Source organism: Labrus bergylta, chromosome 16 (genome assembly GCF_963930695.1).
Source record: "Labrus bergylta chromosome 16, fLabBer1.1, whole genome shotgun sequence".
NCBI classification, from domain to species: domain Eukaryota; kingdom Metazoa; phylum Chordata; class Actinopteri; order Labriformes; family Labridae; genus Labrus; species Labrus bergylta.
In genome coordinates this window covers 10,060,976-10,133,064 of record NC_089210.1, presented here as the reverse complement: position 1 = coordinate 10,133,064, position 72,089 = coordinate 10,060,976, and the positions used below count along the sequence as shown (strand labels likewise).

Genomic DNA, 72,089 nt, shown 5'->3' with positions numbered 1-72,089 from the left:
GGTCCTGTCAAGGCTTCTTTTACATGTTTAACCATTGTTTACAGTGAGATTAGAGTTTGTGTTGAGGAACAACATCTAGGAGAGGATAATTAGCTACACACTTTGCCTGCCAATATCTATTTATTCCCCAATAAAAGGCAAATCCTGCAAACTAGTTCCAGGATATCATTATGAGGGAATATATACCACTGACAATTTTTTTCTGTGTACAGCTAATGCCTGCAGAAACTCTTCTAGCTACAGGCACCATTACACTTCCGAGTAAAATCCATGTGTATGTATGTTAGAGTCATTAAAATAACAGTCTTATCCTCCTATCGTCTTGGTACCGGGAGATGGGAGAAAGGCGGCGCTGACCAGAGCTTTTCTGCTGATACGGAACAGTATCATGCTTCTAAAGCTGGTTGTGCTTATTGTTGGCTCTTACAGGTTTCGGGGAAGAGAGAGATTGCTTTTAAGAGTCCTAACACACATTACAAAGCTGTTTCTGGTGGGAGTGTTGACAGCTGATCGCTCTGTGGGAGTGTGACGCTCAGAAAAGCAGAGGAAGCTAAGATAAGAGTTGTCAGGGAGGTTAAGGGTGGCCAGACTTTTCCACCATGCTATCACACTTATTTGTCCGGCTGTCATCCTGCAGCTGCCTCTGAGTTGGACGATCTGATGTGACTACACCTGAACTAATTTAGTCAACTTTCTGTGTTGTTGCTTTTAGACTTGAAGGAAGTTGACATGAATTATTAATTTTAGGAACTAATGCTTCAAATTAACCTGACACCACAGGAATGCAGTTGAACATGGTATTAACCCCCATGAAAAATTCCACAAAATTCCTCAAGGGTGATTATTATTATTTTTTGGGGGCTTTTTGTGCCTCTATTGTAGAGATATGATAGTGGATATTCGGAAATCAGGGAAAGAAGTAATTTAAGGATATCTTTTCTTTAAAAGTAACGCATGAACACCAAGATTCCTTCAAGTGTTTGTGTCAGCGTGTCGGCGCCCCCCAACGCTGTAAACCTAGGGGAAACACTGCATGTATAGTAGCCACTCTTTCCTGCTTGGAAGTTTGATTTCTGTCGACATTATAAGCACAACAAATGCTATCTGCTCTGCTCAGCTTTCGGTGTTATATTCTGAAGCCGACTACAGAGTCTTATCTTCCCAACGGTCTCTTTCCTAATCTAAATGGATTCTGTTTAACAATCCACCCCAGAATCTCTTTCCAAGGATTTACACTCACAGTTTGCTCCGTCTGTGTGGAGCACATCCAGTGGCGGTTCTAGACCACTTTAACGGGGGGGGGGGGGGGGGGGGGGGGGCACAGGGGGCCCCTGTTGGCCCCTGTCGGCCCCTGTCTAGAACCGGCCATGAGCACAGCCCCCAGGTGCCCTGGAAACCCCACCCAGGGGTGCTGGGGTGAAAAAAAATCCACCCACAGTTATTACAATTCATCAACTGGCATGTTTAGAATTCATTCAAATATTTCATTGAAATTAATTAACATAATTAATTCAAATTCAATAATATAATTCATGAAAATACATCAATAAGATTCATTAAGATAGCAAATATGTGTTAATTGCTCATTTGATTAAAATATGAGAACAAACTAAATATTAATTAAATTGTTAGAGTTAAGTAAAGGTAGATATGGGGCTGAACTTACATGAAACCTGAAGTAAATAAAATGTTTTTAACCTCAGGTGTTCTAGGTTGTTTGTTCCGCATATGAGGGGTGTAGCTAAAGCGGCCTCAGCCTGCTTGGTTCTGATTCTGGGAACAGTGAGTAAACCTGTCCCAAGGGACCTGAAGGGTCTGGATTCTGGGATAAGATGATCTGATAGGTATTTAGCAAATTACAAATGTAAAAAGAATTTTTTTTGGACTTTTATTGGAAATAAATCTATTGCCTCGTCTCATATAAATCCCTGTCTGTAGCAGAAACATGCACAATTGTTGTGTCTAAAAACTTGAGATGCTCAGTTTGCAGTTTCGTTTTCTCTCACTGTCTGTTATTGTCCTGTCCTGTAGTCTTCCAACATATCACTCTACTTCACCAACGCTCAGCTCAGAAAGGTGGTGGCCTCTCTGTAATTATTAACAGTCAGGTCAGACTGTGTCAGTGTGTGGCAAGCTGGAGAGTGTGTTTCAGATTGTGTGCAGGCTCAGGAGTGTGACAGGAAGAGCCAAGCAGACAGTAAACAGAATACCTGGCATCGCTGACTCCTTCCCAGACACATCAAGGATAACTGGCTACATTTACTCTGTCCATTAGTGCCTCTCCCCTCGCAGACAGGAAGTGACTGATTGGAGCAGATGTGTGGGATTTATTTATATTCCCGGCTTATTAGGCTGCTGTGTTTGCTAGTTGCTTGTCAGGCATTGTTTGAAGTATTGACAAGGGGATCTACTGTATGACAGGCAGGAATAAGCAGGAGTGTGTATGTGTGTTTACAGTATTATGTGTATGCGTGTGATTAGCATGTCAGTGTGGAATACACCTGGGATGTTTAGAGCTCCATGATCGATAGTCAAGCATTCTATCTTTCCACAGTTTAGTTGCAATAGAAAGTGCACAGACATTATTGCTTTAATAAAGAGAAGACAGAGACAATGGAGTAAAGAGAAAAGCCTGACACCTTCAGCCAAAAAAGCTCTCATGAAATACAGCTGTTAGCAGGTCTATGATTAAACAAACAAAAAGCTGTCAGGACAGTAAATAACACATTCTTTGTTTAAACCAATTGTACCAAACCACATGCCATCCTATTAAAGCTTGAGCTAGTCCTATCATAACACTGGAATTGAAGAAAGAAAAAAACAAATTAAAAGAAAAAAACAATTAGTCTGTTCTTTTAAGGTCCAGATCATAAGCAATGCAAAAAGATGTAGGTTCTGACAACATTGTCCATTGGAGGAGTTTAATAACGATTATAGGCTGCTTGGGTGAAAACCACCGGTTGTTTTTCAAGAATAAACCATCCCCATCCAGTAAATGAACCTTGGGGAAACATTTCATTAGAATCTGAAGCATCAAGAAACATAAAAAGACCAAGCCCACCCAATTATTTTTTTTAAGGGAAAGAATTTGGGACAGAGCTCTAGGGTGTCTCTGAATGATAGGTTGCCCATAAGATGTTGGCTGTCTATGTGAGTGTGTTTGTGTGTATGAGTGTGTGAGAGTTTGTGTGTGTGTGTGTGTGTGTGTGTGTGTGTGTGTGTAATGCTTTCTAGCTCCTCTGCTCCGGATCAGGATCTGGAGATATAAAAGGACTCCTCTCCTGGGTACACACCAACACTGTGGATGTAGATAAACTAGCAGTGATCAGATCTGACCCAGCTCTGTCTACCGCTGACCCAAATACTTGGACACTCCTCACTCCTGCTTGACTAAAATTTAAATTCCGTAAATTTATAACGGGACGTGTCTTGTCGCGGCAGCCGCCATGATGAGCCACCATGACAGACGCATTGTTGCCAAGGAAACGCTGGGTGTTACGTCAAACACAGCTGCATAAGGAAGCGGGAGCTGCTCGGTTTCGCCCTACATTGAAGACAGCGTAGTGAATTGAAGTCTAATATTCCACGGTTTTATTCTGGTTTAGTTTCCGATCACTCCTAAAATGTTTTTTGGGGGTAATTTTGGCCCCAAGTCTTCCACAGAGAAAAGTGACAGATCTTATTTTTCCTGGGAGGTAGTCAACATTGCAACAGCAATGATCCTCTATTCATGAAAAATTGCCTGTAATTGAACTTGATCAAAGAGTATGGGTCTAGTCCCTTTGATCTGATGAAAGCAGCAAGTCTGTCATAGCATAGCACAGACCTGACAGGAGCTTTTTGGTTTGCTTTTTACCAACAGACCCAACATCGTAGCTTTCTTCACCATCAGGGGAACACATTTCATGCTCCTCCTCATATTTCCTCCACGAGTGCAACGTGACTGAGGGAGTGATCTACACCTCTTGTTGTAATTCTTATGGATGAACCGACATGAAGTGCAGCACATGTTTCCTTTGCAAATTGTGTCTGAAAGGTGTCTTCCATTTGTGACTTTTCTTTGCAGAAGTTATCTTCTCTTTTCCCATCTCCCTTTGGAGAGTTAAACACGTAGGCTCATCGTTGGTTTAAGTTAAAAGGGTTTTTTTTTTTTGTAGAAGCCAGATGAATCAATACAAAAAGATGAAAGGGACACAACATACTTTAATCTTATGTGAGTCAAGCTGTGTGGAATTTCTTTCTTTGAACGCAGCCTCCATATCTCCCCCGCGCTCACACCCGTAAACTCACGCCCATACTTAAAGCTTCTTCCTACTAATCCAAGTCCAAATTGTAAAAGGGACTTAGGTGCTTAACATTTTGTATCCATCCAACTTTAATAAATGTACAGGCCATGAATGTTGCATTCCCTAGAAAATGTGCCTTTTTAAAATGATGCATACTGAACTGTGCAAGTGGTATAAATTAAACTAACAATATTAGAAAATTCTAAGAATGAATACAAAAACACATGTAGTTGAGCCCCAGCGGTTTCCACTTCTGAACTGATGAACAAATAACAGCTGATACAGTTAGCACTCAGGGAAGGTGTCTGCACACAGAGCTCTTAACTGCATTTGACAGGGCTAAACGCAGTAGACCTGTGGTTTAGCCTCTCTCCACACAGACCTGACAGGATCATTTGGCAGCCGCCTGAGCTCTGCAGCGAGACGTCTTGTCAGCGACTCACACACTGCATTTTACTTCTGCTCCCAAAGGAAGCCTTCTGCCAAATGATGTTCCAGGAAAAGAAGCAATAAATAAACAGTTTGTTTACTCAAATCAAGCTTTGGCTTGTACAGTGAATATATGAACATGAACAGAGTCAGAGCTTGTTATCTGAGACTAAGTCTGAATCTCACTGGGCTCAATAGATTCATTTAAAGTTTACCTTGTTCTGATCAATCTACCAGATTGAAACAAATTGGACAGGAGCATAACTTTCTCCCTTGAGAATCATTCATTGAAGAAGTACTAAAAAGAGCGAAGTCTGAGATATTCACAGTGGTGTCTTCCTGTAATAGAATAGAAAACTCATTACCTTCTGCTTCATGTCAGGACCCTCAGACAAAAGGAAACATGCTCTTCGGTCAGCCCAGAGTTTCCCCCAATGTTGACTCAGCAAACCCCAGAATAAGTAACACAGGGCGATTGATTTAAAACCATCAACCGATCCATGTATATCAGTGCAAACTAACTAGACATCACAAAAAATATATATTTGAACCTTAACTATAAAGCTGCAATAATTTTTTAAAGGAGTTCTTAAAAATGACTGCACTGGAAATGGATTTTTCGCCCCCTGTAGACAAAGTATGTAGCGTGAAGTCCCCATTAAATCACTGGCTTTGGTAATCCTAAAGACTCTGTACCTGGATTACATGATCCTTGGTAGCAAAAAAGGATTACCATCTCGGTATCATTTCTATCTGGATTAAACGTTATTTAACAACCAGGCCTTGGAGATTCATGTGTTATTTCATGATTCTCTTTTTTTTTTTATCATGTAGACAGAGGTGACTCTCCTTAACTATAAGAAACGAAGAGAAATGTATGATTAAGAGCAATAGAACAAGAAAATCAGAGTTGAGGGCACAATGTGGTTTAAAGAGTTGAAAAGTTTAACTAGTCAGTGCATAAAACCGTTCAGTCGGTCTCATAATTAGTCTGTTCTCACATTCTCTCTCTTTGCATTTCTGCTCATCCTTTTAAGTCAGCAGCTTAAACAGCCGCTAACCCCAAAACCAGCAATAATAAACCTCTGCAAATGTAAGCTGACAGGAGTCTTAATCATTCTGTTTTAATTGCTGATTATAAATTAGAGTTTGTCAACACATCAGCGGCAAAGAAGTTATTCCATTCAGACAGCTCTTACACAGAACAGCGTATTAAAACAGATGAGGCTCGTTTCCTTCATTATGTTTCAGTTTGCACCATGAAAGCGGTCACTAAATGAATTAATGAGTATGACTGTCAAACACAGCTCGTGTCACAACTGTTTTCAGAGAGCTCAGACAGCTACAACAGAGCTCATTCACACTTTTCCTTGTCACATAAGTGTCAGTGACATGTCCATTATTTCAACAGGAACACTCTGGCGCGAGAGAGAAGAAGAAAACTGAAGTATCATCTTTCTCAGGACAAACTGCAGCTCCCTGTTCTGATCAGAAAGACACGTAGAAGCACTTCATGATATAATCTGATCAACTGCTTTTGTTCAACTAAAGCGTCAACGCTAAACTAACTTCACCCCCCTCAGTTTGAACAGTATGAATACTGTGTGTGTGTGTGTGTGTGTGTGTGTGTGTGTGTGTGTGTGTGTGTGTGTGTGTGTGTGTGTGTGTGTGTGTGTGTGTGTGTGTGTGTGTGTGTGTGTGTGTGTGTGTGTGTGTGTGTGTGTGTGTGTGTGTGTGTGTGTGTGCGCGCATGCTGCTGGTGTCCCTGCTGATAAACGTCAACCCTGTCTGGCAGAGAAAGATGAATCGTCTGGAGAGCCATCTGTTTGTCTGTCGGACAGAAAATGTTTAGTTGTTTGTGTCAAACACCAAAAATAATCACAAGACCACTTTCTTTGGCAGACTGAGCTCAAACCCCGCAATGGTCGTTTGAAAGGAAAGTAACATCTTTCCACATACCATAGATGTTAAACTATCTGTTCAGAAAAGCAGCTCGACAAAGATTAAAGTGACGTCTTGGTAGTCACTCTTCACACCTTTTGTCTTGAGCTTTTGTCACCCCGAGCTTGAATTGCTTGGGGTGACAAAAGAATTTAATCAGGAAGTGTTTTCTCCCCTAACAGAATTCATCTTTTTTAACTTTAAGAAAATGAACCATGAGTGTCAAAGTGAACCTTCACAACGTCAAAAAAAAAAAAAAAAAAAAGAAAATGCTTCAGGACCAACAAGCTTTAGAAGAATCTCTTTGATTAAAATTCAAATAATCTTATTATGTGCTCCAAGATTTCAGCAGAGTTTAAGTGAAAGGAACAGTTCAAAAGTAATAAAATCCACTTTCAAGTGTCTCTTAGACTTAGAAGTTTTCAGTAACACTTTTCCCCAGTTCTTTTGCTGAAATGAAACATAACATGTAAGATGTGGTTATGCAGGTTACCTCTACGAGGAGGTATAATGTGGTCAGAACAAAATAAGTGAAAAAGACCACTAACCAGCACCACAGTAGGATCCATTGATGTGGGTGCAAGATGAAATTACCATTGCTATTATATTTACAGACACGCAACAATTCCCCTGTGAGCAAGAATATGATAAAAGCAGCCAGGTAGAGAGCTCCAGTAAAGGTGGTTGGCCGTCTTTCTTGACTGGTTGGGTTGAGACAGAATGAGAGGACAGCTGGTGTTGTTTTAGAGCAACAAAGTCTGTACTTTGGTTGGAGGTTATGGGTCAAACAACCCAATCTGACCTATCTTAATAGTTCATGTAGCACGTAATCAACTATGTTTCTTTAGTAAATTACATTACGTTATGTTATGTTTCTCTATGATACATTTTGTTACAGTATGCTATGCTAACTTATTTATGACATGATCCTATAGACTCTAGACTCACACCTACGATTCGAAAAACACATAAATTACACCTGCAAAAAAGCTAGATCTAATCTAAACTGCTTCAGAATCATTAGAAAATACCTCTCGTTTAGTACAGCTCAGCTATATATGCATGCTATGATATTATCACATCTATCATACTGCATCAGTTCTTGGTCTCAAGCCTCACAAACAACTTTAAAGCCAATCATATCCCTATATAACCAATCATTAAAAATCATGGACAAAAAAACCGATAAGATGGCACCGTTGTTGTGTATTAGAGGTGCACAATATGTTTAGCTTTGAAAGCTTCATTAGCTACTGCAACCTCAAATTAATGTTTAAATGTCTGCATGGTCTGGCACCTTTTCTGTTTGATGAATCTGTAACGAGACGTCAGGATTCAAGTCGAATCAACACACGCGCTTCAGTAAGCGGTAACTGTTGCATTCCAATGCGAAAAACCTCATTTGGACAATCAGCCTTCTCTGTTATTGGAGCTAATCTATGGAATGATCTACCCACTGAACTGAAAATGCAAAGGTATTAAATCATGGCTGAAGGAGAAACAACATTGTTCTCACACCTAAACGCACATGAGCGTGTATATTTTTCTCTCTGTAACTGTATTTTATCCCTGTTACATTCATAACTGCGATGTATTTATAACTGAACTGTTTTCTTTTTCTTACCCTTTATATCTTTATCTCTGTTGTTTCTAAAAGCTTCCCGTGGACAGGTGTTGCAAATTAGCATTTTGCTATAAACACTAAGAGCAGTGCATCTGGAACTTGTGCATGGTTAAATGTTACAGCACCAATGTTACTGTATGTCCATGTTAAATAAACAAATAAATGAAATAAAAATATGCTATGACTTAGCAATGTTACTTTAAGTTACATTAAATGACTTCATGTTACGTTGTATTGCATTATGTTATGTAATATACTACTTTCTATGTTATGGTAGGTAATGTTTCAGCATGTTATGATGCTACTTTACATTAGTCAACATTTTGTTACAATGCGCCAGATGCTCCTTCAGTTTACACTACCCTCATTTTTGAAACGATGCATAACGTTGAGTCATGATAAGAAACGTAATAATGCTACTTTAGGTTACTCTATGGTATGCTAGGCGATGTTACATAAAGCTAAATAACGCTGCTACTTGTGTAACGCTATGCATAGTTACGTTGTGCTGACAATAGGTTACGCTGTCTTACCGAGTAGTTCTGGTGCCTTGAGCTGAGCAAACTGACAACATTGATGACATTTAAAAAGCTTTTCTTGTTCTTCCCCAACCTTTACTTTCCATTGATATCGTTCCTACAGAAACATCACTGTAATACATTATGCTTCCCACCATGAAAGGATGCAAGAGGTTGGGTTTGTTCCCCCCCCATACATTTTGTGAAAGACATGCTGCCTGATTACTTAATGGTGCAGCCAGACTTTTCAGAGACTAACCTTTTCTACAACGCAGATTAAACACCTCAATTTTAGTCTGCAAAAAACAAACCATTTATAAATCCAGTTTAATGGTTCACTTAAATTGTGCTGATTGGTAAAGTACCAGTTGACATTAATGTTCTAATGTCACTCAGCAAGAAACTCAATAATGTTGTTTTGCAAAATGTCAAGCTGTTCTCTTAATGGTATGCTCAAAGTATTGCCACTGTTAATGTAAAAAAGCTTGTATCTGCTGAAATCCCTCGATGGGAGTTTGAACATACTTTGGCCCTTGAACAGCCATCAGGCCCCTGTTTTAGTTTTTAATTCTACATGACACGACTTCGTATGTAACAGGACCTATTTCCCTGTCGTGAAATGTTCTCTGCAGGAGCAGAGATCTAAAAGGTGCCCATGTAGAGAAAACATCAGGAGGTATGATGTGCTTTATTTTTTTCCGTCTGTCTTTCTTATCTGCCGTGATGCATAGAAGTGTTGCTGACAGGAAGTCACACAGTAAGAGAGGGGCATAATTAGACAGTAACTGACAACACGCTGTGTATTACCAAGCTGGCTGACATATTTCACTTCCATGTTGCTGACATGTTTTGTCAGCGGTGTCAGACCTGCTGTGAAGTGTTATGTGAGGAAACATTACAACACAGAATGACAAAGAGAAACAGGAGGTGGTCCAGCGTGTCTGTCACCTTTCTCCTTCCTGTTTTAATGTGCTTAGAAGCTCTGACTTGTATTCAGTGTATTCGAAGATATTTTACATTAATTAATTAATTAAATTATTTCCTTTTTCCTTGTTCCTTTTAATTAATTGGATACTTCAGTAATTATTTCTTTAAATTTCTAATTAAACTTTTACTATACGACTGCAGTGAATGATAAAACTTAAAGCTTGCATTTTATACTCCTTTTCAACAAGTTTAAAAAAGTCTCAGAGCTCCACAAAAACATGTCTGTGAAGTTTCTTGTTATAAATCCACTCTGAACCTGTATTTGATCATGACTTGAACCCCTATATTTCAGCTCTGCTCAGAGTAGGCGGTTTCTGTGTCTGTAACTTTAAATGCATGTGGGCTTTGTTTGACCAAGCCCATCTGTAGAAGAGCTTGGGCTTCCTTGCTCCTAGCTCAATAGTTAATGGAGAGAAGGCCGACTCAGAGGGCTGAACAAACATCTAGCTGTGGGAGGGTCACCCACCTGGGGGAGGGGTTACGGCCCTTTGTTTTGTCAAAGGGAAAATCTCCTAACAGCCTGTTTGATCACACATTTTCTGAAAAGTGGAGCAGTAAAAAGACAGAAATGATGGACTTTTCTCATAATTGAGGGGTTTGGAGACAGACTAGGAACACATTAGCATTTGAAAACCATAATAAAATGTATTTCTCATAATATGTGACCTTTAAACATAGACATAACTATTTTTTCTCAACTCTGGCGCTCCTCCTCCCCCTTCTCTTGAAAGAAACTTTTTGCTGTTTATGTATTTACTTTGTTTATTCTAAACTCGACTCAGTTGCACACTTTGAATACTTTAATAATTCCACGGACTGCAGCATATGGCTTGCATCCTGTGGAAGCATCTCTCAGTCCAAAACACATTGTTTTATTTGTTAATTCACTCGAGACGCACACATTTGTAGCTGGCAGGCGCACTGTGCAATACAGGGACGAGCTGTGAAAATAAATAGATATTCCTCCAGCAGAAAAAATCGCCAACCTTATTATTTAGACTTTAGTCCGAGTCAAGTCTGAAGGCAATAAAGATGAATTATGAGAAACTAAGTTTGCTGTTTTGATGCAGTGTTCTGCTGCTCGTAGAGATGTAGTTGAAAGAGGTCCTTTAGTTCTTATTTAAATGTTCAATCACATCAATGTACTGAGAGATATTTAGCTGACAGAGAGTATGTTCTGAAAATCCTTCATTGTTTTCATCTGAATCATGTGCTGAGGTAGACAAGTTTCAGTGTCAGAATACCCATGTTAAAAAACAATGGTGCATGTACATGACGTATAATGTACTGTAGAAGAGATATACAGAACTATTTTTTCTATTTAGAACTTAAAATAGGTTTAGATTGTAATTTATTAAGTGAAATCAAAGCATTAATGTTAATGATACATCTGTGAATAACAATTTTCCTTCAAATGTTAGTCAGCATGGACAGCTCATGTGTTGAGATGTCTGAAATGTGTGGTACTCCTTTAACGGTCGGGTAGGCGAGCTCACAGTCAGGCAGATGTTTGAACAGCGTGTCCGTTCTTCTGTGACGAGGAGGTTGCTTTTCAAGCTGACACGGTGTGATGGACATTAGGAGCAAGCTGTGTGACCCGTGTTTAGAGAGTTGGTGGGGTAGGGAGACCGGGGACAGATTTTACATTTCAAAGCCAAGAGACAGAGGGAGGAAAGTGAACATCAGGTGTGGGAATGTAGACTCCATATGCCTCTATATCAGGACTACAGATGAGTGTGTGGAGACGGGGCTTAAGACGGATTTATTAAACAAGAGTGAGGTTGGCCTCTTTATTGGAGTTGGTACTTACTGTTATGCCCCGTCTAGGAGTGGCCAGAACACAACATGAAAAAGACCAATAGAGACTTATAGTTCAGGGTAAAGGATTTAAAAAAAAACGAAAAGTTTGTTGACATCATCACAAGAAGTAAATCTGCAGACTGCATATTTATGTTTGAAATGAGATTCTGAAAGTGTTTTCCATTTTTTTCATGACCTGGCAACCTCATTCACAACAGGACTTAACATTTTTCTCTTTGTTGCTCACCCTTATTTGCTCAGGCCATTAAACTGTATGTGATGCCCTGGAATTAAAAAAAAAGGCGTGTCTGACCGCAGGGACACCTTTTTCCTGTTGTTGTACAGAATCAGCTCCTGTCTGAGGTCTTCATTCTCTGCCTCGATGACCCTGACATGGATGTCTCCACTGGTTAATAATAAACAGGAACATGGATAGTTTGTAACAAAATGATCATTAAGAAGCTGTCCCACCAAATAAAATCTGCCGTTGACGAGTTAATAAAAGCTCCATAGTGACAAAGTTTGAAATGATAACATCACTCTTGTCTCTAAAAACAGCTGAGTACATATATTTCCCATTCTTCCCCTGTCAGATTATTAGTTATGGGATGTTTAAATGCAAAGCTGTTCATTTCCTTTCTACTGTGTTGCTCCAACTGTGAGTGAATGACTAACGAGGCCACTTGTGGTGTCTAAGAGGGAAATGTGCTTGACTGAACAACCTCACTGAGACACACACACACACACACACACACACACACACACACACGTACACAACAGATGCAACGCTGTCAATCAAATGCAAGCCACTTCTTTTAACCCTTGTCACCAAGGCAACAGGGGACCCTTTTTTCCCTGCAGCGGTGAGGACACACATATATAGCTATGGTGTATATATGTGTGCTTATGTTTGTTTTCTTGCTTTTTATGTAGCAGCATTTAGCAGCTCGTTGTGTGTTTGTGTCTGGGATGAGTTGGACCGCTGATCCAAGCCACAGATATTTGCCGTTTCATCTTCGGCTTTGTGATTAATTCCTCCTTATCCATGCAGAGGAAGCCTGTGGGAATCAAGAAGAAAGCAAATATCATCATCTCTCTGTGTAGCATTTTAATTCCAACATGTCAGCTTTACAGTGGAGACGACCACTGTTGACATGCTTTGAGAATAATGAATGGCTGACCGCATCGATTTTTTTCCCCCCCATGCATATATTACCATAATACTCGCCTGTGGGATGTATGTGAGGAACGTGTAAATATCGGTTCTTTAAAGCTTAAAGCGCCCGTGCCCGTATTGGAGCGCTGGAATGAAAGGTTCATCTTGAAAGAGTGGACTGAGTCTCTCTAGGGGTGTCCCTCTCATTGCTCTGCCTAAAGTAACCAGGCTAAAGATCGAGAGCACAAATCAATACCTGTCTCACCTCCTCAGAAAGACCTGTGATCTGAGACGCACTCTGGTGCCCAGAGGCCGGGATAATCACTGCGCACTGCGGGGACAGCTGGTGTCAGGAGGGGAGTGGAGGATGGAGGTCCAGCTTCAGCTCAGAGGGGAGTTTGGAGCAATCTGACCTCATGCGCCCCTCACATGAAATCAATGAGTTTGAGCTCTGTTCATCACAGACACAAACACAAAAGAACCTCAAAGAATAAAAATGCACTATTTGCTCATCACAGGTTGATATGCAGCCATCATATTTCAGTATTTTCTGGGAAGATTTTGACTTCCTGTGTGCGATGATCAAAGAGAAGCCGTTTCTATCACGGCTGAAAATCAGAAAAACCTCTCTCATATATTCAGTTGCACACCTTCCAGCCTCGGAGGCTTTGCTGCCTCTCATGTTGGCACTTCTCATGGTTTAAATGTTACCTGAGCCAGTGGATGTTGATATAAAGGATATCAGAGTTTAGAAACATAGCTGAAATCAATAGATCATATATAATTATGCAAAAGTATTCATGATCAATGATGGTTGTCTTCTCCAGCTTATTAACTTGTTGTCCTTTCATTCTCTCCACAGAAACTGAAATGATTAAACACATCTCAATTAGGCCATATCGCACTATGACTAAGCCCATGAGAAATAACAATATCCAGAAAAACCTTAAAGCTTTATGACCTAAAATACATAAAAAGCTTAATCAAAAACTGTCATCATCAATCAATCAAAATTTACAAAATGACCTCTTGCTGCTTAGAAATAAAAACTCTAAATGCACAGAATATTTTGATAGAGTAAGATCTTCTCTCATCTGAGGTCTAGTGCCTGGACAGCTAGAGGCTACAGCTCAGTGATCTGTTAGTGAAAGAATCAAACTGAAACTTAAAGTTAAAGGGAGGAGGACACACAATCCCAGTGGAATAAATGTTCTTGGGTATATTACTTTATGAATATAAAAAAAAACAATAACTGAATGATAATCAGATGTTTAATTTTTTAAGGGAAAGGCTGAATTTAACATGCCATTGGAATGGAGTTTTTTGAAAAGATGTGATTTTCAGCCTGAGTGGGACAAAGTGAAGCAAAGACACTTTATTGAAAAAAATGTACTTGAGAGAAATTGTTTTTACTTTCTGGCTTAATAACTAGGATATATGAACCAAAAGAAAGCTTGAATTGGACGAGGGTCTTGCACAAAAACTGTGAAGGGAAAATGTTTCCTTGTTACTGTTGCTAAGTAGCTTGCTGTTTTATTGAGTTTAGTCTCTATAGATAATATTACAAAGACTACATTCTACATATGATCTTTATGTAAAATATTGAATACTTCTTTTTCCTGAACATGTATTCAGGAAACAGCGAGAACAGCTAGAATTATTTGTGATCCTGAGATTTGTTACTTTGTTTCCAAAGCACAACGTGGTGTGGGGATTAATACAAATCACTGCCACTTGATGAGGAATAATACAGTGTGTTTGTTTATGACTGCATATTAAGTTTGAGTCTTTTCGTTTCGGTATCGAACAAACTCTCCTTTTTTTATGATGCATTGAAACACCTTCACTCTTCCCTGAGCATGTTCCCTTCTTTCTGACATCCATCAATGAAATTTTGGACTCTCAAACCTTTAACATGAGTTATTATTCCCCTCTATGCTCCATTTATCAATTTTCTCCCCTTCTTCTTTTTACTTCCTTTCTGCTCTTTTTACTGCCGCTCGACACACAGTGTGCTCGATAAGCAGTTTTCCTTCGCTGACGAATCGTTTGTCTGACGCTACCTCTTCTGTGAAATTGTACTTGTCACACGCAGGCATGCATTTTGGAGAATTACGATCGCACAAATTCAAATGCATTTCAACATCAGACATCCCCCCAACCCCCCCTCCTTTTGTTTCCATCTTTTCAATCCTGCAATTCGCGGCCTTGAGCAACAGCAAGGGAACTTTCTCTCAGACCTCATTTGAAATCCATCTTCAGACAGAGAGGAGTCTTTTACTTTTTAATCAGACTCTTTCTAAAGACTTTAATCATGCTCTTCCTTCAGTGTGCGTGCGTGCGTGCGTGCGTGCGTGCGTGCGTGCGTGCGTGCGTGCGTGCGTGTGTGTGAAGAGAGAAGTGTGACATTGATGTGGACAATGAGTGAAAGCCAAGAGAATAAAAAGAGACCCCATCATTACATGCAGCTGTCCTGTCGTTCCATTAGGAAGAACAAAATGACCCTTATCACCCTGTCTTCCCTGCAGAGACATAATTGGGTTTTCAGGAGGAAAAAATTCTTCGGACCTTAATTGCATTTGTTCTGTCTCCTCCCCTCTCTTGCCCTGCAGAGCATGTCCCCGCAGCGAGAACTCCATGAGGGCTCCACGGGAAATAATAATTCCCGTTGTCACACACTAATGGTCATTGCTACATAACTGCATCGCCACATGGAGAATAATAACATTAATTCAGTGGTGATGGGTGTCAGCGACTTATATATGAGGCCAATTTCTAGTGGGATGAGGTTGTGAAATTATTAAGTAAGCACCAGATCGGTCATTTGGATTGTCCTCTGGTAATACCTGACACTTAAGTGTAATTAATCACTGCAATTAAAAAAAAAAAACCTGATGATTCATTCACCTGACTTGGGAGGGTAATTGTTAACAGCCTGGATTAAAACTGCTGAGGAGCCATGGGCAAAAGTTGAGCCATGGGACAATATTGAGGGCTTCTTTATGAAATGTCTTATTAGTATATTGATATATAGTGCAATGTTGTACGTTAACCATACATTTAACTTGTATTTATATCTTAAATGACATTTTGATTTCATGCTAACCACTTACCTTACACAAACAAAGATACATTACAGTAGGTGATGATTTTACCTTTGGTGTTCTTGGTTTAAACCTACTTGTACAACCACCTTTTTTTTTTTTTTTTTTTTTACACATGCTATCTGTAAATGCTGAAATACAAGATGAGGAAGTGTCAAATCTGTCCTCTTGGACCATGGAGTGGATTTTTGCTTCCACTCGCCTTGTGTCCCTTTATGTTAAGTCAGTGTGTAGTTTGAATAAGTGTGTGCGTCTTCTACAGGATCTTTCAAAAAGAAAATGTATAAAGATGTTTTCTGATTGTTTAGGATTAAACTAGTCTTCACATTTTCCCCACGCTAATGCTAACTGTTAAGCTATCAGTTAAGCTATCAGTTAAGCTAGTTCTAACGGCCTGTTTTTATTATATTCACTTTTATAAAGCTTTGGCTATTACTGGAAAGTTTGTTGCCAACATCTACAAATAATTTATATATATTTTTTTTATTTTCAAATTCATCATCCACATCCTTGTAACTGCTGTATGAGTTTATAAAATAACTCCTATTGGTAGCCTATACATCCTAATTCTACATATATCACATAGGCCTAGTGGGGTAAAATAGGATTCTGTTTGATCTCCATGATCATCATGAACATTTTAAATTAGTTTGTATTTATTCATTTGAAACATTTAAAAAAGTAGAGCTTAGAACAATCTGGGTGTAACGACAATGAGTGGTTGATGTCTCTCTGTTTTATCTTCTTCTCAGATGTCTTCTTTTTAATGACCCTGTATCTAGTAATTGTTTGCATGTCAAACTCAGCAGTGAAGAGACTGGTGAAAAACCACATGTGGAGTGTGTTAATGTTAAAACACACACACACACGCAAAGCTAAAAGGGAGGAATAAACGGAACAGTCCAGGCTCTGTGAAAAATGAGTGGGTGGTCGTGGAGGCTGCAGATTCTTAATGAGAGGGGGGAAGGTCTCCTCAAGTGTGCAGTTGAAGCAGGAATCTTCTCTTCCCATTGATTGTCCTGCCTCTGTGCTGCTGCTGCTGCTGCTGCTGTGGTGGAATGAAGGCTTAGATGGTCTAAGTGCTTCAGATACTGGTGCTGATGAGGTTATTGTTTACTGTCATCCATGCATTTTGGCGTGTTTATTAATGGATTGAGTTTAGCGCTGTGGCTTCAGCTTTCTGTTTGTTCTGTTAAATTGACAGAGGACTGGTACAGGGGAATGTGCTGCTATGTAAATTTCCAATCCCACTGGTTATTGATACAAAAGCTTCCTACATGTAACTACGAATAGAATCTGCATAAAGGGATGAAACTTATACTACACTAAGTGCTCCAAAATAAATTGTAAGTAAGAAAGCATAATCTGTTTTTCATTTTCTTATCAGATGTGTTTTGGCCCTTTTCCGTTTAACAAGTTGTTTCTTGAAATTTCACAATTCAGATGAACACAGTTAATAAAGCCTTTGCAGGCAGGGCCCATATATACATTAAATGACCTGCCTGAGGGGATCAGGGCTTCAAAAATACATTTTTAAACCCATCTACTTTAAGAACACAATCAAAACTTTAGTTGATGTGTAATGATATCGAGTGGGATTTTATCCATCTGCCTTTTGATTCTGCATGTTTTAATTGTGAGGCACTTTGTTACTGTTTCTTTGTGTTACTCACTTTTAGTGCATCCTCTCCAGAAACATTTGTTCACCATCTTCCAATAAACACCCTTCACATTTATCTCTCTGAAGCAGCCCAGCTTGTTAACCTCCCTCTCTTTGACACACTTTATCCTTGCAAAGATACAGCCAATTACAAATAAATTGCTTTGTTGGATTACGTATTGACATTAGGCACAGCTGTTGCATTAATAACAATGAGTTAATAAACCAAACACTTTTTGTGTGAGACGACAACATAATCACAAGGAAGAGAAAGCTCAGCATTTATTATCATTCTTCAATATAATTTATATTAAGATAAAACTAAGGTTGACAATTCATTTTAGTGGTGCATACATTGAACAATGGATATAGTCTGTACGTGCAGTCATGAACTCTTGCAGATTAATCAAATTTGGAAATTTAGCATGAAGTTTGTGTTTCCTTGTATCATGTGTAATAAAGCCTGTGTGAATACCTCTGCTATGAAACACAAAAATCACAGTAATCCCAATCAAGATTATGTGTCAAGAAAAAACTAATAAATAATTTGTACCCATTTCAAACCCTCCCAATGCGAAATACATCCCTTAGTCTTCCTCTGTCCGTCTTGTTAAGAGGTCTCTTAGAGTCTTTTGTTGTGGGCTGCAACAGTTTGGGTTTCAGCGGTCAGCGTTCATCTTCCGCAGCTTCGCAGGTAAGTTGTCCTCCGGCCTTCCGCCTGAAAGAAGTGGGCTGTGCATCGGGACTGGAGCAGGGGACAGTGTTGGTGCTAAGCTGTGCTGGTACAGATCTCCAGTCGACTGTGTCATGGGTTCAAAGCCTACCTTGAGGGACTTGAGCTGCAGCCGGTTCTCCGCCTCAGGTCCCGGTGATGAGCTGAGGCGTTGGAGCTTAAGGGGCAGGTCTCCTGTGCTGCAGGCCTTTTCTGAGTGCTGGGAGCTGAGCATAAGCACTTTCCTTTGCAGGTCCTCCTTCCCTGATGAACTCATCCTCTGCAGCTTGCTCGGCAGACGACCCCCAATGCCCCCATGACGACCCCTTTCCTCTGAAGTGTTGATGCAATCCACAGAAAACACACGGTTTCGCCTGGCACCGTGGCTCTCAGTCAGTGCAGGCGTGGGAGTAGATACAGGGGAGGGCAGTGAGTTCTTTTCCTCGTATTCCTTGACGCTGTATGCAGGTGTTGGCACCTCAAATGTGCTGTGGAACTGAGAGTAATCTACCCGGAAAAAGCCCTCTTCCAGGGACATCACTGGCAGGAAGCGATGGCCCCATAAAACCTCATCCTCGGTGTAGGAAGTCCTAGCCTGGCATGTCATACCTATGAGAGAGTGACAGCATGGCAATAAATATATATAAATAAATTGGATTTAGGTCCCACAAAACAATTACTGGCTGATGAACGGGAATGTGAAAGACATTCACTCCCATCCCTTTTACTGCACTGCTCTCTCTTATTGCTTTTAAATCTCTGCTTCATGCTCATTCTCGTGCAACATACGATGTAGTCCTTTTTAGTAGTGGAGAATTAAATACCGCGTCAACAGTAAATCCACAGTGAAGGATTGTAACTATTATCCAATGCTAAAAGGCTACAATCCTGACTGTTATTACTGTCTATGGATAACCAGAAGATGTCAGCTCTGATTTGAAATGGAATAACAATTATGTGGCATGCTATGTAATTACAATATGCACTATTGATACCTTCTTGAAAAAATCCTTTTTGAGGTCAGACCAATGCTGTTATAACATGCTGTAACTATAACATAGCATGTTGGGCTGTAGTAACACAGGGGAAAGGTGAGTGATGCTTGTCATCAGAGTGGCTTGTTTTGTGATAATTGGCAGATTGAATCTGATAAACCTCATTAGCAGTCACCAAGCACCATCCTGCCATCAATACATCAATGGCAAGAGGCATGGGCCCTGCTTTTACACATCCTCATTGTAGCTTGTGGTGTTGATTGCTAATTGTACTGGCCTGAACGCAATCCCAAGACAATCAACTATTGACATATCAATGGCTTGCCATTTATGTAGTTATTGTTTTTGTGTTAGTAAAACAAGGATGAATCCTCGCTTTATGAATAAGCAAAAACTTTATTGAAATTTCGTATCCTGTACATCTGCTGTATCAAAGATGCTTGCAGGTATTTTTCCCCCACATGACCTCTTGTAAACATACAATTCTTGACATTTGAAGCTTGTCAGAGGTCCCATTGCGATCGATAGGCACTTATCCATGTGTTTTCTGATTCAGTGGCTGTGGTTCAATCTGAGCTTTTCTGTTAAACACTTCACTTAGCAGGAGAGTAGGAGTCTGATCCCGTCCCTCTGAGGGATGATATTTGCAGTGTTATGTCATAGCCTGATGCTATTCCAGGCTCTGTAGTCATGTTCATCCAGAGAAAGCCTTCAACAGTCCTACATCCACACAAAGGTCATTTCTACTCTTAACGAGCCAGCAGCTTTTCTTTAATTATGTGGGTTAGCTCAGGATAGTTCTTAGTTCTTTCTCATACCAGGGGATTTGATACACTTAGATACACAAGTACATAATATTTCTGCAGAAGAATGTTATGGGTTACGAGCTTAAAAGACATGTGGGTCATCAACAAACTGGTTAATGTCTACTGAATCTTGTATGAAAATAAAGGCCCTCAGCAGAACTATGCAAACACTTGGCAGCTAGTGAGCAGGGCGTCCCTGAAGAAAACCTTATGTAGAATTTCTGGCAGTAGCCTTCAGTGGCACTGTTTACTGAGTTCATTATAATTCCTGCCTTTTTTGTGAGGCTATATTTGAATCTGGTCCCTGCAATAATCTTAACACACACATGCAGAGAGGATTGGGTCATCTGCATATTAGTGAACCTGCCACCTAAAGAAGAATTGTATCTTTGTTGTGAGAGGTCATTGAATACCAACTCCTTGCCACATCCCTTATGATTTACGTACGATTGCCCTTTAGATTGTGTCTGAAATGAATCTGGCTTTCAATTATCTCCCGTGCTCACAGCCTGCTCAAGCTGTCCCGCTCTAAGGAAATCAGTTGACTTGTATTAAGGGCAAGAAATTCCACCAGGGTGGTGGATGGGGAGGATGTATGGGCCAAACAGAAGACGAGATAGGGGTTGAGTCCATTGTGAAAGCAAATATCAATGTTGATTATATGATAATTCCTTTAACCTAACCAATAAGCTGAGGTGGTCACAGTTAATCAAAAATGTAACTAGATTAACTGTTTATCTGTTATAGAAGACGTTAACTTTAAAATCAGTTAATCCCGTTAATATTTTAATTAACCCGTAGTGCCGTCTTTGTGATTTCTCATGATCATCGCCATGTAAAAAACTGCTGTTCTGTGTATATCACTTATGCCACATCGCTAGAAAGCTTTGGTTCTAGTGACAGAGGCAACAATCTATGTATCTGTCAGACCACAGACAACCAAAGAAGTCTGTCTGAGTCATTCTTCTTCCCGTCTAGAGGTCTACTGTAGGCTAGGCTACTCCTCCAGTCATTCAGTCAAATCATCCAGTTCAAATTCAGCAAAAAACGATTTTCCTGTGCTTAGGACGTTGACATTTTGAATGACACCTCATTTGACCAATCAGAACCTTCAGTCTAATTCTCCTATGCTACTTTAGCCAATGAGAACCTGAGACCGTTTAATTCTTATATTTTACTGTTTATTGTTGTGACTACTGTTTCACACTTATATGTATATATATATATATATATATAAGTATATTTCTGTGTTGCCTTTGCTGCCACTGACAAAGAGCTACTAAACTGCCCTCAGTTTTGGGAGATGCTGTTCAACATGAGTCTGGTTCTGCTCAATCTTTCTGCTTTTTAAAAAGCAGTATGTCTTCTTCTGCCACTGTAACGTTGTTAAATGTTGCTTAGTGCTGTGCTCCTGAAAGACTGATGATGGGTCTTTGTAAATATTATAACAAAGAGTACAGTCTAGACCTGTTCTTTTTGTAAAGCGTCTTGAGAAAGCATTGGTTTTGAATTGGCACTATTTAATTAAAGATTGACTAACTGATTGATTGTTTTTAAAGCAAGGGAAATTAAGATATGTTCTATCCTGTTTTTCTATTCTATTTTGGACTGAGACTTGTATATTTCTCTTTGAAGGTAGGGTCAAAGTAAAGTTTGCGTAGCTCCAATTAGATCAGGCTAGAACCTTCTGTTTGAGAAGACATCTTGAACTGTGAGGGCTTTGACTGGAGCAAGTTTGAAAGACAACCATCCAGATTTAAGGTGACACTCCCAGGGCTTCCCTCCTCTACTCGTCAGCTCTGAGAGCCACAGCACTGTGACTCTAAACTTTTGGCTGTGCCCTGATTTAATGGTTTTATCAACAGTGCACAGACCGTGTTGCCTGCTCGCTCTTCGCTTCCCTGCTGATCCCTCCCTCCTCCTCTAAGCCTATTCAGCTCTGTGTTTTTTTTTTACCACGACAAAAGGCAAACTGAGCGTTACGGGGGATTGATATAGGCAGAGCCAAAAAAGAAAAGAAGATTGAGTTATTTGTATCGGACTTTAGGGAGGAATAATCCTTTAAAAATTCAACAGAGGAAACAGCGTTGTATAACAATGTCTTACAGGTTAAGAACTACTACCTCTCTCTGCTGTCATCTGAAAAACGGAGCGGAACTTGAAACCGCTTGCTCATTTATCAAAGTGACATTCTATGACCACAAGCTTTATTATGCCCAAGATGGGCAATAACCAATTCTACGGTAATAAAATATCTCTTGTAATTCAATCAGGACGTCATTCTCCTGTGACGTTCTCCTTTTTTTTTTGCTTCCATATCTTTTAGGTATGCAAAACTGGGCAGGTGGTGTAATGAGATTTCACAGAGTTTAGATTACGAGAATCTATTAAACAGTGACGCATGTGGGCAGTTATTAAGAAGGGAATTTACATTTAGATTGAGAGAGTGAAGAGTGAAGAAAAGAAGCAAAGTGAATGGGATGGAGGTGGGTATACAAAAATAAAATAAAAATGTAAAAGGTCAAAGAGGTGGTAGGAAGTTTTATTCTGTAAGATATCCCTCACCAGTGGTCTCCACGATGCCCTCTAGGATAACAACTATCTCAAACTCTTCGTTCTTGAGGGAGCGCTGGGATAAGTCGAAGAAGGGGCTCTTGGGGTTGATCTCATGGCAAATGGTTAGAGGAGACACCAGAAAGAGCTGGTCTGCACCCGTCCCAAAGCCAACATCCAGTTCACACTGGTCCAGAGGTAGGAACTCGCCCTCGGGTGTCTGACGGGACTGAAGAGACAGTAGATCAAAGAGGAAAGAGAGAAGGGGACAAAAGACGAGAGACAGAAAGATACAAAAAAAGGAAAACAGTGGTTTAGATGCAATCATGAAGCAGAGAATTGATCTGATGCTGCTTGTTCAGCTCATGAAAGAAGTAATATATCTTCAGTTTTAAGCTTCTCAACTCAAATAAAAGGCGAAAAATGAATTGTGAGAATTTACCCTTTCACAGACACAACGCATTAGAAAAATTTAAAATGTTAAAAAAGACAGGAATCAGTGACAGAAGGAACACCAAGTATACTTTTAATTATAGTGAGATAATATCAATAATTAAGTATTTGATTGTGAATACTGATGCAGCCCTGTGTAGGCTGAACTTTCTTGTCCTGTCTCTTTGACATAAAGCTAGTTTTATTTTACTTTTTAATACATTCACATAGTTTCCTCTACTGTACCCTCAACATTGGGTAGTTTTGGAGTAAATGTTCAATCCATATTTGCTGTAAAAGTTTAAATAGAGTGATTCTTCAAATACATGCTACCCTTGTGTTAAGGCGATGGAAGGTGCTCTCTCTCTCTCCTTCTATCTCATCTTTCTCAAATATCCGTGCTGTGCTATGTTTGCACTGACCATAGACCTGGCACTTCACATTGATTGGTGGAAGAACCTGCAGGCGGACGTGTGAGACAACCGTGTTTGGACAGAACCTACCCATAGAGCGTTAACTGGTGCGGAAGTATTTAATTGCCCAGATGACTGTGGAGCACAACACCACAAGTCCTGCATGTAATTCATCTTTGAGTGTCTCGTTCTGTCTAATCAATCTGCTCACTTTAATGTCTGTTTTACCTTTTACTGCAAATTCCCCTCAATTTCCTGACATGAAAGGGTTAGGCAGCTTTTTCAGAAGCCTAATGATATAAATCACAAGGAATACTTCCATATAGATTCACCCCTGCTACAACAGGCTTCTGTAATACAGTTACTAAAAAGGTAAATCATTTGAGATAAACTAATCTTACCCTCAAAGGTTAAGATCTCTTTTAAAGGATGAACAGATTTGAGATAATAAGGAGCAGATTAGATAAATTCACTTTGTGTTTCTTAATATTCAAAACCTTTATTTGTTTTGCAAAAATGGTATAAAAAGGATGAAAACTAATTTTGCCTTTCTTTCAGAGGGGAAAATTAACATCAAAGTAACAAAAACAATCTTTTGTCCAGTTTTCTCATGAAGAATTTATAGCAAAAACACATTTTTACTTCTTCCTTTCTCTACATTCTTTCACCTCCAACCAATAATTGGGATGCGTCAGCCTCCTGCCATCCACCCACAAACACACACACACACACACACACACACACACACACACACACACACAAACCATCCAGCCTCCACCACACAGAGCTTCATAATGATCTCCCACACAGATTCCCACCCCCTTCTCTACAACCCTTTCTCCTGTTTCTGGCTCTTTTTGTTCAAAATCTTAAAATAATCGACACATTATTCCCACACAGGCAGTTTCCTTTTTCAGCCTTTAATACTGAATCAGTTTGATCTTCTGGTAATAAAATTGAAAAACTTGAGAAAGATGGATAACTTCACACTTTCTGTTGCTACACATTTTGGCCTCACACATTGTTACCTAAACTGGACATTCAGTGTTCTCAGCGAAGAAAATCCTGATTTACTATTGAAAGTCGTTGTCTCTTTGAAACAATGCATCCAGAAGATACGGGACACACAAGAACACAAAGCAGGCTTCTCATCTGTACTTACAAACTGAAATCGTGACTGTTGCTAGGACCGTCAATCAGCTGTAGCAGCTAGTTCAGCTATTGTTCTCTTCACAATCTGACACTCTCAGGCAGAATGTTTAAGGTTTACAGCCGACACATTTTGGAGGGAGTTCTCTTTAAACAGGGTCTCACATCCAACCTCGATGGTTGCATGCAATGAGCAGTGTCCTGCTTATTGTTTGGCATTGATCTCATATTGCTGTGTAGAGCTGGTCACTTCTTCTACAATAATACAAAATGTAACAGTCCTGTAGCTTCCTGGTTAATGTGGTTGTTCATACAGTATGTTCTTGAGTATACTTACAAAGACCGGAAAGGAACGACTAAAATTACCCTAATCTTCAGGGTCACAGGACCTTTTTTTTCTTCTAAAAGAACCTACCATATGTAAAGTAACCCACATCATATAAACTATATAATCTCACCTAAACCAATTAATGTTATTTACATAGGCTAGGTTACAATGTGACATAAGCACTTATTTGAGCCCAAACCACAATCTTTTTCTTAATGTCGCTGCATAATTTTGGAGCATAAACCATGGTAACCACATGTTAGAAAGGCTTCTGTCTTCCGTCTACATGCACTTTGCATTGTGTTAATAAGTCATGATTTACATGTTAATGTTACAAAGTGATTTTTAGAGTAATCACTGGAGTTACTTTTCTAATCCTTGTCTTTATAAAGTAGGTGATGAGCTTCTTAGCATATGCTCTCATAATATCAGCCTCTGTTACTATAGACTATAAATGGTTTACTCCATTCCTTATGTGTCTCTGCTCCTGTGTTTTGAGATTGTAGGTTGAAGAAATAAAGCACATTATCTCCCATTCAGCATGTAGAGTAAAGACCCTCCAGGGGTGGAGTTAAGTGTAAAGACAGATTTATAAATCAGGAGACAGAACACACACTAATACGAGATCCAGACTACTATGAGATTTTAAAACGTATGTCAGAATAATTCTAATCCAAGTTGATAGCAGAAAATTTGTAGCTGGCTTTTATTAAATTGTTTTTGGCATCAATTACATAAATATAAAGACTTAACTGAGGTTTGGGGGCATGAGTGAACGTTATTCATTCATAAATACATTTGATTTCAGGAGGTTTACTTGTACATCTCTGTTAGCCTAATCTCATTCACCCAGTCAGATCACTACTGTACTGCAACCATACATGCCAACCATCCTGACCTCCCACTGACATTGCCGGTAGATTTATCCCCCCCCGACACGCAAACTGTGAATGAAGTGTGAGTAAACAGGCTTTGCATTGCCAGAAAACATGGCAATCTATTTCTATCGCTTGTGCATATCAACAAGGTTTATGCTGCAGGAGAATGATTTCATGTCAGGGGGGCATTGTTCACTTGTAAGATGCTCACAGGCTGTTTGGCATCACGTCTCCATGTGGGTTATCTAATGCTAGCTAAGGGAAATTCCTCTTTTCACTCCCTGTCTTTGTCGCTTAAGATTAAAAAGATGGATGACTGTATGCAAAAATTGAAAGGCAAAGCTTCTTACACAGGGCCTCTGGCACTCTCCCATGCCTCTTCTTGCCGAAGATCCTCAGATAGCGGAGCTTGTCTACAATTTTTTTTTTTTTTTTTGACACTCCAAGAAATTAACTGATTTCTCCCTAAGCTCTTATGCATCCATACAGAGCCTGTTTTTTGTACTTTTGTACTTTACTAGTTTTTCTACTTTGAAACTTTTAACGATGGTGCAGCAAAAACACTGTACACGTTTCTGTTCATCTCGTCTGCGGACTCACCAACCCAGCCAACTGCTCATTATCATTCAGAAAGACAAGCTGGTTTTGTATCACACTCACAAAAGGAACACTGTGAATGATGCTCATGTATGAAGACAGGTGATAAATATCATTGCTTAGACCCAAAGTGGTCTAATCTTCTGAGTGAACAGCACTCCCTCAGCCAAGTCTCCATCAATCACTTGTCTTTCACAGGGGGGGGCTTATGGGTAATCAGGCCGACTGACAATCAAGCCAATGACAATCATGTGGCTTTTCACAGTGCTTGATACTGCCTGACTTGACAAGGTCCAACCAGTCTCAGTGTTTTGCCCAATCCTGCAAGGAAAAGGTAAGATGAATTGTCCAGATCAATTTGTGTGATTGATTGCATCGTTTTCTCCTCAGTCTCACAAACTAGGAATATGTAAACAAATGCACGAGTCAAAGATCTCAGTAGCCTGTAAAGGCACACCAAGCGAAGAATGTGGTTGGAATTATTGATGAGTCTAATGAGTTTAATATACAAAGAGATATTTTGTTATTAAGCTAAAGGTCCAAAAATATTCTTCAACTTTATCAACCTGCAGCTAAAGTGCATGAAAACAAACGAGCAATAAGCAAAGAGTTTTCATTTGCTAACTGTAATTTTGATCAGTTCTTAACTTATACAGAAGCGATAAAAATATAGCCTATGTTCACTCTTATCTGCCTTGAAAACATCTTAAGGCATAAATATTACATGCTTTCTGTGTTGATCTTTTTGTTTTGGGGAAGAAACCAATAGTCACTTAAGTCAACGCCTGGTAACGATTGGCAAAACCATGGCTAATTTTCTCCTTCACAGCCTGTTAAACTTTGACTGTGTTCCTCTCTTTGCTTCACAATCACCCACACAATGTTTTTCACACAGCCAAACTAATTATTAAGTTGATACAACTGAAATGTTAATTGTTCTGCCGTCATTAACTGGTTATTTAAATGCAGCTCATGGAAGCTGCCTGTTTAACAGATGTGCACTTATACCTGTGATTCTACAATTCGCTGTTTAACAAGACAAATAACCTCTTAATTTCACCACCACAGAGCTCTTGACCCGGGCTTTCATTTGGCCAGCACTGAAATATTCTTCTCCAAAATCGTATCTTAAAGCCCTTATTTCTGTTTGAGTTAGAGTCAGCTCATGAACAGAATTAAAAGAGATGGGTCTAGATGAACCTAGCATAATGTGGAAGAGTTATTTTACCTATGTTGTTGTTTACTAGTTTTAATCACCCTGAAAGGAAGCCTTGAAACATGTCTTCTCATTGCTTTCCTAAGGTTATATTGGCATCACTGGGACAGCTGTTCTCACACTTAATTGAGTCTTCTGCTTCATCACTTCTTCCCTTCTGTTGGGAAAAATGTCTGCATCGTGGCCTGTCCAAATCTCAACCTATTATCTTCCACACTTTCAGCTCAGATACTAGATACTGCCTTGATTTTAACAACCTAAACTGACTCATCGGATACTTGGTGGTGATGCCAGATTAGTCTTGACTGTGAATCCAATGAAGAGGCCTGTAGAGTGATACTGATTTGGTGACTGCAGAAGTTTAAGATCCACTCATATCACATTTTAGTAGAGTAGGTGAGTGATGCAAGATAAAACTGTCGTTTCTGTGCTGCCTCTGAGTCCTACTTGGACGTGAAGAAAAGTGCTGTCAAAAGGAATTGTCAAGAGTCTTAATATGGCACGTTTATTAAAGAATAGAACGGTTTGTTGTAGCCTTGATCGTGGCTTCTTTTGAATTCCTTGTGCGAGTCAAACATTTTATTCTTTACACATTTGCCTGTGGATTTTCAGCATGCTCTGAGTTTGAAGGTTTTCGAACTCGGGTTTGCAAATCAGTGACTGCATTGCTTTCAGCCTTTCTCCAGCCCTCCACAACCTGATAGTATAATTGCATCACTATTCTTATCGGGGGGTGGGGGAGGGGGGGGGAATCAATTCTAGCTCCAGTGCCTGGTATATGTAGCAATCCTCTGAGGGGATATACAGTCAAGGGGATTTCTCTCCCTTGTAAGTCTCTGAAATAGAAGCCACCACCGCTCATACAATAAAAAAATGTTTAAAAAAATCTATTGACACTTCTTCATATGTCTTCCCCCTCTCTTACTGCGAGTATCCCCAACTCTTCCCCCAACTTTCCATCACTTCCAATCAATTTACTTCTGCCAGATATACCAGAGTCATATTTTCAGCTCAGATGTTCCACCAGGATGCCCTCTGAGGCTGTCATGGATGCCCTGCAAAGCTGCATTTCATCTGATTTTGGTCTGGACTGATTATGACAGCTCCCACATGCTCTCTCTCTCTCTCACTCTCTCTCTTCTTTCTGCTGTCTGTAGCCAACTAGTGAACATCCATATCAGGTCAGCTGAGCTTTGGCACACCCGCATACTGGTCAAAACACAGCTGGCAAACACGTTCCAGTTTAACGGGCCTCATTATTTACTGTAACAGAGTTCTGTAGATTTAAGCTCTTGACCCTCACAGTTTTTTTTAGCAGTTTTGGGTCCAGTTGTTTGTACCACACCAGGGTTTGTTTAGAAGCCCATACAGCCAGCTCTCAGTGGGCACAATTGTCAGTTTTATCTGAACGAAAGCAGGACAGTAAAACAAACTTGAGCTTTCTTTTAAGCTGACACACTGTGTTGCATTTGGAAAAGGGCAACTTCTTAACCTTCCAGTAGAGAGCAGGACCTGTTGCAAAACAGAAAGTGGTTACATAAGATAACCTTTGTTATATGAAAAAAAAAAAGATTGAGTCAAAAATCTATCCTAACCTGCTTTTAAACAAACTGACTGAAAGGTTGAATCCAAATGTCCACCTGCTGGGCCTCTGGACTTAATTCAATTACATTCTTTGACGTGTTCACTGACACTGGGTCAAGTTTTAAAGTGCGGCAAACAGAATGGAAATGTAAGATGTGGTATTATTCAAAGTTATACATTAAAACCTGCAATTGTTTGGGGCAATTGCTCAAATATATTTTCTAGAGGAAGAATCAAAACAAGAAACAGTTTCGATTTTTATCTGTAGAAGATTTCATACGCATCTGGTGACATCAAAGCTGTTAATTCACTCTCCTAAAGATGCAGAAAACCTTTACACAAACTCTGATTCATCTTTTAGTCATGTGTGAATATTTTACATGACAAAGCAGGACTAGAGGAGGGTTGCAGTTCAACAGCACCACCAACATTTCTGTGCAGGCATTGCATGAAATAAAGAAATATGACCACCTCAAGTTTTTATCTGAGGGTTTTTAAGCATTGTAGCTCATGTGTATTATGTGTTCAGCCTAAATGGTTGCTGTGTTTGGCTCACTTTTTTTTTATTCTATCTCTCTTTGGGTGTGTTTTTTATATGGCAGAGCTGCTGCTGAAAACAAAAATCTGTCTCGGTAAGGAGTCTTTGAAGCGAAAGAATAAGATTAGACCACAAAGCCCTGGAGCTAAAAGGGAAAAAAATGACTAAGAAGCACACAGTGGATGCTACATTTATTGTGTTTCATGGAAAGAGGCAGTTTCAAACTAATGTGGGGTTGGCAGAGAGGTCTCTAGAGCTATACTTCTAGTTTTTTTTTTTCCAGAGGAAAAGGTGAACGTGGAGCCAATGTACAGAGTACATATCCCCTGATCTTCAATTATTTTGCAGTGCGATGGATTTAGATCAAATCTGGCTTCTTTCCTTCTGGGTGGTGGTGCCATTAATTTATAAAGTCCTCTCCTAGCTTTAACACATTTCTGATATTTATTACTAAAAATTCCACTTGTGCTGTTGGGCCGAGATTCCCACCATACATGTGTGATATCACTTTAGGGTGCTGTTCACTCCCTCCATGCTTGTGACCGTGCAATAGCTCCCTGCCTGCCTCTCCTCTCACTGCCTGCATGCATCATTAAGCTGACCGACACTGTGCTCAATGTGGCAGCGTAGACGAGAACACAGACTTAAACAAGCTCCAAGCACTAATGCTGTTTGTCTTCTTTATGGCCCATTTTGCACATTGAACATGGATGTGGCTGAACGAAGCTCTATTATAATAATTGAAACAGGAGCTGGTGGAGCTTGCCGATGTTTGTGGTCATTTTCTGGGCTGTTGGTTGTTTTCAGAGTGTGAGCTTCATTAGCCGTTCCTCATTAGAGTTAAATGGGATTCAAACCCACAACATAATGGCTTAAACAGTGAAAAATATCACCTTTTAAAGTAAAATGTTAAAGCTGTTTTCTAACATTGAGGTGTTAAAAATACGTATTAAAGAAAAAGAAGAAAGACCATAAAGAATGTTTTATGGAAGCAATCAGTAGTTTTATGTCTCCTTGCTCTCTCCCATGAGGGCTGTTTCACTGAGTTTACCGATCAGAGATAGTGTGTCTGACTCTCTGATTCTCTTATTCAGGGCCTCTCATCTTTGTCAAAACCACTCACTGATACAAACATCTCTCCGTCCAGGTGTCTCCAGCTGAAAAAAGGAATTGATGCGAGACACACTGTTGACCATCCACACTGCCGCCTTTGTTCTCTTATCTCAGTGTTTTTGAGATGCACCTGCGGCTGCTCCTCATGCTGCAGCTGCAGGATTATGGTAATGCCACCTTAAGCCGGTTTTGTTTAACAAGGTGTATATTGTGAAGTTCAGACTGCTTTAATTAAGCTTTGAGGGGAAAATTGTGAACTAAAAGTGTTTATATACACAATGAACAGTTTTTTCACATTTAAAGGCCCCGATGAAAGGAAGAAAAAAAAAAACTCCAGACATCAGCTGTCAGTCAAAGGTGCATTCATTGTGCAAGAAGAGTTTTTGTACTGACCTCTCACTGTCAAAATACACTGTCTGAATTGTTGGAGAGAAAAGGGTGCGATCAAATACAGGAGAAAGTAAGACTTGGCTGTCTACAAATGCGTCTGGTTCTGCTGGAGGTTTCTGCCTGTTGTAGAAAGTTTTCCTTGCCACTGTTGCCATGGGCTTGGTCATTGGTAAAACAACACTGAACGCCTTTCTATTTTTGCATAGTGATTTGGTGATCAATGATTAAAAGTTGGAAGATGGATTGATTTTTCAAGTCAGTTTTTCTGAATGTTAACTTCATGTATCTGTTAAATAAGTTTTCATTTAGCAAGTTTAAGTTTAGGGTTTTTTTTTTTTCAGTTACTGTTCCAGAAGGTTTGTTCTTACCTTTATGAGTTTACACCTGATCTGAGCGGACACCATGTGGCTGTTCCGCAGGTTCCCCACGCGGAACATGAGGCACAGTTTCCCATCTCTCTGGGAAATCACCGCGGTCTGGCTAAACATGAGCGTCTCTGCGCGCTTCTTTGGTTGGGACATTTTAATAAACATGCAGCCGATGAGAAAAGCGTCCACTATAGAGCCCAGCAGAGACTGAAACAAGAAGAGGATGATCCCCTCCGGACATTTCTCTGTAATGTACCGGTAGCCGTAACCAATCGTGGCCTCAGTCTCGATGAAGAACAGAAAAGCTGAGGGAAAGTTGTAAACATTTGCCACGCAGGGGGTGTAGGAAGAGTCATGGCCGTGATTTAGATCTCCTCTGATGTACGCGATGAGCCACCACATTGAAGCCATGACCAGCCACGCGATCGTGTAAGTTAAGATGAAGATGAGCAGATTCCATCTCCACTTTAGGTCCACTAAAGTTGTGAAGAGGTCAGAGAGGTACCTGCTGGTCTCTCCTCCCAGGTTTCCGTGCTGCACATTGCAGCGACCGTTCTTATCCACGAAGCGCTGGCGTTTCTTCTTCACCGGAGCAGTAAAAGTGGTTGCCTGATTTGTGTTAACTACCTGATAGTCTTCTCCAAATTTCCTGCGAAGTGCCGCCATTTGAGCTCTCCTGGATTAGGGGGAATGTATTATTGTTTAATCCATGTTTTGATGCTTTAAGACTCCAAAACACCGGTTACCTGCAGTGCGTAAAATGTGCCATGGTCACTTTAGCGCGCAGTAAATCCTTTGAATAAAAGACACAAATCAAGTGTGTGTCGGTGCCTTTAGAGCAGCGATCTCATATGTTTGTACGAAAAATATCCACTACAGTTCCAGTTATTTTTCATGACAGTAGCAGGTCGCTTGTCTGTAGCTGTGCGCTCTGCTCGGTCGCCACTGTGACTGGCGGGGTGCTCACCAGCGGAGCGAAATACGAGGAGCTGACTACCATTCACAGCTTCTGTATGAAGAGAGAGTATGTTCGTGTGTAAGTGTGTGCGTTTATGTGAAGAGGGAGGGAAGGGGGCAGGGAGAGAGGAGGGGGGGGGGGAGTTACACAAGACTACGTTTGAGTGTAAAGAGAGAGGATGAGTGGGATGGACAATTTGACTCTTGTGCGTAATTTGGTTGACTATATCAGTTGGAAACGTAATTGAAATATAAATGAATTAGTAGATTAATATATGAAGTAATTCTACGTAATTGCTTTCATTGTCTTTACGTTGTTACTGATCCTCTGTATGTTTCACTCTGGAGAGTCCTACAGATATCGAAGTCATGAGGTTGGATCATCGGTGCGCTTTCAAGTTAAATTGCGCCATCTATTGGAAGGGAAACATACATGCAGATTTGATGTGGTATTGACATGGACAGGGTCGAGGGTACAAACTTGAATTTAAGATAAGGCTATAATCATAAAGCGTCTTGTAGCATATGGCCTTGATTAAAGACGATTGAGCAATTTGGCACAACACCCAGAAAAAAAAAATATATATATAATTTATGTATTGCTTTTGGGGGTTTTAACATTTTCCTTTAATCCTCTCATTTCCAGGGCTTCTTTATTTCAGTCAAATTTAAAAACTCTCCTTTAAAAGCCTTTCCCCAATTTAACTCTGACATTCAATCTTATCATCTCCTCTTTCCTGCAGAGCCTTCATATTGATTTAGACGTTGGACGGCGACTCCGCTGGAGGACTTCCTGTACTACTTTGCTCCCTGAGGACAGTCTTTTAAAGGGATGCTTTGCCCTTGCGTCTTTGGTGCTCTTGTTTTTAATCAGGCAGAACATGAGGGGTCTGTATGTAAGTACTACTACTACTTCTATTACATCTGAATGCATTTTTACAGTTTCAATCACACAGACAGATAAGCTTGAACGACCCTCATCTCTGTTTTGTTCACATTTAATCTGTGTTGGCATCAAAGAGGATTTTTATATAAAGACGTCGACATTTAAAACAATAACAAAACTCAGCCATTACATCGCTTATTGATGACTCATGTTAAGATAAAATTCTGAGGTATTTAGTTCTTCATTAATCATGAACTCATATTGGAAGTCAATGGTGTCTCTGCAACTTTTGTCCTTCATATTTTGGGGAGGCAACAGATGAAATGTGACAAAGCAACAGGTCTTTAATTTGCACATATAGTTTTAAAAATAAAACAATGATGGACTTGAACTTTTAAGGAGTCAGGAACTTAAACAACAGATCCAGAAATGTACAAGTTAAACAGTATTCAGTCTTCATAATAATGATAATAACGTTATTTGTATAGCATTTTTAACAACAAGGTTTTACAAAGTGCTTTGACACATAAAAGAGCATAACAACCCTTTCATGCTGTGTGAATCATAAATCCTGTAACACTTTGAAAAAGAAAAAGGTTGAGGGAACTTGTGAATTTAAACAACATTAGGATTGTCTTCTCAAACATGAATTTCTAAGCCGTTATAAAGCAGTTTAAAAGCTCACATTGACTTGAATGAGAAACTCCTCTGGCAGTGTATTCAGGTTGTGAATGGAAGAGAAGAATTGTCCCTCGAAAGACAGTATCTTTACACGCAGAGGATGAGAGAATGTGGAGCAATCATCAGACGACCTCAAGGCATTTCCCTGAGATGGAGTAAGATAAAACTCATTCAGGGATTGTACTGAAAAAGTGAGCAGTCATTTCACCATCCAAGCTGTAGGTGATAAACAGACAACACAGTGGTATTTAGATAGTAATTATCAGTCTGACCTTACATTTATTAGGAATGGAAGATTAATATTGGCGTTAAAACAGTGACCAGAAAGTAACATTTGCCTTACACATACATAAATGGTTGTCCTTTAACATCAGTATATTATTTAACATACACCTTAAAGAGGTTAATTTCATGAGATACAACAAAAGGCTGTGCAGGAGTTGTTGTTCTAAACTAAAAACTCAAGCTTCATTTATGGAGACTTGCACTGTTGTTTTCTGCTTGGTGGTCATTTTGGGCTTTTGGACAACCTGTTCTCTATCTCGCTGGAATACTTTTGAAAAAAAAACAAACTCTGGTTAACTTTCAAGTAGGTCACAAAAGCTTCGACGAGAAATGGCTTTGGTATTACACATGGTATTGTAAGACTAGATATTTCTGCATGATATCAATACATTTACAGGTTCTACTTCGAGATTAAAGTGCCCAATGATCTTTCTTGATCTGTGACGTGACAACATTTCCTTATCATTTTGTTAAAAAAATAATCCAGTCAAGTTTTATTTTACCTCACGGAGACAGGCTTGCATAACCGCTTACTTTAAAATAATATTTTTAAGTGAGATACACTGACTTTATTTCTTCTATTTTCTTTTTGTTGTAGTTGCTTAAAGTTATATTACTTAACTGATAATCCATACGAGTAATCATTTAGGAAATATAGTTCCTTCAAAAAGGCTCCTATTAATCCTGCTCATGAGAAGAGGCTTCCATCTTCTTACTTCACTTTTCTAAAAGCTGGAGGCCATTGATTTTCAGTGGATGGTGAGTTCATTTTTCAGTTCAGTTTTTTATTGTAGTTGTTGAGAATGTGAGGAAAATGTTGGTATTCCTGAAAGCTTCAGCCTTTTTCCTCCATCATTATGCTTTTGCGTTTTTAGGTTCTCTTTTACCGGTTTCCCAGCTTACTAAACATTTTTTGACAGACACAAAAAGAAAAGCTAAGTCAGCCTCCATGTTGCCGCTGCTTTGCGTTATTGTTCCCTTGTATTTAAAGTGTGTTTTGTATGAATCTTCTCATGTCTTAACCCTTAAAGATTACATTGGGGGCAGTAATAGCTTGAGCAAACAGCTGGTTACATTGTTTAGCATAAAGACTGGAAACAGCTCCTGACTACTGCTCTTATAATGCTCCTTTGTTAAATCTGCACACAGGTGATTTGCTTACGTGTTTCTTAGACGGGTGCAGTTATATCATGGATGCTCCTGTACTGTAGTTGCATGGCTACAACCTTGGACTGTTTCAAAATATATAAGATAAGCTACGATAGCTACATATTAACCATTAAGAAATGTTGCAAACAAAGGTCTTGTTTAAAACATGAGGACAAGCAGAAGGTCTTAAAAACTCTGAGTTACAGCTTGTATTCACTCTTTAACTTGTATATTGTAATTCATTTCATTCTCGTACATATGAACAATGTTATCGCACGTCACATATTTTTCTCATATCATGCCTATAGTGACTAGTAGGTCATGGCATATGTGCAGACAGACTTTGTTGAGGTGTTTTTAGGGACTCTGTTGGGGCGGCAGTAGCTCAGTATGTAGGGACATTGGTTTGGAACTGGAGCTATTTCTGTTCAAGTCTCTGTTTGGACCAAAGTGCGGGAGTTGAACTGGTAACAGGAGAGGTGCCAGGTCATTTTCCGACTACTGTTGAACTTGAGATGCCCAATAACACTCTGAGTTCTCTACATTATGTCCATAGCGTCTGTTTGGGGGATTAACTAAGTATGTAAAATTGAAATAAATAAAATAATGTAATGTGGTAGTAAGTAACACACAATCAGTTGGGTGGGGTATAAACTTAATTTCTGATGTGTATAATGTGCCGCCAAATATCTATCAATGGCCAAAGAAGAAACATCCAGATTACCACCAATACAAAGTATATCCCCAGCACAGGTTTTTATTAACTTCCAAGGGTCTCCTTTGTCAGTGTAGGGATCTTGTATACAACTGTGATCCTCCTAACAATTGAGGATTAAAGTGTAGACGGCCAGGACCGCCATCTGTTGTGTGTAGGCACCAGGCTTTCCCACAGAGAGGAATCCAAATCAGCACAAAACAGGAAATCAGTTAACCGTGGCTCTCAGCTGTTTAGAGTTTTCATGGATTCCTTTACTAGATGAAGAAAGTTACCCAACATTCACATACAGAAAAGGTTGAGATGGATTCAGGGGAGGAGGGGGAGAGAACAAAGACGCGCTGCACCGGCTGAATTATTGATGAGGAGTTAGGATTGATAACCCTCAGTGTCATATGAGGCACAAACTGCCACAGATTCCAGACGTGGAAGTATTGGACTGTTTTGTTTTTTTTCTTCATGTTTGTCTTCTTTGTTAGCTGTGGGTTTATGGCTAGTGCAGACGTTGTTGCTCCTCTTTCACCTTCACAATGAGGGATGATTACTCCAAGTGGAGCCAGAGACATATTACTCAAAGTGCAGGAGTCGTAATGTCTCTGACCTTAGCATATCAAACGGACTAATAGAACGGGCTGGTTGAAAGTTGAGCCATACAGTGACATTTCCTAACCTCAGCCTAGATTCATGGATAACTCTCAGAACACGACATTGAAATAATACTTGCAGGATGTCCTCTCTTTATGACAGGATTTAATCTCACGTCTGAGCTAAATTACAGAACAGAAATATGCTTTTACACTGTCACTGTTGTTATGAGGTGACTGATGATGATGATGATGGACTATTATTATGTTTCTATACACAATGGATTAAATGTCTGCCTGTCTGTCATATTCAGTCACATTTCCTCTAAGGCAGTGCTTAGCCAATGATGCAGTGACGGTGCCCATGCAAAATAATGTCAGTAGGGAACTTGTTCTGGTGAAATACAGCAGTCGGTGAGGCGAGTCCTGTCATTAATACGGCTCAAAAACCACAATCCAGAAGACATATCTGCAAGATCAAATTCTGCATCAAAACTGTATTTGCTTAATCAAGGTATAAGTCAAGTACGGGATGTTGTCATGGTGTTATATATATTTTTCCTGATGGGTAATCATGGTTAAAAAAAAAATGACGGGATGCTCCTTTGAAAAACACCTTATGCTGGTAAGATATCTAAAGTCCCTTAAATAAAAAAACCATAATCATGTTGACCACATAGACTCTAAAACCTGCAAATGTCTGCAACATATCACAAGCATAAAAACGTACTTATTTATTAATTAATTAGTACAGTGTTCTTGCTCCATACTCCATAAAGGTGCAATCTATACTTAAAACATATACATTGATTAATATCTGTCTACATTCAAATTGTAAGGAGAAGAACTTTAATAACCTCAAAGCATGCTCTCACATTCTAATCACTGGTTTTCTTCTCAGTTCATCAGGCCACCATCACCACATCATCATACATATTTAAGCGATCCCAGATGAGAGTGCTTTCAAAGATAGCACTGTCCACTGTGTGAGTTGTCATCTGGGATATATGAAAGGAGCAGGGACATCAAAAATGCACCCACTGACCGTTTTTTGCATCACTCTACTGTCTGCATTTCCATTAATCTTGGCTCTCTGAATTAATTGGTTCATTAGTCGAGGAAAATTAGGAGATGGGGTGCGGGTTCTGACTCTGATGTGCCTTTAGATGTATACACAGTCATTCATCCATGAGATCTAAGAGCTTCACTTCTAAATACATCTGTCAGTACATCTGAATGGCTGCTCTGAGAAAGTGATTAGAGCACTCAACCACAGCCATCTTTACTAAAAAGATTTTTAGTCGGTTTTCCCCCTCTCTCTTTTCATTTATGCCTGAGATGAAAATCAATTTAAAAGTGAAGAAACAACTGCACTGACATTTGAGCTTGAAAAATATTACAAGGCTAAACTTAAACCAAAACCTGGCCGTGACAGAACAATCTTTAGTTGATGTTTGTATCAGTACGTATCAATCATTCAACGAATAAACATTGTACACTAGAAATGATCCCTACAGTAAACTATGCTTAACAACTGTACTAAAGCTACAATTTGGAAATTATTATTGTTTTCCATTTTATTTTATATATGCTTCTCATTTAGGTGCATTTTGCACTATTTTGTGTGTTAAAATTATGATGTACGACAACCCTAATATGAAGTAAAGACAGGCTACTTTTACATAGATGAAGACATTTTGTTGATTTACCTTCACATACTCAGCCTAATAACATTTTGCAGGCATTATTTTAATGAAAATGAATTTACGTTGCATTATTTAGATTTGGGTTTATTACTTCTTTTTTTTGCATAGCCTACTAATTATTTATGCAGTTTCCATTCCAATACTCTTGTATAGCCTTTGTACTTCCTTCCAACAAAGAAAGTAAGTTCTACCAATATTTGAATTACTTTTTTTCTCTCACATTACACACCAATTTAATAATAAGAGAGAGAGAGAGAGAGAGAGAGATTTTTTTTTTTTTTTTTTTAGGGGGGGACTTAAATATTTTTTAAATTGAATCAAAATAAAAGAAATAACGTTGGAGTAAATTATAATTTAAGAAGTATTAAAATGACGCTGTAATGAGAAAAAAACGTAAAAAACGTAAGTTTGGTTTTCATTGTGGAGTCTCTTCGCTGGACGCGTCTGCCTGCGGGACCCAGAATCCCCTGCGCCGAGGCAAGATGGAAGAACACAGCAGCTGCGGGAGAACAATGTTTTGGCTTTAGATGTTGAAACTGGACGGCTGAGGGTGAACTTCACGGGCCAAAACGGCAGGTCATGGTCCTGCACCGGTAAGGGGAATTTATTTAAACCAACTTTTTTCAGGCGTAACCGGCGTCGACAGTCGTCCAAGCTCGTCGTCCGGGACAGACAACAAAGCGCAGCACTCTCACGTTACTTTACCGCTAGTTAGCGAGCTAAGTCAGCTAGCTCTCTCGGCTAGTCGGACGAGCATCATTGTTCGCTGGAGTTGTGCGGGCCGTTTTGTTATGGAGGGGTGATGGTGGGGGGGGGTCACGCTTGTGTTGTCGCTCCATCACTTACAGTAGGTTCAACCGGGCCAGGAATACGACTCAAACAACCCCGAAGAACACAGTCAGGAATAAGAACCCACGACGTAAGATAATCACGTTTTGTCTTTTATTTGTCGAGCTCAAACCACGGTTCGTCCTTGGATCGTTTCTGCATGCGCCTTGTGTAGCGTTTCGCTTGTGTTCAACGACATGCAGCTCTTAATTCAATCGTCCTTATATCAACTAACTTCAGTGAGATGTTAACTTTAATGGCATGATCGTAAAGAAACGACCCCCCCCCCCACCAAACACACACACACACACATTCTCGCTGGGTTTCGTGTGGGGATAAATGTGCGCGGTTGTGTTGTTAATCAGCGGCGGATCTTCTTGCTGTTATTGCGCTGGCCATATTAATTATTGCCTGATCCTGCATCACAAAGAAGGGCCTCGCAAGAGTGGGTAGCCAAATGGTTAGCTTCGTAGCTAATTGCGTTGCTAACAAGCTTGTTAGTTTTTTTTTTGTTGTATGTCTGCGCATTGCCACGGGGTCAAACTCTACACGCAATTGTTTATCGTCTTTAACACATCCGAGCGAGCTGAAGTTACACCGAGAGGCCGAAGATGTTCTTTCATTTATTTAGTAAAAAAAAGAAAGGAAAAAGTTTGCTTTGTGTGAGCAGAGTAGGTTATTGTCGCCCATAGCATCGTCAGAGCTGAAGGCATTTGGCTGCATTCATTCGCCGGATGGGTCGTTTGTTCTTTGGCCAAACATTGAAGAGCAGTATAGTAAGATCTTTAATGCAATTTGAATGTAACTTAAATTAAAAATGTGAGATTACCCTGCGACATTTGATTTTTTTTTTGTTGGTGTATTTAGCTATGTGCTCCAATGTGAGTAACACACTATGCAAACACTGCGTGTCTATGAAATATCTGCATTAAATATTAGAGCTATTACAAAACATGCACTTGATCTGTTTATGTAGAAGCCACATAATTACACCAACAGTCCTCCTAATGCAGTCTGTGTGCACTCTCATTGGCAGATAAGCTCATGCAAATAGGATGACTGGGTCAGACAGGCCCATCAAACAGATTAACACACAACTTCAATCCTCTCATTCCTCGTCTCATGTTGTGTCTGGTGTTGCAAGCCACATTGACCTTTTTGCCCCCTGTAAAATACTAAACATACTCATTGTAATCAACCAGAGGGTATTTTTGTACATTGTTGTTTCAGGGTTTTTCGCTTGTTTCTGCTTGTCATTGTGCCAGACTGCAGGCCCTTTGTTGACCCACAAATCGCCAGTTTTAATCCGACTAAGCGCCCAGTTGTGAGATCAGAGGCCGTGACACTGATTCCAAAGACTGAGATGGCTACATAATTGTTTTCTGTTTGCTTTAATTGATGCCTCTATAACATGTTATCAGTGTTAAATGATCAGAGTTATTGCTTGCTACATTGATTTGCAAAAGTTTTAAACGAGAATGATGCTGTCTCTCCTCACAGAATGTCACTGATTGCCATCCTGTAGTCTTCAAGTCTACTGGCATCCACCATGAGCATCATTCAGGACAAACTAGGCAATGAATTCCTGCACTCCAACGGGAGCATGGACTCCAATTTCGGCCCAGGCATGATTATGTTCAGCCATCTCCCCCCGGTGACCAGCTTCACCCGGCTGGCTGCCCACTCTGTCATGCAGGACCTTCCGCCTCATGAAATGATCCTGAAGAAGGAGCGTGACTCACCTGACTGCAGCACGGGCACCCATGGTGGCCGCATGGGATGTGTAGGGGTGGGAGACTATGTTCACACCCTGGGCATCAAGCAGGAGAAGCTGTCAGAGCATGATTACCGCCTGCCTGTGTACCCTGGAGGCCTCGGGAAGAGCACAGAACTACTGGAGGTGACAGTCAGTAACAACCAGAGCCTTCTGGCGCATGACCTCAACATGGGCAACGTAAGTTCAACTGATGGTAAATTACATCCTGGAGGCAGCTAAATAAGCACTGATTGTTTTTTATAACGTTGGTATGGAGAATAATCGCCAACTTAATTGTACAATTAATAAGTTGTTGCAGTTCATTGCCGTTCAGAAACACTAGATGTGCTGGTTGCGATGTATCCAATGTGAGGATTTGCTGCTGCTTACTGTTTGTTTAAACGAAGCAAAGACATTTTCAACCATGGTCTTCCATTTTATTGGCCAATACACTATTTGGTCATTGTAGAAAAAAATCAATTGCTTTGTGATTTAATTTACTGCTTATCAAGCATTTTTCAGGGGTATCTGCCTCTGTTCTCGCAAACACATCAATGTATAAATATTAACGATCATGTATCATAACGTGCGCCGGTATTCCAATTAGTTTTCTTTAAAAATAACATTCTAACTCTAGTTGAGTTATTTCGATTGTCTTTCTGGCCTTTCAGGCTTGATTTACGACACATAGTTGTTAGCGGTGACACAAATGTGACAAATTAGAGAAATATCAACTTTAAAGTTCATATTTTATGCCCTCTAACAGATCTTACAACCGACACTTAAATGGGTAAATGTGAAAAATCAATATAATTTAACTCTGATAAAATATGACCAGATATCCTCTGTAACGTTCTTATGAGAGTCAGCGTTCTGCTGCCTCATGTACTCGCTCTCCCCGGCCCGCAGCACGTCCTGATTTAGCTCATTTATATGAGGCACAGATAACTGCACACTCAACATATCTATAAATGCAACGCAGCACTGCGAGAGTGGAAGAAGTTGTGTTTCCATCCAAGTTTATGGATTTACAACACATCACGTTATGAGTAGGTTAAGGTGTTTAAAGGTTTCTCCTTTATCTTGTATTTTTTAATCAGCTACACTTTATGTATTTGTTCACGTAAAGAATAAGATGAGAAAAACATCTAGCCAAAGTAGGTTTAATAAATGTAGAACTATTTAATCTTGTATGATTTATTTGGCAGAAGCAGCAGCCCTCCCATGTTGTTAAGCAGCTTATTATTCAAAAGGGAGAGGGAGGAGCCTTGGAGAGGACGGGTGCAAGGGAGGAGCTTGTGTATTTATGGTGACATAAATCCACTGACGGCTTGGGATGCAAAATATAAAAAAAGCCCCCCCCCCCCCCTCGTTCCCCCCCCTCATTCCCTCCCCCTCATCCTTCCCTCTGTTTTTCTCTTTGGGTATAACAGTGATGTCATCCTGCCTCAGTGTGAATGAAAACGTCACAAGGACACAGCTGTCTTTTTTCATTTCAGACGTCTTTTGTGCTCATTCAAATAGAAATACACACTACCACACTCTTCTAACAATAGCCAGGCATCCAAGGTCATCAGGGCTTCAGAATGAATTATTGTCTTCACTGTGCCAGATTGTTTTACATTGTCTACTCAAAGCCAATTTTATTTTATCATAAAAACTTAAAAAAAAAAAAAAACATATATTTTTGTTTTTCCAGTTCAGGCTCTCATGAATATTTTTCTCTTTTTTGACGATGCAACTTTTTTTGCGATTGTATGATTATTTTTTAAAATTATTTTTGTTATCCAATCAAGTCAAATCTTGTGCTTTCGACCAATTATTTAATATTGACTTTGTCCTTTGAAACCATCTAAATTTGGCAGGATTCTGGAACAGCAGGTGCAAACACGGTCTCTCTGTTAGACTCCATATGGTACTAAGGTTTAGCATGATGACCAGTAAAGAAGCAGCAGAAACTAGGCTACGCTATCTTCTTTCCCGAAGTATTACCCTGGAGAGGTTGTTCATAATGAAGTTTAGAGAATACTTTAACATTTTAAGTGATGAACTTGGAGTGTATGTGGGTGTTCAGTTTGTCTGTTTCTTTGGGAGAAATAAAAAATGAAATCCCCGCCCAGAGAATGACAGGCTGCTTATGCAAAGTAGGGCTGTAAATTTAAGGCATTGTTATCTCTAGTACTTGAACCACATTTTGCACAATGAGTTTTCTAGAGACCATCATTAGACAGCATCAGAGTGGTTAGTTTTGTTTGCTTGAGTAGAATACATGGACATGCTTCTGTGTAGTTTTTAGATGCAAGACCTCTTACCTTCAGTCAAGTGATTTCCTTGTCATGGCTCGCTCTCACGGCCTGCTCCGTCTCCCTTTGTCGTCCTCACAGCTGCCGAGTCAGTTAGTAAAGGAGCCCACTGGGAGAAAAGGTCGAAGGTCAAATGGTGATGGGCAGGAGGGTAAACCCAGAAAGAAAAGAAGCGAGGCGAAGGTTTGTCATATTTATGTATTTCTGAATTTAGGCATATTATATTTCCTGAACAAAAAAACTCATCCAGGAACATAAGCAGCATTTATTGAATACAAACAAGATATTTGATGTTTCCTATATAAGCAGAAAGCAAGCATGGCGCCTAGCGGTTATGTCATGCCTAATGTACAGAGTCTATAGTCTTCATTGTAGTGGCTGTTGGTTCAAATCCATCTCTGGCCTTTTGCTGCATGTCATCCCTTTCTGTCTGGGGCAAAAATTCCCCAAAATATATTTTTAAAAAACATGAAGGCAAGGAGATTTAGCTACAATGGAAAGAAATGGTATAGTAATTAGACATAGTATTTTGAGATCTGTAAGAGACATGCGTGTTGTTATGTTAGTTTTCATACTTGAAAAAAATAAACTAAAACAATTTTATTGTTCTACAGCAATCAATGATGCTGGATGCTGATGGAGGCAGCATGTCCCCGGGAACCAAGCCCCACATCTGTGAGCACTGCGCTGCATCTTTTAGAAGCTCATATCACCTTCGCAGACACGTCCTCATACACACAGGTATTGTAGTGTGCATATTTTCCCCTGGTGTATTTTTGTAATACTAACACAATCAGCACAAAGAGAAAATGATGACGATCATAGTTATTCCACCTGAATACAATAAAATGTAAAAGTGTTGCGAAAAACTCTTGGAACATTTTAATATAACGACATCTTCAGCTAATTCTGTAAGTACTATGAAACTCAGAAATATGTGGAAAAGGGAATAATTCACATCTCTGGTGATGAAAGAAAGGAATTGAAATATAGTTTAAGCATGAGAGAAATGCAGGCGATACATGAGGTGAGTATATGACAGCTGTTTTATAACTGAATAATGGCACAGTATATTTCTCAAAACTAATCAAGGCATTTGGAAGGAAAGTAATCAAGTGTTTAGAACACAAAACATTTGAACTGAATTGTTAACGTGTCAGTCTGAAAAAGAGACACCAAGTAGACTCTCCTTATTTACAGATCCACCACAGATAACGAAGACTGCAATTTAACACACGTCTAGTACAAAGAATGGAACGGATGTGCTGCACAGAGAGTTTATAGCTTTAGCTAATTTTCAACTTTTGTCCCTAGTAAAAATATTATGTACATTTGATTGTTTTGAAATTCATATGAAATATTTGCCTAGTTCCAGTAGGACTGATTTCCTTCTTGAACTATCACTTTTATTTTTGTTTTTGAATCTCACCCTTCACATTTGTTGTATGATTCATAGTTGTTAGATAAATGATAATTGCTTTTGTCTCAAAACTGAAAGATTTTAGCCTTTTATAAAAATAAAATCAGGGATGTGATTCTTCCCGATTTATCCAGGATTGCGGATTTTCCAACATAGAGAGCTAATTAGCTGTTCAGTGAAGGAAGGAGAATTTCATGAAATCTACAGATTATGTCATGATACTTCCTTTTCCAAGAATCCAGGCTAATGTTTGTGTTGAGCTTGAATTCGTCCTGTTTTAAAATGGTCAACAGTGTGCCATGTTAGCTGTTTGTGTTTATGTGCTGGTATGCTTCAAAGTACGATGGCCGTTAGCCACGAGCAAATAGCGTGTTATAAAGCTATGCTCTGTTTTCAATCAGCGCTTCGTGTTTTTTAACGAAGGCTGTAACCAGCCTTGGTGTCACGAGGTCCACAACTCAAACACAATTAGAAAAATGCCTGATGCCGATCACATCCCTGTTGAATCATTCAAAGGTTAAATCCATTTCAATATGATGAACACATGTGAATCAATCTATGAACTCTATAGCCAAGCAACACGTACTGCTGAGGAGGAAAAGTGTTCCGTTCTTTATTTTTAAATTCACAAATAAGGCCAAGACATCACATAAAGATAACAACCATTCAGGCGCTTCATCAGATTAACCATATTCATCTTTGTGTATTGATTTCAGGTGAAAGACCCTTCAGATGCAGTCAGTGCAACATGAGTTTCATTCAGAAGTATCTTCTCCAGCGCCACGAAAAAATCCACAGTGGTGAGTGAATAGTGAAGAACCACCTGGTTTAACCTTGTAGTGACAACTTCACCTAAACTGTACTTTGTTTCCGTATATCAGGAGAGAAGCCATTCAGCTGTGACCAGTGTAACATGCGCTTCATTCAGAAGTATCACATGGAGAGGCACAAGAGGACGCACAGTGGAGAAAAGCCGTACAGATGTGAGACCTGCCAACAGGTCAGTGAGCTACATAGTTTCCTGCAGAGGGCCCTTTAATGATGAACTTATTTCTGTATGTAGAAGTTTTTTATTATTTGCTTTAAATACAATGTTTTTGTTTCTTTGTTCCCCTCAGTATTTTTCAAGGACAGACCGACTGCTTAAGCACAAGCGAACCTGTGGAGAAGCAATAAAGCAGGGGCTGGATCCCGCCATGATGGACATGGGTTGTGTAGACATGGGACATGGCAGCTATGGAATCACTCAGGGAAATGCCGGGAATACTGGGAGGAAGAGGGGAAAGTCCAAAAACTCTGGAGAGGGAGGGGAGCGCAAGAAGAAGAAGCAGCAGGGGGATGGAGGAGGGCTGAGGGTACCGCACATTCAAGGGGTGGTGTCTGGAGGCTACAGCATCCACGAATTCTCTCTGGAGAACCAAACGGTGTCTTCCTCTACCGAGCCAGGAGCCGTCATGCAGCAGGGCCATCACAGCAGATCCCCAAAGATGGCGTTCAAGAAGGCAAATCGTAAAGGTTTAGACAAAGCAGGTATGGGACAGGCCAAAGCAGGCTCACTGGAGCAGACTGTGGGCATGGACAGTCTTGGTCTAATGCAGGGTAACGGAGCTAAAGGAGGACCCACCAGCAGCAACTATGACGACGCCATGCAGTTCATCAAGAAAAGACGTTACCTTCACGCAGCAAACAATGCAAACTCATCCGGGCAAGTGGGAGTCGGAGGAACCAGCAGCGAGTACGAAGTCAGTATGGGACACTTGTCTTCCCAGCAGTCAGTCATTCAGGGTGGGATTGATAGTGACCCTCCTCTTAGTCTGGATAAATCAGGGATCCCAGATGAGGTGCTCCAGAGCCTCCTTGAACACTACACCCAAAAAACCGACGGCTCCCACCACGATATTCACTTTGACATCAGTGACCACCATGTGGATTTAAACCCCGTCTCAACTGAAGGCCCTGACATCGGCCACAATGCTGACAACTCCAGCCCTTCTGGAGACAAGAACGTCATGATGAACGAATACTCTCGCTTCTTGCTGCAAGCTTTGGAGCGCACCAGCCACAGTGCCAGCTTCCCTCTGGGCCCCGGGACCCCATCCTCAGGACCTTTCACAAGTTCCCACTCGGGGAATCCCATTTATGTCGACAAAAACATCTACACTACGTCTCCACTGGAGTGTGGGTTTGGCCAGTCAGCAGGCTCACCTTCGCTGCCCTCCTCTGTGCCAAAGTCTCACTTTGCGATGCTGACGAGCTCCTCGCCACAGCACGGCTTCCACCTGAGCAGCCTGGAGGCCTCCACTCACCAGCAGCTCACCCCGTCTCAGGAGCTCAGCGACCAGATGGATAAGCACCACTCCTCGACGCCCCCTTCCTCCTATCAGATCAGTCCATCAGACCTGAGCAGCCAGAAAGACCACCGGCCTGTCAAGAACGGCACGGTGGTCTACCATTTAGCCCCCTCGCAGGATCTGGCCTCTCTGGACTCCTCCAAGCCTTCCTACCAGATAGAAAACTTTGCCCAGGCCTTTGGCCGAGGCGGCTTGTCTTACGGCACTGACTCTGGCGGGGAGGTGGATCACAGGATACGGACATCTGTGTCTGAATTCTCAGGGTATACTAGTTTGTTATCTGATGTCAATGAGCCAGTAAGTACAGGTTCCAAAACTGCAACAAGCCAAAGCTACAGATGAGAGCCTGAGAGGGGGAGAACACTCTGTTGTTATAGCTGATGTTCTTGTTTAATTTTTTTTAGCGCTCCTATTTTATTACTATTATAATTATTATTATTGTTATTATTATTTTTTAAGTGACATCTTTCTGTTCCATTTTCTGAAGCTCTGTTATTGTGCCCACTCCTCTCCACACAACGAGCCTGCAAGGCTTCCTGCAAAGGCAATTTTCTTTCTAAAGTATCTGTTATTTTTTTAAGTTAATATGTATGTACTGTTTTATTCTTGTCATTTTAGGGACACTAGGTCATTAATCATGAACTGAAAGTACTTTTTACTTAAGCGTAGAGTAGCACCGGACACATTTCTTTTCCAAGGAGCTGAAATGTTTGAGCAATCATCTTTACACATGTGAAATAACAATGATTAAACCATGATGGCAGGGAATAGCCCAGAATCGAAATAGCAAAAAAAGGTTGTCTGTTACAAGGTTGAAAGTATTACTCAGGAAAAAGTGGAAAGCCTACGAGGTGCCGTGAGCTCTGTTTTCAGAAGTTTTGCGACTTCAAAGAGCAATTTTCTTATGTTTTGTTACTTGTTGAATAGGTGTGACATAAACAGACTGCTGCCAGCTCACTTGAGCACTGAAAACACTTTCTACTCGGCTGTATAGAGATTATGGTACTTGCGCGTCAATGTGAAACTCATGTTTTCTTCAATAAGGGCCATATATATATCTATATATATATTTATAACAATATATATGTATTAATGTAAAGAAACAGATTAAATCAGTTGAAGGAGAGGAAGAACGAGGACTGGTTCAGGGGGTACATGTTGTCCTGGGTATATTTTCGGAGAACAAAAGTGATGTTCGGGCTTTTCTTTGGCCAATAGAGGTAGCTGTTGGACAGCGATAGAATGGCCTTCCCCTTTTCCTGCCCTCCTCCTCTTCCTCAGTTCCTCTTATTTCTTTAAAAGAATCCAATTAGCACTTTGAGCCGTTTTCTTACATAGAGTAAAGTACCCTGTCAGATCAACAGAGCTCAAGCATCAGCGGTGGACTGAGTTGTTTGGGGCATATGCAGACAGGGTTTGTGGGCGGAAATATTCTGGGTGTATGTTCGGGGATACCCTTTGTTTGGGTTTATACGGGATGGGGGTGGGGGTTGATATGTAAAAGTGGGATTTGAACATTTTCTCTCATCTTTAGGAAGGGTTAATTGGGTGGGTGGGTTTGGGGCTTTTTAAGTTTTATTCAATCGGGATATTGTAAATGTAATTCAAACCCTTAGTTTTAGTTTGACTTGTAAACCAATTTAGCAGCTTTGCTTTCTAATTGAATTTGATGACAAATGTGTTAGTGATTAAGTCTTTCTTAAGCTGTTACTTTTGCAGCCATATGCAGTCGGAGCGAAAAGACGGCTGACCAAAAAATGTGTATGCATTTCGATCTTTTCTCATGTGCTGGCAGTACCAAGCATAATATTTGTCCCGGCAGAAATTGGGCGCACGGGTACAAAAATACTAAATGTCATTAAATGTTAAATGTAATTTCTTGCTGGTTTTTAAATGTATACATGTTCTTATTTTTTTTTTTTTGTAAAGACAACAATAATTGCGCTGTCTTCCACAGCTACAGCTGGCCTTGAGTGCTGGATTTGATGTCACTCTGCTGAAAGAGACTTTAAACCCCTTTACACCCCGATGGCCTGTTGTTTTAAGCAATCATTTAAAATGGCACAGTGAATTTTAATGCTGTAATATCTTAAATAATGTGTTGCCATGTTGGACAGTTTGAGCGTTAACAAGAGTTTGCCTCATATATACCTCATATCACAGTGAACCAGGGATATAACGGAGTGAAGGTTGGATTTGTGTAGCAGAGATGCTGTTGTATGTGAAAACCATGTCATGTTCCTGGAGGACTATTTTTAAACATTCATGCTCATGACATTTATATGATCCATTAAGACGTTTGTTGCTTAAGGGTTTTTGTAATTGCGTCATGCCAACCAGTATTCACTTCCTTCAGTTTGACTCATCCACGTCTGATTTGCCAGATTGTTTCATGAAGCTTGTTGTTTACGAAAAATAACCGAAACACTACATCTTCCTTTACTGAATTCTGACCCATGTATAAATTTTATTTTAGTATATTCCTTTCCCTGTCTTTATCACCGCCAAATTTTTGTAGTGATGATATCTTCCATTTTTATGTTCTTTCAGGTTCTTGTGAAACGAGTCACAAGGTTATGCTTGTCCAATGAATTTAAAACTGATTAGGGAGAAAATAAAAAAAAAATACTGTTATCAAGTTTTATTATTGTCATCATTAAGTGCTGATGGGGTTAAACATGCTGGTGTATTAGTGACACCCTCTTTATGATGAGGTTAATATAAATAAGTAGCAGGTGTTATCAGAGGTGTTGATGGGACACTGTTTATCATTTATGATCCATCAGCTTTGTGGGCAGTAGTGACTTCAATCAGCATCTTAGTGTTTGTAGCATGAGAGGTTCACTAAAGCTTGTTGGAGCTGTATTTATTTCCACCACAGGGTGGTGATGATGCTCTTGGAAGGGCCTCTTTAGTTCAGGCCTCTATTTCTCTCATGATAATGTAGTAATCATGCCTCCTTTCTATGTGACTGTTGTTGACCTTTCTGTCACAGTTTCTTGATAATCATCAGATTTTTCATCTATTATTAAAGACTAACTTATTAACTTATTTCTAATAATGTAAGGTTGGCTTAAGGGATATTTGTTCTACCCACTTAAAACATTAAAAGCTCGTTTAGGGATTAAAGGAAATAGACCGAGTTTTTCTTATTTAAGATTGAAGTTTAATAGATTGCATGGTTTATAATTACTCAAATTTAACCACATCAGCCCCCAGTACACCACTGTCATTTATCTTGTAATGATTTCTTTAAAGATGGACTTTGTAGTGATAAACATACTGGTTATGTAAGCAAACCACTGGAAGGAATGAGTGAATGCATCATCAACTTGTGGTGTGTTTAAATTAGTTATTCCAACACCCAAGTGTGTTTTTACGATGATCTACTATTCCAAAACAAACTGCGAGAAACAAACTAAAGTTACATGTGTGTTTCCATCGACACACTATGTATTGAAACTGAGCATGTACTGTTAGCTTACCATGTTCATTTAATTTTTATACACCAAGTCGACTCAAAAGGATTTAAAGGAAAATAAAACTTCAGTTTCACTGTTTCTCTTGTTTCACCTTGAGATGAAAAACATAAATTGCACAAGAGAATGAAACTGATGCTGAAAAATAGAGTACAATCGTTCTTATACTAGGATGTTATACTTTAACACTGCAACATAAAATGCATAAAAAATAATATTCAACAATATATAAGTTATATATACCTGTACTAGTATGCCATTTAAGAAATACAAAAACAAGCCTCCTTGAGTGGTCTATATACATCTCATTAAACCTATGAACCCCATTCTAACCAGAGAAACCATCATGAGTCATGACTGCAGCCAACCTTCACAGCACAGTTAAATATGACCTTCATCTTTGTTGATATGCTCTTGTCTCATTTCATCATCTTTGTGGGGAAATGAATTACTTCCTTAAATGAAAAAAGAGAAGTTTTCTATCCCATCACATCAACATGTTGTCTTATAACGAGAATATGCAACTTTTCTGGACTTTGTACTTCAGTACACTCCTTAAACCTGTGATTCAACGACAATCCCTTCTTCATCGGTTAATTAATGATTGCATTTTCTATGTAATGTTGTCATTTTAACATTCCCATAGTTCTTTTCTGATATGGACTTCCATTGTGTCATTATGAGTCAAAACTGATAAGAGCTTTACTCAGTGTTGACTGGACGATGGAAAAAACAGGTTATAAAAACTGGAGCTGGATGATTGGGGGTGTGACCAGAAGGAAGCATCATGCTCTGATGGAGGCTGTAAAGCTACACATTCGATATTATTTCCTGAGCTGAATGTCAAAGAGATGTCTTGGCGTAACACACTACAACAGAACAGACACCTAAGGGCGCACTCACACTAGCAAAGCTACCCTAACCCGTACAGTGCTTAAGCACGATTGCACCCCCTCCCCGTTCACCCGCTGGCCTGCACTCAAACTGCTCCAGGACTAACCGGGCCTGAGCACAGTTACCTCTTGTAACCCTAGGAAACAGTGAGTTTGTTTCTCTGACTCCTGATACCTTCCAGAGGTCACAGGTGTGTTGACAGAGTTGATGAGAGAGTGTTGCACATGATGGTTTGCATGAAGTCCTTATCTTTAAAGCTGGGTAGAGGCAACATACTTGGTTGTGTACACAGAGGGAGTGAATGAGCAACAACAGCAATAAAAAAAGAGGAGGGAGTTTTAATGATGCTGTAATATGAGTCATTGGATACATTAATAAAATAAAGAATGCAAATGGGTGGTTTTTTTCCGCACCATTCCTCTTAGCCTCTTAGGATAGGCAGAATATTTCCGTTAGCCAGATAGTTCACCACTCTGGTCCAGACTCAAATGATAGTCAATAATGAAACTCAGGACAGATGATCCCACTCACTGCCTGCTTTTACCTTTGGTGCTACCTTGAGGTTCACATTTGTGATTTGTAATGAAATATCTTGTATTGGATGGAATGCCAGAAAATTTGGTATGCACATGTATGTCCCCCTTTCCCCTTTCAACTTAACGTAATATAGCCCAAAAAAAGTAATCATACTTAGGTTCAATGGCTAATCCCCTTCAGTCTTATCTGTACTTTAATTGTAACAGTATGAGTAGAATTCTAACACAAACTAAGATTGTGAACATGGTAAAGCTATTAGCTTGTTGATGCTATAATTTAGCTAGAAATACTACTATGCACTGGTAGCTTAAACAACTTTTAGAACGGCTATAAACCCAGGTCGTTGATTTAACTTGTCTAATACTTAAGTTGTTAAAAAACACAGCTATTAACTGTACTCCTATCACTCTCAGTGTTAGCCATGCAGTAATTCGCTATTAGCATACTAACATGTCAAACAAAGGCAATGAACTTGGTGTAGTTTCATAACTTCTCTTCATCATCAAGTTAGCGTTGCTGTGAGGAGACTGTTAGCTCATATAGTAGCATTTTTGGTTAAAGATTTATTACTAAGAAACAATCTGATAAAGCCTTAGAATGGCTGTACACACTGAGGTCGTTTTTTGCCATCCAGTACTTCAGTTTCCTGCTTTAGTCTATCATCAGATAGTCAAAGTTAGCTTTATATTGTACTAAACATAGATGGCTGTAAGGTAAACATTCAACCAAGCATATTTACATTGCAAATCTTTGCATTTTAACATTTTGGGAGCATTTTCCTATGAGAGGCACTGGTCTTTGTAAACTAAATCCTCTTAGAGCCCATGGCTAAAACCTTGAAGCAACATTTTTTTTGTCTTTTGGGCTACTTCAGTTTGTGAGGAGGCGTGAGGAGAGGGGTAGCCCTATAAAACTGACCTCATTCCTATCAGCCTTAGCTTATTGTTTCTTTAATGCTATTAGAACATCTGATCACCTTTTACACAGTTCATATATTTTTTCATTTGGTCCTGAATGACCTGCCTCTTCCCGTAATCCTTCAACACGAGAAAATAAAACTCAGTCTATAAAATGACCTTGTACAATATTAAGAATGGCAAGAATGGCAGAACTCCAGTTCTGATATGAAACCAACTTGTGTCAACAAGGAAAGAGACTCTGGAATTAATCATGACGGATGCCAGGCTGAAAATCAACAAAAGGTATTGAAATATGTTGCAATGTTCCCGAGTATTTACATGAGATAAGGAGTGAGGTCAGAAAGGTGTATGTGCTTTTTATATGCATGTCGGACATCTTTCATGTCTCCTATGAAGGAATGTCCCAGAGCAGAACCATAAAAGCTGTGCTATGGCAACATGATCAATGGGAAAGGGCAGGTGGCTTATTTACCTCCATAAAAATGATGGAAGTTTGCAGGAAGAATTTAACTATTACTGTTAATATGTTTAGAAAAAGTCCTTACCTTAGTTAATTAATAAAGCAGTGCGTCATACAGACAGGCCTCAGAAATGAAATACTTCCTTGACTATTGAGTCATTTCTGTAATACATTAAATGCGACCAAAAAAACCTGTTCATGTTATTTTTTTTTTAATGGATATACAGAATTATAAAATATATATTTAAAACAATTTGATTTATCAGATTGTTCAGGTTCACAAAGTAACCAGTCAAGAAAACCATTATTATATTAATCAAAACCGCTTGTAATAATGAATGAGTTTTTATTTGAGGTGTTTTGTTGATTGGGAAACTAATCATTTAAGATCTCAAAACAGTTCCTGAAATTGATTTTATTTCTTGCTTATATACACTGCATACAAATATGTGTCCTATGATCTACACACTAACTAAGCAAAAGGCCTAGTTCACACACGTACTTTGGGCCTTAAACTGGATTTTTTCAGAAATTCAATATGCCAGAGTTTTAGGCTTGATGTGATCTTTCAATAAACGTCTTATCTTCTTCACATCTGTTTGCTATTGTTCAACATGTGAAAAGTCAATTTATGTCACCTACAATTAACCAAATAAGTCAGTCATGTAATAAGGCAAGTACAGTTTCCAGAGAGAATATACTTCCTATTAGGAAGTCACTGTCAGGCAAATGTAGGTGGAAAGTAGGAAGAGAACAACACTAAAAATACAAACAATAGACAATTACTCTTTGTTCTTACAACACTTTCTCTGACATAGGTAAAGGCCATCCTCGGAAAAATGCACTGTGGTTCATCTTCTCAAGTGAAACTTAGGGATCTAAATCTCTTTTAAAGAGAAATACCCTCTAAAGTCATGATCCTAGGGCCCTATTGCCGTATGTTCTTAAGCAAGCAATACTTTGACAAGTGTAACCCCTCCCCAAAATGAATGTAAACCTTACTCACTCGATGCAAAAGTGACTCTCTTTTTAGTTTCTGCAATGTTGTACCTGCCTCAAACCAGCATACCTAGAGTTGATTAGCTTCTTTGTGATAAAGTGCATTTTGATAAAGAAGCACAGTGGAACTAATAAATTGCTACAGACTCACAGAAATGTTGTGTCTTTTTGCTCTGTAGGACCTACGAAATAATAATTGACAATAGTGGATATGTAAATGAATTCAGGGATAGTATTTTACAAACTGCTCAATAGTTAATTAAAGGTACAGGACAGACTTGTTATCCAATGAGGTCATGTTTATATAAAAACTGAATCATCAACATAAGAGGTATTCCTAATGATTTTCCCATTCAAATTAATTTCTCCACCTAAAGCCAGGACAGATAGATTAAGTTCAACTATATTAGTATGATGTAGTTTAGCTTAGGTTTCAATCCAAACATAGCACAAGTTTTGGTTTAATAAAAAAAAAAAATTGTCATTAGTGATTGCAAATTCATGTTTAATTCAATCCGCTGCTGTCATGGTAACATAAGGAGTTGGTTTATTAAGATTAACAGGATGGGCAAACTCTATAATCAGGTGTTATTCAACTCTTGCCAAAGAAGACGGTACAACTACATGATGAAGTTAAACAGAAAAAATATTTTAACATGATGGCAATAAAGTGTTTTTTTTTTTTCATGCAAATCTCTCTTTTTGTAGCTTTTTTTTGCATCTGCGTTAGAGCTTTAGTTACTAAAACGGTTGGTAGATTTTCTTTAGATGAGATTACAACCAGTTTGAGTTTTCCAAATTAATTTTCCTCAAAGGTATAATCAAAACTTACACATCTAGATGGATAGAGTAACAGGAAATAAAGTTTGTGATTTTTATAACTGAACTTTTAAGCATCCACCTGGAGTGGAAGAAAAAACCGGGTCAGTCGGAAATAGCATGTTTTCTTTATAAGTAACTTAACCACTGAAAATATAAACAAAGCCTGTTTAGTCTGAAATGTCTCCAGCCCATTAAGAGGTCCACAATAACAACATGAAGAAAAAGGATGAGACTGTTAAGGGTTTATTATGTTTCCAGTCTGAATTAGTTTGATCTTTGGTTGTCAAGACAAGAGACAGCAGTCTCTTATCGAAATAATGACAGAAAGTCACATCTTTTCAAACTCTTTTATAAAAGCTTTTTCCAATATATTTAAGGATATCTTGGTTATGTAATGCTTACTGCACCATTTTCTCTTTCATTGTATGCTACTGTATTGTTCTACGCTCGAATGAAAAAGGTTAGGAATGAGGATGACAGGTAAAAAGTTAAAGCACTAGTTCATTGGTGGAGGCAGGCTCGTGCTGCAGCGACAGTACAGTAATGATGAGTGACAGGACAGTCAGCCAATCAGTGGAGGGACTAAAGCTTTTAATGCTGTCAGAGTCTGCGGCTCTCCAGTCTGAGCCACCTGTAGCAGGCAGTGAGTGTACACCCCCGGGGGAAAGGCGTCTGTTCAGTTCCGTTAGATTCACCGCTACACACGTTTTTATTATTATTAATTTTTTTTTTACAGGCTGGTCCTCAGTAGACGAACCGTTTTTTTGTTTTTTTTTTACAAAGTCGCACCTAGGACTGCAAACATGTTTCTAAATCATCTGTCTGTCGTATTTCTGCTGGCTGCTGTCGTCAGTGGTAAGTTAGATTACATTTTCTTTACTGTGTCAAACTGTGAAACTTTGTACTTCTCGACCCGGGCTGCGTCACATTGAGTATACTGTATATGGCATTTCAGTAGAACACTGAAAACGAATGAGTTTCCACGTTTGTTTAGTTGTTTCGTTGATGTAGGCACCGATTTCATTCTCATACATTGCCTTCATGCAATGTGAGCATGTGGTCAAGAAGTAAAATCAGCAGTTTCACTCATACAGCTTCTGTCTGTCATTATGTTACTGAAGTATTACCAAAATCAGCCCGTCAAAGTGGAGACAATGTACCTCATGAGTCACGTTTAGTGTCATTATTATATGAAATGCATGTTAATGCTGATGCAAGGTTGGGCATCAGTAAGTGTGACTACCATCTAAAAGGTCTACTGTTGGTAGTTTACATTTTACATCACGTTTAAGAAGAGCATTATAGGTATTTTATGTAAAACCTTAAACTAGTCTGACATTTCTAAATGAACCATGTTGTAAATTGTAATACTTCTATTATTTTACCCTTTTGTATGTTTAATGTTAAGTGTTATTATGGCTCATTGTTTCAGTAGGGCTTCCTCCTTTAAAATATAGATAATCCTATATTGATAAACTGAATTTAAACATTGTGCATTGTTGTACTTTTAACATTTCAGTGATCTATTGTATTATCTATAAGTCAGTATGGCAGAAAATCCTAAACAGGCAGATTGCAATTTATTAAATTATCATAGCCAAATAAATAACGTATCGTTTTTTAAATTTCCACTAACACACTATTTAAAATGCAACTGCATTTTGTTAGGGTGTTGTACCGAGCTACGATTCTGAAACCTTTGCATCTGACTCCTTCATAATTAAGGGACGTGGCTTATTCCATTTATTCAACTGACTGAAGAAACCTACATCTTTCCTTATTCTTTGCCCTTTTTTTCTGCACATTCATTGGGGGGGTAAATACTTTAAACCATGACTCACTGCTCCTTCAGTGTGACTCAAAGCTCTCTTGGGATGCACAGATGCCTGCCGGTAAGCAGGCATTGGATAGCAGCGCTCTCCACAAACACACAGATTACTCTCTGTGATTATCTGTGAACCCCCTCAACAGTGTCGTGAAGCTGTTTCAAATAGTTTTGTCACTGTACAGGCTTGCTATCAATCCACTGGTAACCCTTTCTATTATTTGGACCGTTCTGAGGTGTGTCCCTGTGATTCAAGGTCGCCATAAAGACTCAGTCTGGGACTAGCCATGCAAGCCTGCAGGCTGTTCCCCCATGTCATGTGTCTACACGGAGCTAGAGGAAGACATGTGAAGGGGGCATGACTGAGTGTGTCTGAAGTAGCAGTAAAGAGGTCAAGATGAAAAGACCTCCTGAGGGTCACGATCTTCCTCCAACGAGTCTGGCGCCACATTTTCTTGTGCCCTCTAAAAGAAATGTTCCGGAGCGGGAGAGGAGCACGTTAAAAAAATGCCCTCTTCCTCTCCCTCCGCTTTGCCTTCGTTTAACCACATGTAGTTTATGTCTCCTCAACATCTGTCATGTTTCACTGCATGGCGATTGCTCAGTCATCACCAGAGAATGCAAGTTCTGCACATGCGTTAACACACCATTGACTCAGACTTTTAAGGGCTAGAAATAACAATTCTTTATTATCAATTATTCCAGGCCTTAGTTTCCTGATAAAATGATTCATTGCCCTGTAAACTCTACAATAGGAAAGATCAGCCTGTGCGTGTTTGGGTATTCTTCTTGACAGTGATTTCACTTCCTGGAGTGTTTTCTATAGTTCTTCATGTACATGCAATAAGTACAAAGTAAGCCTAAATGTAATGTAAGTCAGTGAACCAAAACAACTGATAAAAGTATCTGTATAAATTTGGACAAACCCCCTGCAAAAAAACAGTTTTGCACTATAATGTAATGACAACATATGATGTGCATATTTATCTTTTTTTTTGGAGTTAATCAGTTAATCTATAAGAAGTTAGTAGAAGCAATGTAATATCCTAAATTCCCTTTTTTTAATTAGGCTTTGGGGCGGTGGGCAAATTTATGGGGCTTCCGGTGTGATCAAAATAAAAGGACATCCAGCCCAGACTTCTTTTTCATTCCGGTGCATTGCTACTCTGTCCTCTGCATACAGATACCTTATACCTGTATTCTTTATATGCAGAATCTGTAAAAAGAGATATTTGTATATTTAATCAGAAACTGCAAATTGTCACAGTTAAGATGCTGCAACTGGAGAACCTTTTTACATTGCAAGAAAAGGTTGAAATACTTAATAGCTTACTAGCAAATCTAGTTAATACATAGTGAGGCCACACCAACAGAGTCTTTATGAGTGATTATTCTCCTATCAGAGTGAGGAGGACTTAAAGAGCTCAGTTTCAGTTTGTTCGTCTCTGTTTAATGTTGATAATTGATCCGATCCTCCTCATCTGATGCGCTCTCGCCTGCTGTGCGCGTATCGTTTTTTTACATCCACACTTGTTGCTGTTCTCTCTTTTTTCCTTCGTCCCTCTGACGCGACGTCCCTGCAGTATCCTGTCAGATTAGACCTACTGCAGGCCAGTAAATCTCCCTCTGTAATTGGAAAGCATGTGCTGGCGGAGCTTTAATTGGATATGATATATGCACAGGCCTGCGAGTGAGCCTTGCACTGGGGGAGCCATCTGTTACCTACGACTTACAGTGTAAAGAGCCCTTCTCTGTCTGCCTGTGACGCTGCCTCAGTGTGTCTGTGTCACTGTGAAAAAGGGATCTTAAAATAACTGTGGCCTGAGCTTTCGGGCTGCACATGAGTGTCAAGCAGCAAGTCTTTCATGTGCCATAAGAAAGTGTCAGCAAACAGCCTAAGCAAAGTCTTTAAAGGACAAAAAGTGACTTGTTATTCCTCATGTGATAAAACATACACCATTGTCTCTGTAATAATAGATCAGATTAGCAAACTCACTCTTGGTTGATTTAGTATTTATTTTTTATAATTTCTCTAAAAATCATCAGTGTAACATATAATTGGGACTGTTGAAATGTGGCTCTCAGCAGGATGACGCTCTTCTGGTTGATGAAATGAAAAGCTTCCTGGCGGTAATGTGCGGTCGGTCCTGGTGACCTGGCCTCAGCTGTGAGCTTTGATGGCTGCGCTCAGGACTGGTTTCCCCGTAGCAATGAGTGCAGAAAGAAACTGACCTGTGTGTATCTGCTGGTGGTGTTGTAATGCAGGAATGGGCACCTTTAAACACCTTTGAACAGAGAGACGTCGTAAACAGCTAGGTTAGAATCGTCCACTCTCATTAGCTGGTGTGGGCACCACAGTTGCACCATTTATTTGCTTCTAAGGTGTAGGAGGATCCAGAATGCCTTTGTTGGCTTTGATCAGCTTCTTTTTTGATGTCAAACTACGTGTTTTTTTTTTTTTAATCAGGCAGTACAGACACACACAGAGAACACACTTTTAGGTCAGCTCTCCACAGGACTTCTCTGTCCCCTAATGAGATGCTGCCTTTTGGCCTCCGGGCCCTTCCTGCCTCTGGGGTCCTTAAAATGTTTGTACTCTTCTTCTGCTTTTTCTCTGTGTGCGCTCCTAAATCAGGCAGGTCCTTCATGTTCAGTGATAGATTTACCCAAAAAATATTTCAAAAACAGACTTTTCCCCCCAATCCCAAAATACACAGAACATTTTCAAGGCAACGTAAAAGAACAAGGAGAGTGTGTGTCTGCAGCTCTCTGAAACCATCAATACAGACGAGGAGAGCTTGACGAGGAGTGGCACTGGGGACAGGTAGTAGAGGACGTAGGTTGGGGGAACTGGATCTGAAAGTCAGATCGTGAGCAGGTACTTCACAGGAGTGCTATTGTTTTGCATGAATAGAGATCCCCGGAAGTGAAACACAACACTAAAGTCCGTCTCTGTTTCTGTTACTGCTGGTGATTTGAAGTGATGTGAAGCTTCAACAGCTGTTATCAGACCTCTATGTGGCAACACATCCCACGTGTTTGACTTGTGTTTGGAGAAAAAAAGGAAAAGGTGGAGTTTGAGAGGTGTGGCAGCTTGTAATCGGTTGAATAGCAGGCGCTCGTACTAGAGTTGGAGTGAAGGGTGGGCAAACCCGGACATTTCTGATCCACATCCTCCTGAGTGTGCACTTGCAGGCCGACCTTAGACCCACTTGTCACCCTGCCTGACCCGGTCATCTCTTTTGTGTCTGCAGGGGATTATCCGGCTGTAGGTTAAATCCTCAAAGACAAGGCTCCCCGTTAGACATGCAAGGCACAGTGGGCTCTTAATTACCCCACTGTTTTAAATGTATTACAGTAATTAACTGTAATTTGGGGCGTTGGGGTGCCAACATGAGTTTGAAGGCATTCTGTGGTTTGTGGTGATGTCGGAGAAGTGTAGTCACACATTTTTGTAACTAATGTTCTAACAGTCTTTGGTAAAGGCGTCACACACTCGTCACATCTGATGATCTGACATTTCAATGTTCATGTAAATAGGGACTAGCTCTTCACTTTGAAAGTATCAGTGGAAGCAGAACCAGTGTTTGTTTGGGTTAAGCCATGCACACTGAAATTATTGTCCATGAGTTTCCCTCCAGTCCATCATTTCCTCATTCCTATAAATAGACTGTGTTTTTATGTTAGGGGCAAAACCTTCTCACAGTATCTGTATTTGGCTGATTTATGACTGGTCACGAAATACGTTGGCATACCAGGAGTCTTTGTTGAATAGTACTTTTTCAATGTCTCAGCTTCTGCATCTTTCCATGATGCGATCACAATCTCTGCATGTGTAGCACACGTGGAAAAAAAAAAAAAACAGAGTCGACACAATATTAGTGTAGAATAAATTTATCACAAGAACCAAGGGACATTGTGACAGCCAATACTGTGTTCTGCCCGAGAAAATACTGACCGGTGAGACCGTGTAAAGAGTTAAAAACACAAGCCTTTCTTGTTCTCTGTAATGCTCTTTATATGATGCTGTCGTCTATAGTGTGGTAGGTGATAATTAATTACTAACTTGTTTTAAAGTACCCCATGGACCTCATAACTCCTCAATGCTGCTAAAACATTTATCTTTGCTTTGATTTCAACGGCGTTTTAAACCTCAAAAATGTAGTTCTCCTCCAAGGTATACAATCTTAGCTGGTTTTCCCATGTAAGGAGAGATTTCCCCTTTATGTAATCCCTTGATGTTTTGTTGACTTGTTGGGTAATCTCCAATGTTTAGACATTTTCTGGTGTGCAGAAAGACAGCTTGGATACCGGATATTAAGAATACTGTATATATTTTGAATAAAGGATAAGATTCATGGCTTTCTCTTGATCGACATGGCCCATGCCAAGCCTAAGAAAATGAAATGTTTTATTAAGAATGAACTGTTTTCAGAATAAACAGCATTGTGACAAACATTTGTAGTTTTCAAAGGGGATTACTGTTTTAGAGATGTTGGCTATCTAAAACAATGCATGCTAGTTATAATGCTAGAAGCTGTAGCAAAACCTTTTATGGCAAATTAGTAGTAAACATTTTTTTTTAGATTATCACGAACAAAATGACCATCTTAGTGGGCTGGCATTTACAAGAATACAATCAGCAGGAATGAAGCCGAGGCTGACAAAATGATCTCGACTTTTGCATGTCATGAACCAAAGATTTGGATTATATGTCATTTAAGTGAATTCAACTTAAACTCATTAAACATTAACATTTGTGCCAAGCACTAGGTATCCTCGAAATCTTATGTTAGCATTGTAGCGTGCTAACAAAACTGGCACTGAACATTGAGGCTGGTTGTGAAAAGATCTAAGATTAAGCACTGATGTGTTCAACCAAATTCTTCTGTATTAGCGTTAGCGTATCATAAGTGAAGACACACAAGATGGTATGTCATAAACTTTCCACTCTGTTTCTTATGTGGAGATAAAAAGCCATTGGTAAGAAAGTGGTTTCACTGAACACACACACAGAACTGATAAGGCTCTTTGACAGAGTTTGAGTTCACACACCCTCATCAAAGACAGTGCTACTTTTTCTTTAAACCGTTTTTTTACATTTTAACAGCTGGGTCATCATGTTTTTCTTGACAGTATTTGTTTAAAATTGTATCTATTAACTATCCTCCAGTGCACATATCTTTCCAATGGCTCTGACCCTGACATTGAGTTTAGTAGATTTAGTGTGGAAAGTCAAAGTCAAGCACACTTGACTAATCAAAGGACAGCGGTTTAATTAAAACTGGCTCCCCAGTTTCCATAAAGCTATCGGCATTTGAAAAAATGCAGATAAACCATTGGCCTCTGAGCTAGTAATATGTAGACTATGTTTGAATGAGGTGAACAATGAGAAGTGTGACCTTCAACCCAGTCATTTTTTGCACCGTGAAGACCTTGAAACTGATACTGTGCTAAAAGGTAACTAACAAAGAATTTAACAAAGATATCCTGACATGATCGACTGGATCTGATGTAAGAGTTAGTCTTAATCTCTTGTAAATAAGTAAAATGAATTAATTACCCTTTAAATCACATACAGATGAGCCAGTAACAAATTGATACATGTATGTTTTACAGCTATGAAAAATACTATGTTGTACAGTGTTGCTCTACATATCCAGCCATGCTTAATCGTGCATCTTTCCCACCTTTTTTTTTTACATCCTCACCTACAATCATATATTGCTGAATGACTTATTACACTCCACTTATACATATGACTGGGAATGGGTGTGTGTTTGTGTACATGCAGTACATCATATCCATAAAAGTCGGCTGTCACTGTGTGTCTGTAGCCTGTTGTTTTTCATCTCTAACAGACTCTGGGTTACCAAGTGATAATGACATTATGTGACACAGGGCCTTTTCATAGAGAAAATAATCAAATTTCATTCAGGATCTGATATTAATCCTGATTTTCTCTTCACTTCCTTGTGTTTTGAGAAGAATTATTTGAAGACATACTGTTTAAGAAGGGTATACACACCCATTTCTTGGTAGTATGTTGGCTATGTAGCTACTTGAAACGGGGCTTTGAATGTAATTATTCAATGCATGCAGATGAGAAGCCGAGGTAAACCAGCTACGCCATAATCAAAGACCTCCTACTGTTTGTACCGCTCTTCAAGCTGCCCTCTGGCTTCCTCTGTTCCCCTATTAAACACAAAGGGAACAGTGGGAGCAGGCTAAATGGGAGCAGGCTAAATGGGAACAGGCGTCACCACAGCACACTGAACAAATATTAGACAGCTCACCTTTATAAGAGTCAGATGAAGTTTGCAGCGCTTGTGACTGACACGCCTTGCCGTTGTATACAGGCGTCTCTTAATAGTAATTCTTATCTGCTAAGTCACAGCTTAATCACACAAAGTTAAAGGTTTATGTTAGACAACCTAGTTGCCGTCTGAGGGGGACAGCTTTAAAGTCCTGTCATTTTTGCATGTCCTAACCAAGTGGCAACCTCTGTAGTTGAAATGTGAAGTCAATGCTAAAATGCAAAAAAACTGCAATTCCTTGAGTGTCCACTTGAGCCTGCCTCCAGAGGCAAGCATACTACATTCCCAGGCTTTTCTTAAATGTATAGCAGAAATCAACATGTTTACATTATAATTAAAAAAAAGTTTGCTCTGATAAGCTGACTGATTATATTCATTTTTTGCCCTCTTTCAAAATGTATGTGCAGAATGTACATAATAAATGACAGCTGATATGTTGAGGCTTTAGCTATAAAGCACTGTATACTGCAAATATTGCACAAAATCTTGACATGCAGTATGTCTTATATTTCAGACCTATAAAGAGGTTGCACTTGCAGATTTGCATATCATAAAAGACTGGACTATTGGCCTTGGTGGAGGTCTCGCTCTCATAATAGAAGTGCATCTCTAGCTCTGCTCATATTAGTAAAGTAATATAGTCAGCATGCTCCATTGTTAAACCTACTTAACTGAGAAGGACAAAAGCAGTGGAGAGACTTTCAGGGCTTTCATTGGACTTACATTCATGTATTCAAACATGACTTGAAATAAATGCTTATGTTGCTGCGTCTGTTTGATGTGTAAATAGCACACATTTGCAGTGTTCTATATGGTAATATAATGGCCTTATTGTGTTTACATTTTACACTACCCAGAAGTAGCTTAAAATAAATGCAGGTTTAAGGAAGCTTTTTGGTCCATATTTCACACAATCAAATCCTGATGGTAAAAGTTGTTTGTAGAAAATGTGATTTATTCTGCTTTCAACTTATTTGTCAGGGCAGTTGTCTTGTGTGTGCCACTCTTAAATTATTTTTCTTCGGGTGGCTTCAAACCAGATTTTAAATCCTTGTCTTTTTAGTGAGTTGTGTTCAGATTAGAGATGCAGCTGAGCTGATCTTTTTTATGCTTTTGTCTTTACTTTAGGAATGACAACAGCAGATTCATTTGCACAAACCAGTGTCATCATTGATGGGGGGTTGGCCAAAGACACATCCCCAACTCCTCACTTGACACAAACTGCAAGCTCAAATCCAAGCAGCAAGCCCACAATCAGCAGTCATACAGGTTCACCAGCCTCAACCAAAGTGCACGACACAACCTCAGTTGCTACAACAACTGTAGAAAATGTTATGACAGAATCCACTATTGGACCAACCAATAGAGACACAACTTCCTCCCAACCAAGCACCGAGTCCATGACAACAGCTGGAGTCCAGAGCCCTGTGACAAAGATCAGTCACTCCACCACAGGAAGCCCAAATGCCTCTCCATCTGCTTCTACCGGTGCTACAACACTGTCCACAGCAGGCCAACAGAAAAGCCAACCCACCGACACCAGTGAGACTTCTTTTACAACTCTAGATCGCACACTGACCAGAAATGACACAACCACAAGTGAGCCAATGACAAACACCACCAATGGTAGGACTACAATACCACAGACCCAGACACAAACCAGCAACAACACAACCACAGTGACACTGATCTCACAAGCAAGCAATACAAGACACACAAGTAATGATGCAGGTACAACGGCACCATTGGCACAAACCAGCCTTGGGATAACAATGACATCTATCACTCACAATAGCAACAAGACAACCACAATGACGGCAACAACTCACACCAACAAAGACACAACTACAATAACATCCATCTCACAAACTAGCAACAATGCAACTACAATGAAACCCATCACACTAACCAGCATTGACACAACAACATTGATACCTTACACGCACACAAACAACAACACAAGTAAAGTGACACTTGTCACACATAGCAGCAGCAGCAACACACAGACGATGACACCAAACACACACATTAGCAAAGACACAACCAAAGTGACACTTATTACGGAAGCCAGCAATGGCACATCAACATTGACACCTGACACAAGAACCACAAAAGACACAATTACTATAACACCCTATACACAAACAAGCAATGGCACATCAACAATACCATCATTGACACACTCAAACAGTGACACGACTGCAACGACACCTATCCTACCAACCAGCAAAGATGCAGCCACTACAAGCACAGCAGTCACGCACACCAGTAATGACACAACTACAACACCAGCAATCACACACACAGGCAATAACACAACCACAATGACACAAACTGTAACCAACACACCGACAATCACGTCAACTGCTCAGACCAACCACAACACAACCTCGTTTACAGCCACAACACAGCTGAGTCCATCTTCAGTAGTCACGCACTCCAGCAACAGCACAACAATAACAAGTACTGTAACGCCTGATATGTCTACAACGACTATAACAAACTCTGCTAACACCTCTCCTGAGTTCCCTGCATCCTCCACCACACCCTCATCCTCCACTGTCACTGGATCCCCACCTGTTTCACCCACCTCCACCTCAAACTCCAGCTCTCTCCCTCCAAACACCTCCCCAGGCAGTAGCACCGCTTCCCCCACTGGAAATACCACCACCCTTATTCCCTCAACAAACACCCCAAGAGGTAGGACTACAGCTTGATAAGTGTTGCTGTGTGTGTTCTTACAAAATAATATACTCTAACATACAGGTGAGAAAGCATTGGATTTGTATCATGAGTAAAGGCTGCACTAAGTAATTTTACTAAAGGGATGCTATTCCCTTTTTTTGCTTTATAAAACAAGATGTGCTGTATGTCAGTAGTCATGGTAACACTTCTTTACAATGGTGTTGGCTTTGTTTTTTCTTCAAGTGCTGTTTGATTGATCCTACATGTTATTTATGATTACAGTGACTGGCAACACTGCAGAAACAACTACTACGACTAAGCCAGCTGAAACATCCTCATCCATCACTTCAACCTCCACCACCCCTCCAGCCTCCGCCACAACTCTAAACTCCACCACCCCTCCAGCCTCCGCCACAACTCTAAACTCCACCACCCCTCCAACCTCTGCCTCAACTCTAAACTCCACCACCCCTCCAACCTCTGCCACAACTCTAAACTCCACCACCCCTCCAACCTCTGCCACAACTCTAAACTCCACCACCCCTCCAACCTCTGCCACCACTCTAAACTCCACCACCCCTCCAACCTCTGCCACAACTCTAAACTCCACCACCCCTCCAACCTCCGCCACAACTCTAAACTCCACCACCCCTCCAACCTCCGCCACCACTCTAAACTCCACCACCCCTCCAACCTCCGCCACCACTCTAAACTCCACCACCCCTCCAATCTCTGCCTCAACTCTAAACTCCACCACCCCTCCAACCTCCGCCACAACTCTAAACTCCACCACCCCTCCAACCTCCGCCACCACTCTAAACTCCACCACCCCTCCAATCTCTGCCTCAACTCTAAACTCCACCACCCCTCCAACCTCCGCCACCACTCTAAACTTCACCACTCCTCCAACCTCTGCCTCAACTCTAAACTCCACCACCCCTCCAACCTCCGCCACAACTCTAAACTCCACCACCCCTCCAACCTCTGCCTCCACCACCCCTCCAACCTCTGCCACAACTCTAAACTCCACCACCCCTCCAACCTCCACCAACACTCTAAACTCCACCACCCCTCCAACCTCTGCCTCCACCACCCCTCCAACCTCCGCCACAACTCTAAACTCCACCACCCCTCCAACCTCTGCCACAACTCTAAACTCCACCACCCCTCCAACCTCTGCCACAACTCTAAACTCCACCACCCCTCCAACCCCTCCAACCTCTGCCACAACTCTAAACTCCACCACCCCTCCAACCTCTGCCTCCACCACCCCTCCAACCTCCACCAACACTCTAAACACCACCACCCATCCAAACTCCGCCTCCACTACCCCTCCAACCTCCGCCATCACTCCTACCTCCATTACCACTCCACATTCAATCGCTACACCTTCCTCTACCACCACTCCGACCTCCACCACCACCACTACTGTACCAACCACCTCTCCAGCCTCCACCAACATGACAATCTCAACCACCACTCCAACCTCCATCCCCAATCCAACTTCCCTCACCCCCACAACCTCCTCCACCACTCCAATTGCAACAACTCCAACCTCCCCCACTACATCAACCGCCACCACCAACAGTATTGATACCACCATCACTGTAATCACCCGGAAACCAACAGATACCACCACCAACAACCCAATTACAGCAGCCACCTCCATTCCTACCCTGGGTCCATTAGTAGGTTGGTAACTTTCTTGGGTTCTATCTAATTTTTTGTTTGGATGCCCATTAGGCTCCAGGTGTGTGTAGGCTCTATCCTAAAGAAACACAACAGCAGAGACTTTGATTAATCAACTCAATCAGAAAAAGATTATCCAGTGAAAGAAATGGGTAGCCAAATTTTTCCTGGTGTAATTATTCCCTTCATTCACAAGAACCAGCTTCTCCTGAATGTCTTCTAACGTGAAAAAAAAGTTGGTAATCAAGACAATCATGGCTGTCATAGTGTTGCTTATTTTCACAGAGCTCCATTGTACTCCCAATGCAAAGCAGCAGACAGCTGTCAGATAGTGTTAGCGACTAGCTGGTAAGCTTTTTGGAACATTAAGTAGCTAAGAAGTCAAATATTTCCATTCAGAAGAAAGTTAGGAAGAAAACGAATATTGGACTGTCATTGGCCCTTGTAGCCAGCAACACATAATGTTTATTCTATGTTGAATCGGTCAATGAGCTATGTAAATGCAACTCGTCACATTAACTTTTGAAAGTGAGGATGTCATTTTTTATTTTCACAATGTTTTCTCTGCCCCGAAGTTACCAAAAAGAGTTATAAAAAATCAGTTCACATCAGAAAGAGTCTGACATCCAATTGTAAAACATCTTTTCTATCTCTCATCAGTTTGTCCATCTGTTCCCTGTCCTTTTGGAAGTGTCTGCCTTAATGGCACCTGCCAGTGTCTCTCTGGTAGCTTCCTGCTGAATGGCAACTGTGAACCAGGTCAGAACATAACACCATTTAATTTCTGAGTTGTATCAGTTAGACTCTGAGTCTTATTTTATCCTCTTCTACACTTCTTTCACTCAGCCCAAGTGTTCCCAGGCCAGCTTCATCTCGTCTCCTTAACATTTGATCCAGAAATGAGCAACAGGTCTTCAACCTTATTCCAGACTACAGCAGCTCGTATATCATCAGCTGTAAGTTTTGAGGAAGGAAGCATGTTTAAGAAATTACTATTGCTTTTCTTTCAGTGACTAAAACTGTTTTTCTTTTTTTACCCTTTTATAGCTCAGAGATGCCCTTAAAAATGAGCCTGGTTATATACGATCCGATGTTGTGCGGCTTGAGTGAGTATTTATTTTCTTTCTCCAATTGCAAAAATAAAATTTGGTCATGTTACAGTCGTATGTTATTTATTTATGGGTAATATTCTATAATCCTATAGGCAAGGAAGTGTGCAATCAACATTAAATAACATCTTTGAAAAAACCGAAGCCACTCAAGAATCCATTGATGAATTGATTACGGTGGCCATAGAAAAGTCAGCAGGATCAAATGTATTGTTGACCAATGCTACATTTAGTGGTAAGTACGAATTGTACACTATCCTATAATTGAGTACTTAAAGAAGTGATTTTCTAACACACGTATACTATACTGTTTATATGGCCTGTATTAGGATCAAACTTGTGTGAGCAGGAGCCATTACCTTGCGAGGATGCCACTACAACATGCACATATACAAAAGGAAGGGCTGTTTGTTCCTGTAAAGAGGGCTACATCTCCATCATGTACTCAAACACCAGCTGCAGAGGTAACATATTATTATTGATTCAGCAAGAAGCAGACCGGAACATACTGTAGTCATTTTGTTTGAAAGAGAAAAGCATATTTACAATTGAAGCCTCATGTGTAGACCATAGGAGCTGATAACCCACAGTGCTTCAGAAAGGCTCTGGTGACGTTTTCCCAGCTGATCCACAGTTAAAGGAACTTTAACAAAAAATCCTTAGTGACATTCTTGTGTGTGAGAATGAGGGGGAGAAACAACAGGGAGTGAAACTCAGAGACAAGGTCAAGAGCTGTAGCCTTTTCTCCAAGCCAACCCTTGGCCCTTAACTCATTTATCTCTCAAATGTATTTCTTTTTAAAGAGGTTGTTTCCCAGGAAACCCGTGGAAGATTCGCTTTTTTTTTCTCCATCAGCGGAGGGCTTAGACCAAGGAGATCATCTATATAAAGAGCTTATAAAGAATAAGGCATCCATAGAAATATTGTCACACAGTTTATTTCCCATGAAATATGCTACAAAGCGTAGCATAATGTACTCTTCAGGGCTTACAGTATCGTCGTCATGTGGCCTTCATAAGAAGAGGCTCTCATTGTTCTCATGTTTTAGTTGCCTGTGCAGCCAGGCGTTCTGAATTTCTCCATTAACTGTGGCCGAGCCTGAAACTCTAGCTTGTTGTGTTCTTGTTTTAGTCTCTTTGTAAACATTTTTTTTGTATATGTAAATGATTGTGTGTCTCTTTTTAGCGTGTCCAAGTGGGCAGAGGGCAGTGGGAGACAAGTGCCAACCGTGAGTATGAATTTTTCATTTTGTTTTAAAGGTAAGCTTGTATATTCAGGTGTTTGACTGAGTGTTTCTGGTATATGTTGATGTGAAGTTAGCTCCCCCATGTGGATCCATTGTCTACCTCCTTTACTCTGCTTTAGCACAGTCCTGAAACACAAATATGGTCTGTTTTGCCTCTCAGGTGCGCGTTTGGATATGCTGGCTTTAACTGCAATGATTGTGAGTAACACTGTTTTGAAACATAAATGGTGAAGCAGAATGGTAGTAATGTGCTGACCTACAAAAATCTTCATTTGTCTTTATGTGTGTGTGATAGCTGCTCTGCTGGCAGTGGTAGTCATCTCTTGTGTCCTGGGAGGAGTTCTTCTCATCATGGTCCTGGCTTTGCTCATATACTTCTGCTGGTGAGAATAAAAAAAAAAAAAAGAAAGTTCTCTGAAAAAAAGAGCTCTAGCATTTATTTCCTTTTGCCAACTGAGCATATTATCAATCCATAAAGTAGATGAATTGAAAGAAATGTCAACACGCTGTGCTCCATGAAAACATAGAGTATGTCTAAAATGTTTAAACTCTGGGTTACATTTTAGTTGAAGGATATGTCTTTTAAGATATATTAAATGCATAAAAGTGTTGTTTCAGCACATTTGTTTTATTATGATGCTTATAATATTGTCTCAAAGGTAAGTTTTGACTGACACTAGTTTAAAATTCTAATTATTGGTTTTGTTGTTTCTAATTATCGGATTATAAAGAACTTTTAAAAAGTATAAAAAAAATGTCCCTGTAGTTACCTTTATTCTTCTTACACAAATAACACAATTATCTTAAGGCAAGGTTGTCTTAGTTTGTGTTTTTCTTATTATCCAAAAATTAAAGACCAGCACCTAAAAAAACATTACTCTGTCCCTTTAAGTATGGGAGAAAATATGGGACACAAAGGTGTAATAGTTGACATTTTATTTCATACTTTGAATCTTCTCTACACCGCCTGTGGCCCTTAGCAGATTTCAGTGAAAACATTTCACAAAGCAGGATGCAAAATTACAGGTTTGAAAAGGAAGAGCTGGGAGTTTTAGAGTTTTACAAAAATAAAACAGGAGAAAATGTGATTTAAGTACCATACATTTTTCAGCATGATGATAATGTTAATGTGTCAAATAATGAACTAGACTTTTTCGTTATCTTTTGACAACAATGGAGCGGAGGGTTTTGAGAATAGACGCAAATTTTGTTGTCGCATCATTTAATTCTGCAGGCAAATGTTACCTTCTCTTTTCCTCACATTAGTAGGGGATGCTTAAAGAGCAAGCCAGACCACAGCAGCAGTCCATATTCATCAGGCGAAGAAAACCAGCCCTGGCCCACTGGCATCACGCCCATCCCACGGGCCACCACCAACTGGGATGCAGCTCCGTCTATAGAGCTGACAGAAGGGGGCAACACTCGATCCCTCGTAGACCAAAAGCATCAGACCAACGGATTGGTGAGTCATCAGATGTTCTTCTGTGGTCTCTGTTGTCTGACTTACCTACTACTAATCCCTGCGTTGTGTCTTCCACTAAATCAAGTTCTTTTGGTGTTTCCCCACCATCATGCATCCAGGTTGCATTTGCTTATTAACCACTAACTAACCCTGTAAGCATGGATTTGGTGACTTGTAGGTGAAAAACACATTATTAGTTGAAAAGTTGTTCTACACATGTAGGTCTTATGTTTAATGACCACATTACAGTGTGTGCTTTGCACCTGCTTTACACTGATCTTCTATCAAATATAGCTTAGTTTCATATCATGACTCATCATTTTTGTTCAACCTGCAAATCAACAAGTCCATGCTCACTTGGCACACGCTCATCCTGTGTCATTTAAGTGAAAGACACGATTTTTTAATGATCATAATATCAGTCCACCAACACTTCTAACCCAATAA

General features: G+C 39.9%; 3 protein-coding genes across 7 annotated transcripts in view; 2 read left to right on the top strand and 1 right to left on the bottom strand.

The window, feature by feature from the left end:
• Positions 1–17,762: 17,762 nt before the first annotated feature.
• Positions 17,763–32,602, bottom strand: kcnj19a (potassium inwardly rectifying channel subfamily J member 19a). Its single transcript, XM_020632559.3, has 3 exons — positions 31,578–32,602; positions 22,584–22,800; positions 17,763–18,826 (listed from the first exon to the last, which is right to left on the bottom strand). Exons 1-3 carry the CDS (start codon positions 32,241–32,243, stop codon positions 18,165–18,167), a joined length of 1,545 nt encoding a protein of 514 aa, XP_020488215.1. The 5' UTR covers positions 32,244–32,602; the 3' UTR covers positions 17,763–18,164.
• Positions 32,603–38,975: 6,373 nt separating this feature from the next.
• znf281a (zinc finger protein 281a) lies at positions 38,976–49,832 on the top strand. Of its 2 annotated transcripts, none has more exons than XM_020632561.3 (7): positions 38,976–39,133; positions 40,869–41,322; positions 43,509–43,610; positions 44,042–44,168; positions 45,564–45,647; positions 45,729–45,847; positions 45,966–49,832. In XM_020632561.3, the coding sequence occupies exons 2-7, from the start codon at positions 40,918–40,920 to the stop codon at positions 47,538–47,540; spliced, it is 2,412 nt and encodes an 803-aa protein (XP_020488217.1). In that variant the 5' UTR covers positions 38,976–39,133; positions 40,869–40,917; the 3' UTR covers positions 47,541–49,832. The 2 variants fall into 2 exon arrangements, with proteins under 2 accessions (XP_020488217.1, XP_065820918.1); XM_065964846.1 differs by lacking the exon at positions 38,976–39,133 and adding an exon at positions 39,357–39,459.
• Positions 49,833–55,924: 6,092 nt separating this feature from the next.
• The window catches only part of si:ch211-198m17.1 (uncharacterized), a 17,605-nt gene continuing 1,440 nt past the window's right edge, over positions 55,925–72,089 (top strand). For 2 of the 4 annotated variants that reach the window (XM_065964994.1, XM_065964993.1), the window contains exons 1-12: positions 55,925–56,164; positions 64,580–66,151; positions 66,419–67,828; positions 68,486–68,584; positions 68,672–68,781; positions 68,873–68,931; positions 69,030–69,169; positions 69,264–69,398; positions 70,120–70,162; positions 70,341–70,378; positions 70,476–70,563; positions 71,447–71,642. In XM_065964994.1, the coding sequence (XP_065821066.1) occupies positions 56,113–56,164; positions 64,580–66,151; positions 66,419–67,828; positions 68,486–68,584; positions 68,672–68,781; positions 68,873–68,931; positions 69,030–69,169; positions 69,264–69,398; positions 70,120–70,162; positions 70,341–70,378; positions 70,476–70,563; positions 71,447–71,642 (3,942 nt within the window). In that variant the 5' untranslated portion in view covers positions 55,925–56,112. The remainder of the gene's footprint in view (positions 56,165–64,579; positions 66,152–66,418; positions 67,829–68,485; positions 68,585–68,671; positions 68,782–68,872; positions 68,932–69,029; positions 69,170–69,263; positions 69,399–70,119; positions 70,163–70,340; positions 70,379–70,475; positions 70,564–71,446; positions 71,643–72,089) is intronic. The other 2 variants (XM_065964996.1, XM_065964995.1) reach the window with 2 other exon arrangements.

What these genes read in the sequence shown, in the direction of transcription:
- kcnj19a (XM_020632559.3), bottom strand. Translation starts at nt 32,243, where the DNA reads ATGGCGGCACTTCGCAGGAAATTTGGAGAAGACTATCAGGTAGTTAAC. An exon ending in TCAGGTGTAAACTCATAAAG is followed by an intron (nt 22,801 to 31,577) that starts GTAAGAACAAAC and finishes CTGTCTCTTCAG; the next exon opens with TCCCGTCAGACACCCGAGGG. An exon ending in GGGCATCGTGGAGACCACTG is followed by an intron (nt 18,827 to 22,583) that starts GTGAGGGATATC and finishes ACTCTCTCATAG; the next exon opens with GTATGACATGCCAGGCTAGG.
- znf281a (XM_020632561.3), top strand. Translation starts at nt 40,918, where the DNA reads ATGAGCATCATTCAGGACAAACTAGGCAATGAATTCCTGCACTCCAAC. An exon ending in AGAAAAGAAGCGAGGCGAAG is followed by an intron (nt 43,611 to 44,041) that starts GTTTGTCATATT and finishes ATTGTTCTACAG; the next exon opens with CAATCAATGATGCTGGATGC. An exon ending in CCACGAAAAAATCCACAGTG is followed by an intron (nt 45,648 to 45,728) that starts GTGAGTGAATAG and finishes TCCGTATATCAG; the next exon opens with GAGAGAAGCCATTCAGCTGT.